Source organism: Armigeres subalbatus, chromosome 3 (assembly GCF_024139115.2).
Source record: "Armigeres subalbatus isolate Guangzhou_Male chromosome 3, GZ_Asu_2, whole genome shotgun sequence".
Taxonomy (NCBI): domain Eukaryota; kingdom Metazoa; phylum Arthropoda; class Insecta; order Diptera; family Culicidae; genus Armigeres; species Armigeres subalbatus.
This window is the reverse complement of record NC_085141.1, coordinates 104,523,927-104,596,015: the sequence shown is the minus strand read 5'-3', so window position 1 is coordinate 104,596,015 and position 72,089 is coordinate 104,523,927. Positions and strand designations below refer to the sequence as shown.

The 72,089-nt window shown below is 37.7% G+C and overlaps 1 long non-coding RNA gene across 1 annotated transcript; it reads right to left on the bottom strand.

The window, feature by feature from the left end:
- Positions 1 to 34,170: 34,170 nt before the first annotated feature.
- On the bottom strand, positions 34,171 to 57,494 carry LOC134227751 (uncharacterized). Its single transcript, XR_009983747.1, has 2 exons — positions 57,296 to 57,494; positions 34,171 to 36,854 (listed from the first exon to the last, which is right to left on the bottom strand). It is a non-coding gene; the product is annotated as an uncharacterized LOC134227751 (long non-coding RNA).
- Positions 57,495 to 72,089: the final 14,595 nt, after the last annotated feature.

Genomic DNA, 72,089 nt, shown 5'->3' with positions numbered 1-72,089 from the left:
GGGTAGCATGCACTTTCCTCCGCACTGGGGCACGCTTGTAAAAATCAATTAAATTGGCCTGCTCACTGGCGGTAAGACGTTCAATATTCCCCACACGGGATGCTCACAGAGCAGCACTCGGGCGACGGTCACTTGTTTCAATCACTCAATTACCCACTGGCGGTGATCGCGAATTCGAGTTGCACTCAGTTTTCGTTTGGCTACACTCAAAATGCCCCTTTTGGGGTACAAGCAGCTCAATTCACAGAGACCGAAAGCTTACTTCAATCACCCACGCACGGTGATTACGAATTTGAAACTAAACACAGTCGCACTGGATTTAACCTGGCCATGCACGAGCGGTAGCCCTTTGTTGCGATATTCGGCTCAACGCACTGAGACCGAAATTAACTTCAATCACCTATGCACAGTGATTGCCAAGATCGTACAAATTCGCGCGCGTTACGAGAAGTTGTTTGTTCGTTTGTGATCGTATGCGTAGTCATACGATCACGTCGGGGTCACCAATGAAGGTTTCGACTTTAGGTTAAAGTCCCGCTTCCGCAGGGACAACTAAAAGTGAAAGAACGGTTGACCACCGAAAACCGGGAGTGTGATCAGAAATAAAGTTCCAACCACCGCGAATGCTAAACTAGAACTGAACTTTATTGAATTCTTTACTTACAGAGTTTCGGGATAGAATTTACACTTTAGTGCCGTGTGCACTATTTCCACATGGATGGCCGGGCAGGGTGTCGGATGTCCCCTCACACCGCCTGGAGGTTGTTCCTTCTTGTCGCTGTTCCAGGTTTTTATGCGGCTCAGGTTTCGCCGCCACTTCCAAATGATGACGACGACGATGACTATGGCGATAAACCCGCCATCAATCGAGTACGATATAATATCGTGAACGTTGGCAGTCGTTGCGCTGCCTTGCTCCACCGGATCGCTGCTGAAGGGCCACATTGTTGCTACGTTGCGTTGGTTGGGTGCGCTGGTGAATGATGAGTTTACTGATTGCGCTTTGCATGGTTGTTGCGCAGTTTATAGTTGATAGGCGGCGCATGACATTTCTGAGGCAGCGGTAATATCGATGTACGTTGGACCCATGCGGTCGTGACCGCTGGTCGGCCGGATGTATGCCGCTGATTGCTGCGAATTTGTGTTGACAATATTGTAGCACGTGAAGTGTTGCTGCGGGCGCTTTTTGTCCATCGGTCAATGTTTGCTGATGGACCGTTGGCAGCACATTTATGCTTGTGCTGCGTCTGACCGTCTTGTGCAACAATGTTGCACATCACATTAGAGTTGGATCGATTTTGGGCGCCGGAGCTTCAAGATTAGCACCGGATGAAGTTTAACTACTTCCAAATATGTTGCGACAAACTAATGGATGTGGTGAACGTGGCCGGCCTGGCACCTTGGAACAGTAATAGGAAATATCATTTCGGTGCCATGTAACTTATTGGCCCATAACTTTTACAATTCTGGATTTTTCTTGAACTTGTTACATCTAAGGGCTTATATCACTTCGTCTAACAAGTTATTACTACCTCCAGTGATGGGTAGTTTGTTAGATTGAGCCCCGGTGCCAGTTCAGTCACGTTTACCACAAGCTATAATTAAACACTTTTTTACTTTGTTTTCTATTAAATTGTCTTATTTATTACTGTTACAGACGAGCCACAATCTATTTCCATTTTGACTCGTACCCATCGTGTGGTAGAAATATTTCCGTTTTTATTTGTTTTTTCTTGAAATTAAAAAAAAACTCACCTAGCGTTCCCGCAAGGTTGCGAATTTTTCTGACAATGCATAAATTACGTGGTGAAGAAGAATGGGGTTTACCGGGAATCTTTTTGGAAAAAAAAATCCAAAGTCTGGAAAGAATTTTTCGGTTGTTGAAGGTTATGGAGAACGCAACTGATTCGATCGGTGGTTTTACAGAGAATGATCTTATCTTTATTTTATTCTTAGTGTTGCGGTTCGAAATGGTGGGAAAACTGGCTGATGAACTTACACTACCGTTACTCCTGACAATTCCGGCTTCTTTACTGCATTCCGAATTTGTATCTCTCGATCAATCAATCGCCAAATGAAGTGAGCAATTGATTCCAGGGGAAATAACACGGCCACAATGGCCAAGATATGAATTCGACCGAGGCCACTGAAATTTATCACTACGGCTGCTGATGCTGAAGCTTGACTTTGTTGCTGCTGACTGATTACAATTTCATCGTGATGAATTTGTTCCTCCTTAGTCCCGTTTGACAGCGATTCAAGTTGATTGGGGTCGATGGAACTCCTGGTGGAAGCTCAAGGCGGCTTCGGTGTTAAAACCTTATCTGTTGCTGAAAACGGGCCCCGCGTTCGGGCGCCAGTTACATCTGGAGTCGTTCGGTATGCTTTTTAAAAAAAGACGCGACTACTTCCGATGGAATTCAAACTTAAACTGATATAATATGCTGGTACTTGGGGTTAGGGAGCACGTGATATTTGATGAACTTTCCAGTTTGACTGTTACTCTAGCACTATATTTCAGATTTCAGATTTGTACAATTGAAACTTAAACTCTACACAATTATTACATTTCTACACTACAATATAATTATGGAGGTGCGTATGTACATAACAAATTCTATTTGAACCAATCACTTTCGAGTTGGCTATCCATGCGACATATGTTTTGAAAACAAAAAAAGCCTTTTCTACTGGGTGGCATATTGATGACTGCTCATAACATAGAATGTATGTCAAGAAAGAATGAGAACACGTAGCTTGAATTGGATGGTAATTTGAGCTTTTGTTTAAAAGTGTCCAAAACATATTATGGTTCAAGTAAGGAAAACATGTGCATGTAATAAATTCAAAGGAGGTCGCTACGAAAGTAGGTCTGTTAATAAATTTGACTACACATGCACTTGAGTGTAATGTTGCTAAAGGCAGTTGTATCCAATGCAATTTATGACTTGTTAAATGAAATGTACATGTGAGGTCTGATCCAAACATGTTGAAGTTGTTTCAGATGAATTTCGAGATGAATAAATTAATCAACAAGATTGAGTATGCTACACCTTCCCTCTTAAAGAGAATGATGTAACGAAGAGAAATCATTCGTATATTATACACACACCTTTACAAAAAAAAAATTTAATTTAGATCGAATTGAATTTTAAGCTTTATAGAATATACCTAAGATTATACCTATCTCATTTTTTTTTTCTTCATTTTATTTTACCTGAATACCGATTGAATATTGGGAAAAATATATATATTATATTTCTTATTATTTTATCAATCTATTTTTATGCACTACCATTGTTTTATTTGACGCTATATCTTGAATTGTACAATTTGTTCCTGTTATGTCAATCACTTTAAATGGTCCAATATATTTTGCATCTAGTTTACTTCTATTTTCATTCGTTAAATATACTCTATCATTTATTTGAATATGGATTGGGTTGCTAATTGGTTCATATTTATTCGTTCGGGATATTTTTGTGTTTATTTAAATTCTTTTTTGCGATTTCGTTAGATTTTTGTAGTTTATATTTCAATTCATAGTAGTATTCATTGATATTATATACGGGTTCTATTCCAAGTTTGTGAATTTCATTAGGTAAACTGCATTTTCTTCCAAAAACTAACTCATAAGGTGTAAAACCATGGTCAGTATGAGGAGTAGTATTATATGTAAAAGAATAAAACTTCATCCAGTTATCCCAATCATCTTTCTGATCATTAATGAAAGATCTTAGATACTGTTTAAGCATCTATGATTCCTCTCTAATGATCCAATTGTCTGTGGATGATAAGCTGTTGCAAATGTTTGTTTTATACCTAATAATTTATAAATTCGGTCAAGAACTTCATTCTTGTATTCTGTTCCTTGGTCGGATTTTAAATCAAAAATGTACCATAAATAAGTATAAAATTTTCTACTAAAGCCTTAGCAATAACGGTTGCTTCTTTAGTCGGTATAGGAATTAAAACTATATATTTTGTAAGGTCACATTGTATGCTTATGGCATATCTGTTTCCTTAATACTTATAGGTAAAGGTCCTACAGTATCTATAGATATAACTTCAAATGGTGAAGATGGTGTTGTGGTAATCACCATTTTTTCTTTTGTGTGTCTTATTGTTTTGTTCTTTTTACATCGATTCGCAGGCCCTTACGAATCTAGAAATCGAACCTTTCATATCTCTCCAGGTATACTTTTCACGAACTTTAAGGTACAAGCGATGTTGTCCTATGTGTCCTCCTGTGGGTGTATTATGATAATTTTCTAAAATTGACTGAATTTCATTTAAATCAGTAAGAAACTTTGGCGGTTGATAGATTATAATGCGCATGCTTTTTAACGCTTGATTTACTACAGTCTTGAACGAATTCAAGGGTATGTATTTGAATATATCTTCTAGTAAATGATATTGCCATTTCTTTAATATTCAACAATTTTGCATTATTTTCAAGTATTTTTAGAACAAATTCAAGAATTTGACTTCCACGTTCATTTCTTTGTTTCACGTGCTACAATAATTTTCTTTGCTCTATTTTCCATAATAAAAGTCCATATTTTATTATCAACGTGTACACGAAGTTTCCATAATCGTTTTGTCTCAGTTGGGTTCTCAGTAACATAAGTCAAAAGGTGATCAATCTTTTGATTACATTCTGGTAAATGTAAAGATCCGTTGTTATCATTGTGTTTTACATTAGAATTTTGTTTATTTCGAGTCATTGATCTAGTGTTAACTACTAGAACACTGTCTCTTTTAAGTCATCAGATGAAATTATAATTTTGATAATGCATCTGCACCAGTATTATTTTTCCCTTTAATGTATTCTACTACATAATTGTAATCTTCTAAATCAATACGCATTCTTGTTAATTTTGAAGTAGGATTTTTCATTCCAAACAAGTAAACAAGTGGTCTATGATCTGTTCTTACTCTGAATTGACGTCCATACAAATACGCTTTAAAATAGTTTATAGCCCAGTGTATGGCAGTTAATTCCTTAAGTATAACAGGTTTATTCTTTTCACCTTGGGTAAATGATTTACTTGCAAATGCAATGGGTAAATCTTCATTTCCAAACTTCTGGGATAAGACTGCTCCACATCCAACGTCTGAAGCGTCTGTTGTAAGTATAAATTCATTTGAAAAATCTGGGTATTGGAGAATTGTTGGAGATATTAGATAATTTCTCAAACTATTAAATGCTGTTTCACATTCTGAAGTCCATTTAAATTGAATATTTTTCCTTAAAAGCTTATTTAAAGGTTGTGCTATAGTCGCAAAATGCGGAACAAATTTACGATAGTAATTACAAAATGCCACAAATCTTCGAACTTCATCTGCGTTCGTAGGTGTTGGGTAATTTATGATTACATCGAATTTAGAACTGTCAGGTAAAATACCTTTATCAGTTATGTGATGCCCTAAATATGTTACTTCAGAGCGGAAAAATTTGCACTTCTTTACATTAAGTTTAAGATTGTATTTTCTTAAACGATTAAAAACTGTTTCTAAATTTGATAAATGGTGTTTGATTGAACAACTGATGACTACAATATCATCGATGTATACAAAAGCACATTCGGGAGATAATCCAGCCATAGCTATTGTCATCATACGCTGGAAACTATTTGGACTTACATTCAATCCAAACGGTAGTCGCGTAAACTGATAATGACCAGACTGTGTTGAAAAAGCAGTATATTTTCTGAATCATTTTCCAAAGGAATTTGATGAAATCCAGACATCAAATCTAAAGTTGTAAAATACTTCGCTCTACCAAGTTGATCAAGAATCGTATCAATTTTGGTAATGGGAATTTATCAGCCATTATTTTTTGTTAAGTTGTCTGAAATCAACAACTAAACGCCACTTCTTTTCTCCATTATCTGATTTTTCGGGACCAAAAGTATGGGTGAATTGTAAGATGACACAGATGGTTCAATAATTTTATTTTGAAGCATCTTCTTCACTTGACTTTGTATTTCATCATGCTGAGCATGTATTGTCTTGTAATTGGGTATATACGTTGGAACAGCATCGTTTAACACAATGTTCTGTGAATAAAATTATTGGTAGTTAACTTTTCCTCTGGTAAACAGAATATATCTGCATAATCTGTAATGAGTTTATTGAAATTTTCTGTGAACTTTCTGGTAAATTGCAGACATCTAACTCCTTCAAAATATTCTGTACTCTCTCTGTAAAACTTGTTTATTTTTGAGTATTTCATTATGGAAGAATCCTTCAGTGGCTCTAAAATTGGATTAAATGATAAATTTGAACAATATACGGGATTATCAGTAGTATTTATAAATTTTACATATGGCATTTCTGGCGATATGATAGTATTTCCACAAAAATTCCTGGTAGAATTTCTTGTGAATGTACCACCACATCTTCTTGAATATGCAAATTTGAAATTTTTCGAATTACTTCACTTCTGTTAGGCAGAATAAATCCATTGTTTACGTTATCCTCAATTGAATTGAAATTTTTATATTACCAACATTAAAAATGTAATAACCATGTTTCATAATCAATTATGCATTTATTATTGGTTAGAAAATCTCTTCCTAAAATGCCATCTGTCGCAATAGGAAAGTTGCTAGGCACCATATGAAAGGTATGCCGTATTGATAAACCATGTTCAAAATGTAGGTCAGTTATCAGAAGTTGCTAGTGTATAAACAGTTCCACTGGTTATACCCGTTAACCTTGTTTTAACTGCTGTATCAATAATTTGTGTTGGATTAATTTTGTCAGCTTTAAAGAGCGATACGTCAGCTCCACAATCGATTATAAAAGTAAACTTGCGATTTGCCATGTGAACCTCAGCTGTTATGAAATTTGATGCGTTTAAATTAATGGTAAAGACGGTCATTTGCATTTTATTCCTATTTGTATTTACATTCGCCGGTCTAAAAATGTTGTTGCGTTTGTTGGGGTTGCTGGTTTTGGTACAACTTGCGCATACGTTTGGGTGGCTTGGCTCGGATGAATAGAACGATTTACAGATTGGTTAGTTGTTTGCATTTCGAATGTATTGTCTTGATAAGTTGTAACATTTCCAACTTGTGGGTTTAAATTAGAGAAATAAACACGAGAGAATCTGTTGCTGTTATGGTTTCCAAAATTCTGAAAACGATTGTAACCAACATCTCTATTTCGGAAATGGATATTTCTATTTCTTTGATTTGGAGTGATTAAAACTTCTGTTTGGTTGTCTATTATTGAAAGTTCTGGAAAACCGTGTTCGATCATAACGATTGATTTCGGTTAGAATATGCATCTCGCGAGAAATTCGGTCTAAAATTTCTTGGAATGGTATCAAATTTACGAGTTTGTATATTTTTGGTTTGCAGAATTGCAGAAGTTTGAGTTGCATCGGGAACATTCTCAATCAAGACATTGATTGCATCCTTCAGGGTGTCAAATTTCCTATTTTCAGCATCATTTTTGTTTCGCTGCTATAAGATTCCCTTGCCATGGTCTGTATGGCAAGTTTAATAGCCATTTTCTTTGTTATTGTCAGCAGGAATTTCTTCTCTGATATAAGCTCCAGTCAGCTTGTCAGAAAGAAATTCTATTTGTTTTGTAAAGTTCTGTAGGTCATCGATATTTTTGAGTTTCAAATTTTTCAGACTTGATTGCGCTAAATCTGAATTACTTTTATCAGAACATTCTGATTTAATTTTATCGATTATCTCATCGAATTCCAGTGGTACGGGCCACGAAGAGGTTTCGCGCCTTGCCACTTAATTTAGTTAATATTATTTTAATTGCAGCCTCCTTTTGTCCAGCTGGTATAATTGTTTTTGACCAATGCTACCGCATCAGTAAAAGATTTTACTCCCTCGACGTTCCCATTGTATGATGGAATTAGCGTCGCTAGCTCGGAAGCTGTTTTTATATCCATAGCCATGTTTAGTATACGATTATGTTTCACTCTGGAGTACCAAATAATTATTTTAGCAATAGTTTTTACCCTAATTTTAACTTTAGGTTGCTTTAAACCTTCTAATGAAAATTTATTTTGGTCGTCTTCCTGAATTGTTTCTGTCTGACCATCATTCAAAATTACTTCACTAGTATCCAGTAATGTAATGCATTGATTGTATCTCAATTTTACCGCAGAATAAGTTTCAACTTCTGAATTCCACTCTTTTGCACTAATTCTATGTTCATAACTTTTCAGGATTTTTCTATAACGTTCAATATTTTGATTCAAATTTTCCTTTTATTCAAAAATATTCTCCAATGATCTTGCTCTGTTTTTACTTTTCTGCAAATTTTAATGCTCTTTAGAAATTAATTGCTCAATTTCGCGCAATTGATTTATTGATTGTTAAGATCTCAATTAAGTTGATATGCTTATTCTAATTTTACTAATTCCTTCCAAGTTCTAGGGTATTTTAGATTCCTTAGTAAATTCTGGTTGCCATTTTTCACTCATATATGAAATTTCAGCAAATAATTCCTTATCAAATGTACCATTTATCCTTAATTCATTGTTTTTCCTATCAACTTCTAAGGCGCGCACATAATCAACATTGTGCCAATTATTTAGCTCTGCCACAACTCTGGCGGATCCGTTCATTTTTGTTTCCATTTTGCGATTTAATTTAATTTACAAGGCTCAGAAATTTTTGATAACATAAGAAAATCAATCATAATAGATATTCCACAATAATCTAACACTTCAATAAGAATAGATATTCCACAATTATGTTTATCATGTAATTGAAATCCATCAGCTGACTTACATTATTTTACGCTGGTGCTCCTTGTTGCATTCATAAGCTGTTACGTTCCTCCGTCACCTTTCTCCTCTTCCTTCGGATATCCGGCCTGCGGGCGCCCGCCGACAGTGGTCTCGCCTGCAGTTGAATGTTTATTTTCGTTGTTCTCTTCGCACCAAAGGCAGAAATATGCATTTTTTTTTCACTTGTATCGTCACCGGTGGGTCACTTCATCATCAATTAGTGTTTGTTTTGATTCTTCTTTCGCCAATGCATGTACAAAGGTTACGCACAGTTATTTAGTAGGAGCCATGTGTAAAAGCAGTTATTTTTTTTTTTTGTGTCCATGCACTGCACCGTCGCATCTCACTGTTAATTGTTTTTGTTTATTGAGAACTGTGTCAACTGGGGTGCAATAATTTTCACTCCGCGCTCTATACTGTTTGCGCAAATACAGCCTTTTTGGCGGCTTTTACCATCATTTTCTTAGCCAACTTCACCATTATTTTTAATTATTATCCAAAGAGTTTGATAATTAATAAGCACAAAATAATATTCAACTTCGCACTATGGTCTTCGTGGAAGCCTGTATGAACTTCCTGATTTTCAACTATGGTGACTGTTTGATCGCCGATAGTTTTAGCACTTTCTTCTTTAGATGCTCCTTTGCCCATTTTATTTGCATCTCATTTACTGCATTTTAAGAAAATGTTTTCACTAATGCACTTAGCACTTTTTTACTATCACTGATTTTTTAAAGTCCGAACATTGCACGTCCGAAAGTCACTCGTCGCCATATAATATGCTGGTACTTGGGGTTAGGGAGCACGTGATATTTGATGAACTTTCCAGTTTGACTGTTACTCTAGCACTATATTTCAGATTTCAGATTTGTACAATTGAAACTTAAACTCTACACAATTATTACATTTCTACACTACAATATAATTATGGGAGGTGCGTGTATGTACATAACAAATTCTATTTGAACCAATCACTTTCGAGTTGGCTATCCATGCGACATATGTTTTGAAAAACAACATATGCCTTTCTACTCGGGTGGCATATTGATGACTGCTCATAACATAGAATGTATGTCAAGAAAGAATGAGAACACGTAGCTTGAATTGGATGGTAATTTGAGCTTTTGTTTAAAAGTGTCCAAAACATATTATGGTTCAAGTAAGGAAAACATGTGCATGTAATAAATTCAAAGGAGGTCGCTACGAAAGTAGGTCTGTTAATAAATTTGACTACACATGCACTTGAGTGTAATGTTGCTAAAGGCAGTTGTATCCAATGCAATTTATGACTTGTTAAATGAAATGTACATGTGAGGTCTGATCCAAACATGTTGAAGTTGTTTCAGATGAATTTCGAGATGAATAAATTAATCAACAAGATTGAGTATGCTACACTGATTCTATTTCACTGACTTCCTATATTAAAACAAATGCTTACATGCTATATGTCTCGTCAGCTGTCGTTGTCGTCAAGTACGGTCATAGTCGGCGGTGCGACGACCCCTGGCGTCATCAGAAAATATGCGCGTTGGTGCCCTGGTGCACCGGCGCGGCTGTTGCTCTGGTGTGTGGCCTGGTTCCTTGATAACTTGGAGCCTTCTAAAACTTTCAACCAATAGATGGTCTCTAATCAGGCAATTATATGGATTATATTTCTCTCACTGTAATTTCTATTAAATATGTTGCGACAAACTAATGGATGTTGTAAGTTGTAAACTTCCTCATACAGGGAAGTGATATAAAATAACGACCGAACTCGTTAAGTTTTCGACTTGAACTGAATTTTTATTTTTCAACATGTACAGAGTTTAGGTAAGAAATTTTAGAGTTGTGGTGCCGTGTGCTCCAATCCATGCTTGTCCCTCCTGGTGCGGGCTGCACCGGAATCGCTGATTCAGCGGGCATCGGTGGTGCCTGTTCAAACGCTGAGGTTGTTTAGCCTCGTCGACGTCTCCAGTGATTTGAGCTGTCTGCATTACGCCTCCATTTCCACACAATGAAGGCTAATACAATTGCTATTACAAAGAGTACGTCGACCGCGTACCTGGTCGCCTCGTGCGTGGAGATGTTGTTCTCCACTTCCACTTCTGGGTTGCTGTCTGAGAACGGCCACATTGTTACTTAGTTGTTGGTTAACGATAACTGATACCACCCAAGTGGCGGTACGATCGAAGTTGACTCTTTTCGAACTCAATGTTGCTGGGCGCACATTTGTTGCTGACTATGTGCTTGCATATATCGGGTGGCGTGATGCCACCCATTTGGTCCGTGGGGCATATTTCCTGTCGATTTGATGGTTTTGAGCAATGTTTTGTTTATTGCTTCAATGTTTACCGCGATGGAGCTGCCTCATCAGCTTCATAACGGAATGGGGTAACTGCCTATTTTGACCGTGAATACTCCTATTGATTTTAGTTACTTCCAGATGTGGTAAACGTGGCCGGCCTGGCACCTCGGAAAAGTGATAGAAAATATCATTTCGGTGCGATGGAACTTATTGGCCGATAATTAAACTTAAACAAATTTTGCTGGATTTATCTGGTTTTCGTTTTTAATTAAAATTTCTGTAATCAACTTGTACAATTCTTTAACATATTTTTGTTTCTCACATAACGTTTTATATAAATAATTTCTGTACGGGTTTTTGATGAAATTCGATTTAATTTTGATCAAATTGTTTAAATGACGTTCAATGTCACCCTCAATTTCCATGTGATACTAGGCTTATATTACCTAGAATAGTTTAAAACTCGTTCGTTGCATTAGGCTATCATACTAAATCCAATTAAATTTTAGTTCCAAATTTATAAATATATGGCTTACAGGTTCCACTCACTAGATTACACAATATGCACTTTAAAAGGAATGGTAGACTTTACATCAAAAGATTATAAAAAACTCACTTTTTTTTTCGTTGACGGGTTTATCCATGTTCAGACGGGAGCGATGGTTGGTTCGTTCTTGCTGGAGTACACAGGGGTCACAGGGGCTCAGGCGTTGCGTTTTCTTAGGGGTTACGGGGACCCTCGCTGGGGTTGCAGCGGTCGCAGGGGTCGAAGGGTTTCGCAGGGGTCGCAGGGGTCGCAGGAGTCGCAGGGGTCATCTATTGCGAAATCACTTCATTCAAATTCGCGAGTGATCGCGATTTTATTAGCGCGCTTTCTCTCGCGTTTAACGATCGTTCTGTACAAGGCTAGTACTAATTGAAGCGCCATAAGGCCAATGATAATATTGAGTTTAATATCATGGCTCAGATGGAAATCAGTATGGACCTCTTGTGTGTTTATAATCGTGAGGTCATGATCTCCTTTCTGATTCACTTTTGGGGATGATTTCTGAGCGAAAATGTCACAATATCGTTCTTATTAAACTTGTTTTCCATGCGCTTCGTAAATTTCCTTTGCTCTTTGATCACGTGCACTACGGTTTGCGATGATAAATAACTGGATTAAAGCCGTATAATTTCTTTTAACACATCAGTTGCGATATAAAATCTTCTCGTACTCGATACAGCATCATTTTTACTTTACAATATAGAACTTCACTATTTGCCATACACGATATTTATCATACTTGGATTTAAACTCCGCTATGTAGAGAACATCCCGTTGCTGGGCGCAAATTTTCTTTTGTGCGAATCGGTGCCAAGGTAAACCGATTGAGCGTAAAAGATTGTGACGGATCCCCCTGGGTCAACCCAGTCCACTTATCTGCTCCGGTCGGGAACTTCTCTTTCTCTCCGTCTTGTTTAGTCCTAACGGAATGTTTTCCGCCGCAATTCTAACCGCGGTTTCGCTTGGGCACTTCCAGACCTGATAAACTCTCCTTCTTTCCATCTTGAAAAGTTGAAAGCTTTCAAACGTCGTTTCTATAGCTCGGTTCACTCGGTAAAATTCTCAGACAAAAGTTTTGAAAACGGATTGTTTTGTTTCCTTGCGCTTATTTGCATTCGAGATTATTATAGGCGAAACTCTGATAAACAAATGAACTCTGCATTGTATGTTCTTGGAAAATATGCTAAATGTAAAAAAAATTAAGCATGTACTCATGATTTGTAGTTTTATGATTTAAGGAAAAAAATATCATGAGAAATTATTGCCATTAAATATGTGAAAATGAATGAGATATATAAAAATCATATATGAAAAATACATAAAACACAAATGGTTTGTAGACACATTGCTAAATCCGACATAAGCAAATTACGATTGTTCAGTTCAATTATATGTAAAAAATCTATACGACATATTTGTAGGAAAGTAGGTGCTTTTCAGGGACATTATTTCATTGAGAATATAGGTGTAAAGCAGTTTCAACCATGAGGGATATTGGTAAGATATTATAGAGAATAAAACAAATAATCTTCAAAACCGTCCGTATTTTATTTCGTTGTCATGATAATACACATTCCTTCCTCCTGATACACATTCCTGATCTGAAGCATCACCCCGGCTTCTGACAAAAGCTCCTCTTGCACTTTTACTGACCAGTCAGCAACCTTCCAAAAGCTCCAACTGTATGAAGACTGCTCGATCTCGGACTGCGATTAGGTCTTTGTGGCCTATCCATCAACACTATGTTGTTATGGGCCCAGTATGATTCCACTGCGCATTTTCCGTCTACAGCGAGATGTCGCATGCTTCCTGACATTCCAGCAGAAAATGCGTTGTTGCAATAAGATATTGAATCCAACTGTCTAAATTCAATACATATTAAAACAATACATATATTGAAGCCATCAAGCCAATTTGACCAGCAGCGAACGCGTCTTTTCAGATTCGGCGAACATCTGTTTCAAAAAGTGCACTCTTCCGATACAAACCTTTATATTCTTCTTTCAAAATAATCGATTTAAATATTTTGTATTATCTGTCCTTTTTAAAATATGAACTTTGGTTCTGAATATTGAATGAAATTCCCTGAAGAAGGTGAAATATACACCGAAACGTCGGAAAATAGACGCAATAACGTTTTAGCTTCTTCAAAAGGCTGAAAGACCCGATAAAAGTCAAACAAAAACACAATAGTAGAAAGCATCCCCTGAACTTATTTTCGATACAAAAATTCAGTTTTTCTTAACATCTGGGATTTCCCGAGACATACAAAAAAAATCATCCCGAATCTCTGGACAGCAAAAATGGCCAGGAAATGGAATCTCTACACAGTTTTGCACAGCACATGAAAGCTCTCACCAGTCACCATAGCTACACAGCAAAATAAAATATCGACCGTGAATTAAAAATTTTCGTGCAAAAATAGGAAATCGCCAATAAAGAAATTAGGGTATGAGCAATAAACAAATATGAAATTTCCACAAATAATGCACAATTTACATAAACAATTAAGAAAGAAGCGCGATGGATCAAATAGGTCGGAGCTCTATGACAGACAAAGAAAAAAAAACATTGAGAATTTTCCACAAAACAAAAATAAATTAACACTTTTAAAAGCAGAAATTGCAATTATAAAAAAAAATCAAATTTTCCCCAAAAAAAAATACAAAATTTTCATAAATAAATAAAATTGGCAATAAACAATTACAAAATTTTACACTAAATAACATTTGAGTGGTATCTATTAGAAATTCAAAAGACGTATTACAGGCATACCTCGATAGTACGTACACCTCCGTAATTTTAGTGTACGTACTATCGAAGCGTACAAACTATCGAAGCAAAAAAAAATCGAACAAAAAAAATTTTTTTTTTGCCTTTCTATTTATTTGGGAGTGGTGTAATGTTTATAAAACCGCTCGGAAGCCAAAATTTCGATAGAAGGCTCTGTATTCTAAGCAAATTTATATTTGATATAGTATACAACAGACCAGCATGACTCAGTTTTTTCTTAAATTGGTGCCTACATTTAGCGCAAAATTGCGCAAATTTATCGTCCTTATAAATGTGAGGCTATTGTTTTTATGAAATATTGTATGTTAATGATTCGGAATATCCATAAATTACATGATATTTGAGACGTTTTAAAGATATGTTACACATCATGCATAATTATGCATGTTACTAAAAAAAAGTGACGATTGGGGGTTGATCACAACATTTTTACGTTACGTATTTTATGGATTCCACCTATAGATTTTATGCAAATCAAAAGCCTTAAGGATGTCCTGAGCTGTCACTGTCGTTGCGATTCTATTGGCTCCATTGACGCTTCCTTACCAAAGCGTCAAACTGTCAGCTATAGCAACAAACGCATCGCGTTGATTCGGAGGAACCTTTATTATGATTCGTAACTATATACACCCAGGTTTTTTTTTGCACGGTTTGGTTTTAGTCGTTTAAGACCTTCAGGATCAATGAAGCAATGAGTTAACCCCACCAAAAAAATTCACAAAAAATCAAAGAAAATTCAGGGGGTATTTGAAAAGCTGTAAAAGTTCAGGTTAACCGAGAAATTAATGAATTCCAACCGCGTAAAAAAAACCTGGGTTCCTGGGTACCTAAGTACATTACACTAAGATGAGTATCAAGATAACAAACAAAACTGATTTCTTACTTTCTAAGTTATTTTAATTTTCTCGTCTGTAAAATCGTTTTTTATATGCCTTTCTCGTACAACAATGTGTAACGAAAAGGCTATAAACTCCAAAAAATGATTTTTTGATAGGAGGCCTGGAGGGTCGACTTTTATATACTTGATCGGTATCGGCTTGATGAATTGAGGTGGTGTCTGTCAATAAAGAATTTAAATCTAAATCATTGAATGTTGATCTACTCACAAACTGCCACTAGCGTAGATCTCTGTCCAAAAAGTGCGACGTTGGATAATTTTTGGCAACATGGCCACTATTCAACACATTCTCGGCCAAACATAAAGATACTTTTTTCTGAAAATGTGTGTTTGTTCTTCAGAAAACTAAGGAATTACTCCATGAGCTCCCTCTGAAGTTCTACTAGATTTTTTTTCGTATTTTAGTTTGAAATTATTTCAAAACTTTATTTGAAATTTGTTTTGACATTCTTAAATATTTTCCTATGAAAATTCCTTAGGAAATTCATTCAAAAAACTTCTAATTTTCAAATTTTTCCTAGATTTGTTTCAGATATTCTTCTAGGTTTTTTTTCGAGAATATCTCCAGGAAATCCATGGGTAAATCCATCAAGATTTTTCGAAACTCAAACTCAAACAAAGAAATACATCGCGATTTATTTTTTCTAAAATTACTTTAAGAAATTCTTCAAAAAATCCTTTCGGATACTCCTATTCATCCTGAAAAAGGAACTTCCCGGAGCAGTTATTGAAGGAATTTTCTGCAGAATAATTTGAGAAAATTCTGTGGGAATTCCGAAACGAATTCCCGGATAATTTTTGATGAACTTTAAGGGGGAACTTTAAAAGAGATTTCTGAAGAAGTTCTTGAAGTAATTTCCGGAGAAATTATTGGCAGATTTTTTAGAAGAATACATGGAGGAATTTCTGGCACAAAAAGTGGGAGGGTTTCTCGAATAATTTTTGGGGTTATTGTTTTAAGATATTGCTGCAAATTCCTGGATAAAAATCTCGGAAAATACTGAAGGGCATTTTGGATGATTTTTTTTAGAAATTTTAAGCGAAGTACCGTAGAAATTTTGAGAATGGCTGCAGGATCTTCCGGGAGAATCCCTTAAATAATTTCCAGAGGAATTTCAAGGGAGTTTTTGTAGGTAATCTGAAAGAGTTTTGACCATTGGTGGAAATCTGTTAACCTTGTTCACAAAAACCATGCCATGCAAAATACTCGCGAACACTTGTTTTGCCTTTTCATGCCTACCTACTACTCACAAATAAATCAGAAAAGCGAACCCCGAAAAATGTTCGTGGAGCTTCGCGAGTCATTCGGGTTAATTTACAAAATGTCATAAACCAACCTCGGATTATAATTCACACGGATGTTCGAGCAAGAACACATTTGTTCATTATTACTGTGTTCATGTTGAGTGAAATTTATCCATTTTATTCGAAGTAACCACAAATACTCGCGATCATGATTTTTACTCGCGAAAAAATACTGCCCTGCTTTTTGTCTTTACTCTGCCCGTACTCACGAACAAAGCAAGCAATGCAGACAGTAGGTTTGCGCGAGTGTGGCGTTTTTGGTAGGCCCAAATACACTCCTTTCTTACTCGTGAAGCGAGTATTTCCAGCACTGGTTTTAAGGAAATTTAATTTTGTAGCGAGATGAATTTGCAGACGAATTTTGCAAGGAATTTCCTTGAGAATTCCCGAAGAAAAAAACGGGAACAATTTTCCGGGAGAGTTCTTGGAGGAATTTCCGGAATAATTCCTGGGGCGTGAGTATCAAGGGCTTCCACGTGAGTTTCTAAAGAAAATACGGAAAGACTTCGAAGTAATTAATGGAGAGATCTTGCTGAAATCTCTAGAGTAACTCCAGAGAGAATGCCCGGAGGAGTTTACATGGGGAATTCTGAATGATTTTCTGGTGGAAATTCTGGGAAAGGGGATGGGAATTTCTAAGAGAATTCCTAAATGAATTGCTGAAGAAATTACCGCGAACATAATGGGATTTAGAAGGTATTTTTGGAAGGATTACCGGGGAAATATTTGGCTATAATTTATAATGGAAGTCGGGAGGAATTTCGAACAAATTCGCGGAGAAATTCCTAGAGGAACTTCCGGCGGAATTCCTGTAGGAACTTTCAGAGAAATATCTGAAATACTCCCGTAGGAATTCCTGAAAACTTCCGGAGGAATTCCTGGAGGAACATCCAGATAAATTCCGGAAAACTTGTAATACACGAAATTGATTTACGCTGACTCACGCCGCCGCCAATCACCATCACGCCACTGGCACGGGCTGAAAATGATCTATTACGCCTCACCGTCGATAAAATTTCAATCGGCGCAAAGGTCTAGATAGAATATCAAGTTAAATCATGTATGGAATTTTCGACCAAACTACCAAGGTATCCCAGGGAGAACTCTTGGGAGAAACTACTGTTCCGTGATAAACTCAGTGAGGCATTCCACGGGGGCATGTCAGTCGATCCTGAGCGACCATTTCGAAAATATTTGAAACTCTGCACAGTTTTTCAATTTCATCTAAATCGTCATTTTTCGATATCAAATCTTCATATTGAGTCACGACTAACTTTTCAAAAGGGTGTATGTGAAAATGGTTCAAAAATATTTAAAAAGCTGCACAGCAAAAACGGAATGTTCGATTGTTATGATTTTTTCAGCAAAGTTAGACAACTAAATGGTGATTCTTAAGAAAATGTGCACAGTAAAAAAAATTTTTTGCCTTTAAAAATATCATTTTTGTCACAAAAACTCAAATATCTCAAAACCCTATCTTTTTTCGAACGTAATTTTTAGGGAAAACGGTCCATTATATTAGCTATCTACCATGAAAATTTGGTGATGGTAAACTAATAAACAAAAAGTTATGACATTTCAAACATTTCACAATTTTCACATTTAATAAAAAAATTTTTTCTGTAAGTTATTTCGAGAATTGCAGTTTGATGCAGATTTTATTGTTAAGGGACGGATTTAAACAAGTTGTTTTCATGATATTTTGATTTAATTATTCATAGCATCTATAAGAAACTTAGACACGATCCAGTGTTGTGGATCAAAAGTATTGATAGTGTCATAATTTTCATTGCACGTGACTGGCGAAAAATTCTTTTAATAGTGTTGAAACCTGTTGATAATAACGTTGATAGAAACATATCAGAAATGTTATTTTTAAGACAAAAGCTGCAAAATCAAAGATTTATATACATGTGTACGTTTATAGTTTACCTGCAAAAAATATACCTCTTAGAGAATAGACTTTATGATCGGGAGGAAACGGGTATCTTCAACAACAACAAATGCATGATAGGTACATACCATGACAATGCTCACGAAAAGCAAAAAATTACTACTACTAAGGTTGTTAAAGATCTTATAGTAATTTTTTCTTCAGTCAAGCAAATGACACCAAACTAGTCAGTAAAAACTTAAAAGTGATTTTGTTTATTGAAATATTACGAACAACATGAGTAGCCGCTTTCTCAACTGTTGTAGGCCGTTTGATGGAAAAAGTGTTCAAAAGAGTTACGAAATCTCACCGAAAGCACCATAGATAAACTGAAAGCGACTGGTTATGCTCCAATGTCCACATTGAATACAAATTTACGCATTTGCACGTCCTGCCGTCTAAACGTTGACAAAAGAGCAATCTGTATATCATCGGTTGAGTAGAGCGCAGGAAGTTCGAAAACGACAGCAACTGAGGAATTGCCAGATGTATCGACAACAACTGAGGAATTACCAGAAGTATTAAGTGCTGAGAGCCTTGCCACCGTACCATCAGCGAAATCTGTTTCAACAAATCAATCGGAAGATGAGTGTATCCAAAAGGTCAACATCGAACGCTTTAACGAGGGCATAGCTGGGATAAAAGTGACTCTGATTAAATGGAGAAGATGGACTACGTTTATTACCCGGAGAAAAATACCGTGAAATAAACGAAGCTGTACGAAGAAACCTCTTCAAATTAGGGACCTGATGATGTGGAAAATACAGACTACGATGAGGTAATTATAAATATGAAGGAAAGGTTCTCGAATGCAGCCACGACAAGGAAAGAAAAATTATTGATTTTGTCGATGCTGCCAAGTTCGTGGTCTATTCAGGATGCCATTGATGAGTTCAAAACCAATAGAAATACAGTAAAAGAGGCAAAACAATTGAAGAATAACTGTCTTTCAACCAAAAATACTAGGTCTAGTACTGCATTAACAGATGAGACAAAAGAAATAGTAGTTCAATATTTTGAAGATGATGAAGTAAGTCGAGCTATGCCTGGTCAAAAGATTATGTATCAGTAAAAAGATGGAAAGCGTCAAGCAATCCAAAACGATTAATGATGACGACTTTGAAAGAAGCGTACACATGTTTCAAGGAAATTCACGATAATATTAAAATAGGTTTTTCCTCATTTGCAAGCCTTCGGCCAAGGCAATGTAAGCTTCTTTCCAATTCAGGAACACATAATGTGTGTGTGTGTGCACAACCCATGAGAATATTAATCTTATTTTACATAGTTTGAAAAGAATCAATTTAACAAAGGATATTAAAATGTTAACTGGTAGTCTTTTGTGTGAAAATACAACATCAAATTGCTATCTACGATCTTGTTCGGATTGTCCAGATTCTTCATCATTGGAAAATACTTTATTCGCTGAGTTTGAAGAAAATATATTGATCAGTTATCATTTGAGCAATGGGTGACCACCGATAGGTGTGACATAGAAACTATTGTAAAACCTGTAGATGAGTTTGTGTCATATTTTTGCTTGAAATTAGAAAGTTTAATCCTCACGATTTCATTAAAACAGAACAATCCAGCTTTTAACAAATACGAAAAATACATTACAAAATGGTGAATTTTAGTCATTTGTGATTTTTCTGAAAATTACAGCTTTGTATTGCAAGATGAAGTGCAGTCCCATCACTGGAACGTACAACAAGCTACAATTCATCCATTCGTTATTTATTTTAATGGAAGTACGCAAATTGAACACTTAAGTTTTATTATAATTTCCGAAGATTTAAGACACGATTCAGTATCCGTAAACTTGTTCATTGAAAAATGATTAACTTTTACGCGTTGATAAGCATAAAGAAGTCAAAAGATATATTTCATGTCTGATGGAACAGCGTCGCAGTACAAAATCGTAAGAATTTTTCGAGCCTATGTCAATTTAAATCAATGTACGGAATTGATGCAGAATGGCATTTTTTGCTACATCACATGGCAAAGGTCCTTGTGATGCTATTGGAGGAACAATAAAGCGCATGGCCACAAGAGCAAGTTTAGCCAAAGAACGTGAGCATCCAATTAAAACTGCGAAAGAACTTTTTGATTGGGCAAATCGTAGAAAAGAAAAGATTTAACCAAATTATCATTTTGTTTTACTACTACTGAAGAGTACGAAATAAAGGCTTCAGAGCTCAGCGAGCAATTTAATAACGCGAAAACGATCCAAGGAACCCAAAAATTTCACTGTTTCACTCCATTGTCGGAAAATAAAATTAAAGCAAAACTATACTCAAACTGTGCTGATAATAATTCAAAAGTGTTCGATATTTTAAAAATTGAATAAAAATAAATAAAAAATAAGTATTAATAAACTGTTTTCAAGGATATCATAACCCATACCAAAATTCAAACCCAAAACTCTTAGAGTTTCTATAACAACATTGTGTAACTGCCACATTTAATTTAATACTTAGGATAATATTAATTCATTTTATTTATTTATACATATAATATTTATACATATAATATACATAATATCGATGAATACATAAATATGGAATATCATACAAACAACTTGTTTAACTCACGCAAGGCCCTTTAACAATAGAATCAGCATCAAATCATGATTCTTGAAAAAAAATACACGGAAATTTTTTTTTTGTTTACTATATGTGAAATGTGTGAAATGTTTGAAATGTCATAACTTTTTTGTTTATTAGTTTACCATCACCAAATTTTTATGGTAGATAGCTAATATAATGGACCGTTTTCCCTAAAAATTACGTTCGAAAAAGATAGGGTTTTGAGATATTTGAGTTTTGTGACAAAATGATATTTTTAAAGGCAAAAAATTTTTTTACTGTGCACATTTTCTTAAGAATCACCATTTAGTTGTCTAACTTTGCTGAAAAAATCATCACAATCGAACATTCCGTTTTGCTGTGCAGCTTTGAAATATTTTTGAACCATTTTCACATACACCCTTTTGAAAAGTTAGTCGTGACTCAATATGAAGATTTGATATCGAAAAATGACGATTTAGATGAAATTGAAAAACTGTGCAAAGTTTCAACTCAATAGAAAATCATGAATTAAAAATTTTCTTAAATTTTGATGCTGTTGCTTGGAATCGCTCCAGTAAGACGTCCCAGAGGAAATTTTCCACCAAAAATTTTCCTCATTTTAGTAACGTTGCTAATTTGCTCCTCAAGAAAAAAAAATGTTACCGACAAGTGGATCGAATGGAACTAAACTTAATGTAAACTTAATTAAACAGTAAAATATCTTGCCGAAAATTTAAAAATAAAATTATTAATTTTATGAATCACCATTCCCATGATAGAATTAATTTACTCCTCGGGGAAATATTTTCTGGTCTATCAGGTGAACTAATGCATGGGGTTCTGGAACTAATTTCCTTGATAGATAAAATAATTCATAAACATAATAATTGTTCAATTAAGTGGATAGTTAATATGCTTTCTAAGACAATCATACCCATACAATTTCAATAATCGCTGATAACACTCGCTTAGCTGTTTCAGATGTTCCTTCAATTGTTTAAAATGATAGTAAAATGTGTGTTACGTAAAACTGGCAAACATTCATTACACGTTACTTTTTCGAAGTTTTGCTACTAAATTCCTTATAAGCTCACGATGGCGTTTAAATCAGTTGTGAAATTATTACGTAACATATGAAGGACCCCCGCATGTGCCATGATCAAAGCATATTCAAATTTTTACTAAAATCGTAAAGAAAATTGAACGAAAAAAAAAAATTTTTTTTTGTACGTACTATCGAGGTAAAATGTACGTACAATCGAGGGTACGTACTATCGAGGGTACGCACTATCGAGGGTACGTACTATCGAGGTATGCCTGTATTAGAAACTAGTCTATTTGTGGACGCAGTAGCGCCCGCGGCAAGTGTTTTTTTTTCAATAGAAATCAAAATTTTCAACGTTTGTTGTCTGTGATTTTTTTCAACAAATGCTGTGTCTGGTTGTCTAAGGTTGTCACTGGTTTTGTTTTCTACATCTGATAGTAAAAAGGAATTGAAGTGTCAAATCTCGATTAACTTTTCAAAAGGACCTAAGTAACATTTTTTTCATGAATTAATTTGAGTACTGCAATCAAAAGCTTTCATGTTTTTATGTTGATTGCGCTATTCAAATTAATTCATGAAAAAAATGTTACTTAGGTCCTTTTGAAAAGTTAAGCGAGAAATATTTTATTTTTCTGTGAGAATTTCCCCGCGTGCTGCGTCTGGTTGGCTAGTCACCGGACAGACAAACAGGACTATTATATATAGTATAAATAGGTTCTGTTCGGGGACATCATTCTATACAAGAAAAGGTTGAGTTGATACGAATTTTGTTCAGAATGCAAAATATTCGCTTGGCGACGGCATGAAGTTGCGGTCCGTACCAGAATCACTCGCGACAGAGGGACAAGCTGCAAAAATATATTCGCATGAAAAAAACGCAAATGAAATAAACTTCAAGATTCTGATTTTTGTTTAGTCGGGAAACGCGCGTTGGAGAGACACGCTGCAAAAAAAAATATTCGCAATGAATTGAATTTTTCTCTCGAAAATTTGATATTGGTTTTCTTTTTATTTGCAGCAGAATCAGAAGCGCGTCGGAGGGAGACGTTGCAAAAAATATTCACATGGATGGCGTTAGTAGCAGCCAAGTTTTTATCTCAAGATTCTGATTTGGGTTTGTTGCTGTTTGTGATTGGGAAGGCGCATTTTTGAAAATAAAGCGGTTCTCTTTAACACTACAAGTACCGAGCCAAGATTTGTAACGTAAAGTACCAAAGTCGCAAATAAAAAAGTGGAACGGCAACTTTTGAGCATCCACATCTCAGCCGTTTTTCAATCAAATCTCTTGATTTCTTCACAGAACAATCTTTGAGATGACGAAAATCGGCTGCTGAAGTATTACATTTATTCAAAGATTACATTTTTATGTAACGGCCACTAAGCACCAACCGTCCCTCGTTTGCAGCCTATTTTTGGCTATCCAGCATGTTGCATGCTGCACAAACGTTTGAATAAATCATTGTCCAGCCATGAAAATCAAAGGATTATTTTGTGATTTCAAAAAATATACGGAAACTAGAATTCCAGAAAATTTACTCCAGGATTCATAAAAAAACAAAACATAACGCGTTTTTAGTATGTCGATTTTAGATGTTTAATGGTAAGATCATTACAAAGGTAGAAAAGAGCCTAGAAAAGTTGATTTTAACTGCTAAGTGACTTCGGAGAAAAATTTCAGTATGTCAAGCTCCATATTTTGAAATATTTTTTTCTAAATCCCCCAAAACATATATGTGCCATAGCTTGCCGTAAGTGCCGTATGAACATATTTTTCTTCTTGTTGTTGTTATATCTAGACCAACATTTGAAAAGGGCGTAACAGCCAAAATTTATTCCTTCTGATTCTTTATCCACATATATAGCTATATATGTAGACGAAAAATCAGAAGGAATAAATTTTGGCTGTTACGCCCTTTTCAAATGTTGGTTTAGATATATAAAAATGAATTGGTCTGTATTGTGCATAACCAAGAAACGGATGGATAGGTTTTTTCATTCCTTCAGCAAATTTGTTTACCGACATGTCCGACGGATTTACAGAATATTTTTTAATGTGAAAACCATGACTAAAATTGAAAAAAAAAAATATGACAAATGGAAATTAGAATTTGTATGAGAATTTTAAAAACGGAAGATCACAACACGCATTCTCGCGTACTGTGCAGGACAACGTTTGCAGGGTCATCTTTACACTTACGCCATACTTATGATTTAGCTAAATACAAAAATTACTAAATTATTATCGATGGATGTTGTACAGAATTGATATGAATTCAAATTCCGCGAAAAAACACCGTGTAATTAAAAAATAATCCTTCAAAAAGTCACGTATACAGTGACCCGCGTAAAAAGCGACCCCAGAGTATTTGGGACAATGTTATTGTTTTAGAAATCGCCAGACAGCCAGGAACATTGATGAGAGGAACTGCAGTATCAGGTAAATCAGTTTTCTTTATTGAATGGAAACTATGGTTAGTGACGCCTCAAACATCATTTATTTAAAAATAAGTTTATATAATTCGAAGGTACTTGTTTTACCTTTTTACATTTCGGAATAGCCCGGAATAATAAAAAGCCGGTTTGCTACGTCTAAAACATCACGATATTGCAAATCAAGTTAACAGAAAAGTGTTCCAAAAATTTTAGTTTATTTCTTTGCATTTAGATTCTCTAGAAATACCGATTACATTAGTTTGCATGGAGCACGGTGAAGAGTACAAGTTATCGCAGAAGATTTGAAAGCTACGTTACGTGAAAAAGCTGCCTGCTTCATATTCTACTCTCTCGCAAACGATGAAAATACTGACGTGAAAAACTTGGCAAAGGTGGCTGTCTTCATAAGAGAAATTGATGATCATCTTCGAATGGCATATAAATTGGCAGCTTTGATATGTATGCAGGAAAAAACTGAGGGCTGATAAGACCTGTGCGAAGTAACTTTCTTCTCCTTCGAAAAGTTAAGTGACCTTACGATTGATGAAGCACCTGTAATCAATGACAAGAAATAACAATGGCGTTGTGACAATTCTAAGCATGGAAAAGCAATCACAAAGGTATGGCCATATTTCCCTGCCATATTGCATATTTACCAAAAACATCGATTTATGCGAAAACGATTAATATTGCTCAAGTATTGACGCTTGTTCTTAAGACAATAAACTTTATCAACCAATTATAAATAATGTTGACGGAAATGACGAATATAGAGACTTGCTGTATTATTGCGAAGTTTATTGACTAAGCCTTGGTACCATGCTAGAGAGATTTTGTTTTGAAAAGAAAATGGCACTGATTTTTACAAGATACGAGAAACTACTGTTCGAACTGAATAGTCCTGAATAGATGAGGGACTTGGCTTTTCTAGCAGATAAATATCGCCAAACAATGACTTGAGCATAAAGCACTTTAGCACAGTGGGTTGCTGAAATCTGGTACATTTCTTTCATCCTGCTGAAAACAGTTCATGCAAATCTGTTCAAAATGCCGGTAAAGTTACGAAATTTCCATTTTTTCAACACCATTTACCGATGTGAATAATTTCCTTGAAATGTTTCAAATGGATCCATAATGCAGTGACGAAAACAAAATAAACAAAAAAGGTTGTTTGAAAGTAATAAAATCGTGTTTAATTTTTTTTTTAATAAAAAAAGACTGATATATTTGAAAATATTTAAAAAGTTTTATACCAAATATTTTCTGGCCCGCCAGCAAGCGTAAATTCTGAAAATTGGCCCGTGACTTGAAAAGGTTGGACAGGCTTGTCCTAAATGTATACTGTTAATGTCAAAATGCTCATTTTGAACCGAAAATCATCAATATTTTCGTCAATATTGAAAATAAAAAAGAAACTGTCTTCGAAAGGAACATTTGAAAAATCTAAAAAATATATCGTGAAAGTATCGTGAAAAACCTGGTTTTTGATGGTCGTTCTTAAATAACTGCCCAAATCTCGACTTCTGTAGCAGATTGAAATAAAGTTTATATAGCAAAATTTTTCGTAGAAACTTTTTCTACAACTTTCTCGAAGAAACTAAGAATGTATCTTCATAATTGGAGGAAAGAGATTTTCCATCTCACTTTTAGGGGGTTAGAAAACACTGTGTGCGGCCGTTTGAATATTGCCAATGTCCGCGTGAGTTAGGGGAACTATTTGTCACTTTATCTCATAGTTCCCTTGTTCATCCTATCAAAGCGAAGCAATGAAACGAAAAAATGTTGGTTTCTTATTATTGTGATTTTTTCATCAGTGAGCACGCACGCATGTAAGCAAAAAGAAGCGACGATATTGGCTCTGTATTTGTCTGTTTGGCGAAGAGAATAATATACGTACAGTGAGATGGAAAACGGAACAGTTTTTCAACGTTATGGATAATTCTTTTGCAGAACAGAACAATTTTTGAATGAAAAAAATTCAAACTATATAAATGAAAAGTATAAATAGCTTGCGTATAGCCCACATCACCTCAACTTTCCCTGAAGAGTTGTTTATCTCGGGCCACAATAGTATCCAATAGTTGCTTTCTGGAGGCATTATTTCATGAGTAGAACGAAACTTTGTAATCGATGTCATCGTAACCGTACCTTTATTAACAACACGTCAATTAAGCCAAAAATATGTCATGCCTATGCAGGCACTAGAGCTCTCGATTTCATACAGCAAAACTGTTGTTAAGCACATAGCTTGTTGAAAGCCTGATACTAAAATTTGCACATAAATAATCTGTCTGCAATAAATTTGTAGGGTTGTTGTTGTAATTTCATCAAAAACTCACTCGATTTTATTTAAAAAGATAGTATATCAAAAACTCCACAAGAAAAACTGAAAATGGTGCAAATTTTAGGAAATCCGGGATATCAACATCAACCTCCAAGTAACACTTTTGGTTTCATAACGGCTTTGAAAACAACTATTTGCTTTACAAAAGCTCTATAAAACCAGAATCGAACTATACCCAAGTAACATTTTGAGTTTTATCATACTCCATTAGCAGTTTTGGAGAGCAAATTTTGAAGACTAGCAATAAAACTAAGATCTACATGACAACCTCTTGATGACCACTACAAGATTATGTTATGACCAAGTGGACCACTCTTGAGAACGTCTTCAAAGCAAGCCCAAAGTTGTTAATAAAGCTGCCATAAAACCGCTGTCAAAAAAGGGAATTTCTCTTTTGTTATTAAACTGGAGAAAAGGGAATATCGTAGGAATGGAAGAATGAAAAAAAAAAAACAACATGCAATGGAAGGATAGAAAACAACATTCATGGATATGGATGTAAAATAATATGGAATCATCGGAAATTGGATGCCCCAGAACTCGCTCGCGTGCATGCAATTTTAATGCGCCTTCGAATTTCTGGTGAAACCAGGTAAGAAAAGCAGTTTATTTAAATGCGCCGTCGTAATATCGTGATTTACGGGAATTAAATTTGAACAAATCATAAATCAATATATTGTTATTTTTTACTTGTGGCATTTCGATTTGGACCGAAAAAATTTTCGTGCTCCAAAATTTGTAAATCATTTTGAAATGCAGCGGTTGCTACATAAGGTAGTGAATATCGCAAAAGATTTTTGCCGATATAAAATCAATTCTATATACTACCATCATGGCTGCTACTACACCGTGTGTCGTTGTGATGGTCAAAATACAGTTTTACGTATCTTTCAAGTATGATAAGTATTTGCTAGAATTTGTTAATTAATTCATTGCACAAGAAAAATGAATACAATAAATGTACTGTGAGAAGATGGAGAGAGGACTCAAGCTCGATACGTGGACTTGAAGTAACTTAAATGGTACTTCAATCAAATCACCGGCGTTCATTTCTAATTCGAACTTTTAATAACTATTTAAGGCCGTTACAAATATTTAATTAACATTTTGTCCAACTGGTATCCGCAAGGTCAAGGGGGGAAGATAATAAAAAATAAATAATAAAATGAAAAAAATAAATAATAAACTCCCCGGATTTGTTAAAGAATGTTTTGAAAATCCTCAAAATTATCCGAATTTTATTTTGTTGCCCCCTCAAAACATTATTTTTTGGCAAAAAAAAACCCGAGGGGAGGGAGACAAAATAGTTTTTAAATATTTCTCGCTTAACTTTTCAAAAGGACCTAAGTAACATTTTTTTCATGAATTAATTGGAATACTGCAATCAATAGCTTACATGTTGTTCTGTTGATTGCGCTATACAAATTAATTCATGAAAAAAATGTTACTTAGGTCCTTTTGAAAAGTTAAGCGAGATTTGTATCGGCCTAATAAGCATCAGATAAAACAGTTTCTGTCTGACCTTTTTGCTGTTTGTTTTGATTATAGGCTCTCTTTCACAATGTTCAATTTTCATTTTCACCATTCCTCGTGCTGAATGGCGTCTGAACTATTTGTAATGTGAACGATGTTCAAGCTATCAAGCTATATAAATTCAAAAGTGTTCAGGTTATAAATGATCAAGTTACCGGGGTCCACAATAATTGCAATTGAAGTTATGCTTCCAACAGTAAAACAATTCAAATAATGGTTATCGCACCATTTGTTGTGTGTTTGTATTTATACTATCTTAATTAAACGGAAATAAAATGACATATTCCTTTAGTTTATTCGATCTTCATTATCTATTTCATTCTCAGGCGTGGGATTTGACATATGGTATGCCAATGATATGGAAATGCTAATATCATCTTCCAAACTTGGACGTACATGTTCATGATAGCATTAGAGGCGAAAGTATAGAATTGATAGTTCCGTTAGGATACGGCAGGCATGAAGAATGTTTTTATAGAAGTCGATTTGAAAGCGAGCGGAGGGCAATATTTGTGATGGCACATATCGCACGACCTTCCTTCTGCCAAGCTCCCGTATGTATGCCGTTTTTCTTTGTTTCGCGATGAGATGAAAATATGTTCAGTGAGATGGAGATCGGGACATTTCCCCTATTTATTGTTTTCTTTGTTTAAGTTTTCGAGAAACTTGAAGCAGAAACATTATAATAGAAACATTTGTTTTTGGTCATTCGGTTGGCCATAGTGCATGAAGTTCAACATAAACATTATGTTCTTGTATAATCCCATTATAAACCTATAAAAAACCACTAAGTTTTATGGAGTTTATGTGTAAGGCAAGTCTATGACCAAAATATCCGGTTTTATTACAGTTTTCAGAATTAGTTTTATTGGAGTCCTCAAGATAATCATTAGCCCATTCATAAGTTTATGAAGCTTTTCACATTTGTGGTTTTATTAGACGTTTTATTATGGTTTTGGAGATAGCTATAAGTCTTCAAACAAAGCTAATCTTGTAGCATTGAACAAAGCAGCGATAAAACCGTCAAAAAACTTAAATAAATCCATGAAGCCTTGAAATTGTTACTTGGGTAATGTTACTAGGGCATGTAACACTGAGTAATTTGTAAGGGGTTCCTTCTGGAATTCTGAGAAATTTATTCTTAATTCTGATGTTCTCGGGGTTTTCTTCTATTGAGACAGGAAGGACTTTCACTGAAGTTCTTAAAGAGTTTTCTGTAGAATTTTTGGAAGGATTCCCATTGAAGTTGTTGGAGGAATTTTCAGTGATGCTCCTGAAATATAGTAGAATTCTGAGACGAATTTCCGGGAGATATTGAAGTAACTTCAGCAAGAATTTATTGATGAGTACATGAAGGAATTCCAGCAAAAATATCGGAATTCCTAAGGAAATTGCAAAAGTAGTTCCAGGAGGATTGTCATGAGTAGTTTCTTCAGGAATTCTAGTAGGAATAGTTGAAGAAAGTCCAAGAATAATTCCTAGAGGAGTTCTAGAAGTAACTCTCAGAGAAATTTGTAGAAGAACACTTGGAGGATATCTAGGATGAAGTTCAGCATGAATTTCAGAAGGAACTTTTGGAGGAATCCCAGAAATGACCTGTGTTGGTTCGTGGAGGATCTCTCGAAGGTATTCATTCTGAATTCCTTCAGGAATTGATCCTAAAATCCCCCAGGAATTCATTCTGAATTCCCCAAGAAAATAATCCTTAGGGATGCTTTTTGAACTCCTCCGGGAATTCTCCAAAAAAATAAGTCCTTCCAGGAATTCATTCTAAAGTCCCCAAGAATTCATTCTGAACTACCCCAGGAATTCATTCTAAATATTCCCATGAATTCATTCTGAACTCCCCCAGGAATTCATTCTGAATTCCTTCAGGAATTCATTCTGAATTTCCCCAGGCGTGAGTTATTCAAAGAATTCCTGGATAATCTCCTGGAGTAACTCCAAGATAAGCTTCTGGAGAGACAAAAAGGTGATTTTTTGAAGTAACTCCTGGAGGAGCTCTAGAAGGAATTACTGGATAAACTCCGGGATGAATTACTTCAAGAACTCCAGGAGAAATTCCCGAAGAAACTTTAAGAGGAATTCCTGAAAGAACTCCAGAAATAATTCATGTAAGAGCTCCTAAAAAAACGCCGAGAGAAATTCCTAGAAGAATTACAGGAGTAATTTCTTAAGGGAGTTCAGGAGTATTTTCGGAAGGAGCTGCTATTTTTTTTTGTAGAAACTCCAGGAAGAATTCCTTGGGGAACTCCCAGATGAATTCCCAAAGGACGTCAAAGAAGAATTTCCGAAGAGACGCTAGGAGGAATTCCTGGACAAATTCCTGAAGGAGCTCCAGGAGGAATTACTGAAGCGGAGGAACTCCAGGAAGAATTCCTTGATTAACCAGGATGAAGTCCCGAAGGAATTCTAAGAAAAATTGCCAAAGAGACGCCAGATGGAGAAATTCTTGTAGGAGAAATTTCTGGTGGAGCTTCAACAAGAAATTTTTGAAGTATCTCCGGAAGGAATTCCTGGCGAAATTCACGGAAGAATTCTTGGAAAAACTTAGAATGAATTCCTGAAGATATTCAGAATAAATTCCTGGGGAAATTCAGAATGAACTCCTGGGGGAATTCAGAATGAATGTATGCAATAAATAAATTTATATAATAAAAATGAAATGGTCTGTGTTCGTATCCGCATAACTCGAAAACGGCTGGATAGATTTTCTTCATTCCTTCAGCAGAAGGGTGGTCTAACCGGTAGTACCGAAACCGGTAATACCGGTATTACAGGCCAATTTTGGGTACCGAAAATACCGGTTTTAGCGACGGAAAATACCGGTATTTTCGGTATTTCAAATGTTGCTGTCAGTATAAAAAATCTGGAATAATTTTCACCTACATGTATCAGCTCAACTACTTGTAATCGCATATCTGTCCTATATGAATAAGAAATCCAGCACATATGGGACAAATATTCGATTACAAGCACTACAAGCAGTAAAGATTCATCGTGCAAGAAATACAATAATTAAATGCGCGCATGAGTAACTTTGTCCAAGTAAGCAATAATGACGACGTTCACGATACAACAAAAATCGATCAACATCGTCATTATTCATACCTGTTGCTTCATTCTCTAAGCCATCTGTCAAACTGGGAATGACCTTTTTTCTTCAATGAACATTGTTGACATCGCGAGAATTTTCCTGAAATGTATAAAATTATGAAAAAGGTACGAGTCGTAATAGTTCTTTCCCGGAGATCTATGCTCAAAGGGATCCGTGAGTTGAAGCTTTAATACAAATTCAACTTCAGTGATGTTGGTGTTGGTGAAATAATTCAAGCCATCGAACCTGTTCAAGCTACTGTGGACTACTCCTCAGACTCTTCGCTCCATATGAAGCCGACGTGTTGCTGAAACAATTATCAAATCAAATCAATCGACGTGGCGTTGAAACAATTATCAAATCAAATCACATAAATTTCGCCACTTATTCGATGCTTTTAAGGAACGAATCCAAGAGAGACGATCCAAATACGCCGATCTTTTTGATTTTTTGAATAATTCTGCCGTGAAGCAATTACCAAATCAGAAACGATTTTGGCATTTTCTTCGAGGCATCCAGAGCTACTTTGATTCAACAAGCGGACGGGATCTTGAAGCGTCTAATCATTCCTGATGCGACCGTTGAGACAACGACCACACCTGATCCGTACGAAAAAGATGTCTTTTTTCTGGTTTATCGTTTAAAGAACAACTTGTGAAGATACTGTAGCAGAGCAAAACACTTGCGTTGCTCCGTCGTCCACCGCAGCTTAGCGGGTACTGATTAAACCAAATTCCCAGCACCAGGTACCAGCCGATCTCTCGCAATACATTTTCAGAACTAACTCTCTCAAATGTATTTTTGTACACATGTCAACCAAGTAGGATGAGTATTTGCGGTGGACGACGGAGGTCCTTCGTAGCTTAGTAGGGAAAGCACCTGTCATGCGAACTGGGGTCGTGGGATCAAACCCCACCGAAGGGGCGGTTATCCTCCAATACCTTTTCCGAACTAAATCTATCACATGTTGTACATATGCATAATCAAGTTTCAGACATAGTAATCTGAAGTTTGTCAACAAATTTTGTTTTTCATCCTAAAGTCCAAACCAAAAGTTTTTCGTTTAGTACCTGAAATTTTCACAAAAACCGGTATTCTACCGGTATTACCGGTATTGACTCCACCAAATACCGAATACCGGTATTTGTCAAAAATGGTCAATACTGACCCCCCTAAGCAGAAACGATTAATTGTATTCGACGGGTTTATATGATATTTCCTCATGTGGAAATCATGGGCGAGATTAAGTAAATCAAGAAAAACTAAAATTAACATTTGTATGGAAATGTCGCATGAGCAATTCACAACACACGCATTTCCGCCTACTATGCAGGACAACGTCTGCCGGGTCGACTAGTAATTGAATATAATCGGGTAAGGGGTCGTACAATAATTACGTAAGCAAATTTTCCGGGTTGTTCGAACCTCCCTCCTCCTATGTAAGATCATTCCCATACTATTTTTTTGTTTATATGGAGCGTAAGAAAATGACAGACCCCCCTCCCCCATAAGTGCTTACGTTATTAGTGAACGACTCCTAACTGCCATTTGTTTCGAGTAAATGTTTTATCAATTTTTTGGATTTGTGGAACAACTGAAGCAACTACAGGAAAAACTCCTGGAGCAATAATAACATATCGTTTAGAGAGGGAGGGTGGTTCGATTGAAGTTTGACGATGCATACAGAACTTCTTGAGGCTTCATACAAAAAGTGTGACGTGGGGAGAGAACGGGGTTTAAAATGCAAAATTTTTAGGTTGCGTAATCAGGCCGTTACAAATATTTAATAAACATATTGTCCTACTGGTCTCCAAAAGGTCAAGGGGGGGATAATAAAAAATAAATATTAAAATGGAAAAAATAAAAAAAAACTCCTCGGATGTATTAAAGAATATTTTAAAAATCCTTAAAATCATCCGAATTTGATTTTGTTGCCCCCTCAAAATATTATTTTTTTGGAATAAAATCCGAGGGGGGGGGGGAGACAAAATAGTCTCTAAATATTTGTATCAGCCATGGATCTTTCCTAAGGTGCGGTTTTCGTTCATTGAATACTCTGGAATGTGGCTATTCGCCGGCGCTTCGGGTGAGGTGCTGTATAATGTGTCAGTATAATGAGAAGTTTAGTTTCTCATACTAGTTTTAATACACACCTGAAACTGCTTGTGCTTATTCAGTTTTGTTCAAATCGGCTCAGGTTTTCGGAGGACACGCGGAGCATGGGACGGAATCGAGTGGGCGTGGTGGAACTGGGTCGTTTTCTGAAACACCCTACTAATAATCTTTGTTTTCATAAATACGACACCAATACTACTACAGTGAATGCTATTTTTTATTGTATCAATACTTTCAAATTTTTGTTTTGGGTACTCAATCCACCTTCACCTTGATTTCTGAAATAACTGTAGAAGATTTACTACGAATTCAAATTCCCAGATTATTTAGGAACTCGGCACTTCGAAGTCGATTCTCCAGAGAGGTTCTAAAATTCCAATCAACAAAATATGTTGATTCAGAGTTATCCGTTCAGGTGTATACTAAATAAATGAAGAAGACATTGCAAGGAACTCGCGGCAAGTGATATTACCACCGACATCGATAATTGGAAAAACAAATTCAGTGTTTTAATTTTATATTTCCTATCCTCGATAAATCTATTTCGAAATTTTATCTCTTCAAATATAACTTTATATTTCATAACATTCACATTTCACATGTATTCATTTTCTCTTTCTCAGTACGACACTCGTGTGTTAATTTGGGATTCGTTTATCAATTAGGCAGATGCTTCATTCAACTTAAATTAGAGAAACAGACAGCGGCAAGTTTAGTTAACATTCTGGTTTTTAACACGTAGCTGAGCTCGGAATATTTTCGTCACTACCCTACTTTTCGCCTTCGTAAACGCATGTCTTTTAAATCGATAGTTCAGTACACAAAAAAAAATCTACCGATATTCACACAGCTTTCAATATCTACCTCCTTCTGTGTTGTTCTACATTATTCTCATTTACATTAATATAAAAAATAGAGTTTAATTTTGTCTTGTGATTTCAAATTGACATCTGTTTGAGTTTTTAAGTCGGTTCGTTTTTAAGAATTGATTTTTTTTTCGGTAAAATAAATTGTTAAATAGAGGACAATCATGGTCACCGATAATCATACTGATCAGTTTTCGCAGTACTTATAATTACGGAAAATAGTGAACATTTCTTTGTGATATGGAAGGATTTTTGTTGTTGCTTTAGTCGTGTATAAAAAGAGAGAGAGAGAGAGAGATTTAAATTGAGAGGGCGCAATAATCCTATCTAAAAGCTCTGCTCTAAGTTTACCGGTTCAGGGACCGAATGTTATGATAGCTATCACTTATCTAAACCTTTATTGTTCACCTCTTCGTTTGCTAATTGCCAGTTATACTTACAACTAGTAGACTTATAAAAATATTAATAGGCTCATTCAAGTCGTAGGCTTTGCGATTTATTCGTTTTTTTATTCGAAATGCATACAAGTTAACAACGTATTCGGTTTAAGATTGAATGTGTGCGACCGAATGCCTAATAAAAACAATATGCCAGTGATATTTTTTCATGTTTTCTGTATCGAATATTAAAAAAACAGTAGTGAGTTTGTCTATGATTTACTTAGTTGTTGATTGATTCAGTAAAGATGTGTTCAAGGCTTTGTTTCCTTTCCTCCTCAAGTGTTTAATTCAAGTCAATGCCACTGAAAGCGCATATTAGTATCGGGTCCAGATCTACGCGATAATCCAAGCAAACGTTGCGCGGACCTGAAACCAGCGATTCAAAACTGCTGGATCGAGGAATGCAACAACGAAGATATCACCGCTGCATTGGCAGAGGAAGTATCAATCGGAGACTTATATAATGATATCAGCTCAATGTCCACATCGGAAAACTGGACGGTACTGGATCGGAATTCTGGTGAACTTTTCGAAAGGCAGTGGAAGACAAGAATCTCAAGGTGGACGCTGCCACTCACATCCTGTGGGAATTCCTGGGCACTCTAAAATGCCAACTAAAGTCGGAAGGTGAAGGTGTGAACGACCCGGCGAGCTGTCCATAGCGGGCATAGAGCAGACTATAGAAAACTTCTTATTCAACGCATTGAAATCCTGATGAAGGACTACCACACCGAATCTTCATTCTCGCCTACGGAATTTGTTTCTGATAAGATCTAAATGGGAACAAAATGAGAACTATAGCAAGGTGGTCGCAGCCAAAGACATGTTCCTTACGAAATTCCCCGACCATCCACACTTTCGGGTTCGTATATGCTCGATAAGCTCCAGGTTCAAGCATTGTGCTGCCCTCCCCGGATTAGAATATACAAACAACTCAACAGCCAATTCGGAGATCTGATATTATGGGTGTGGACGAAAGCAGTGGGAGAGGATGTGAAGAGAATCTTCAGCAAGGGACAGGAAATTGATAAAATGGATTCGTACATGCCGTAGGTACTTTCCTAGCATACGGTTGCTTTTCAAAAGCTCGTACTCTGCAAGTGTGTGTCCATCATTGCACCATTGGATTCATCTAACCGGGTAACCAAAGATCACACAATGCTAGAATTCTTCCAGACGCCGGGTTAATAGAACCCCTGTTCGGTGCACAAATCCTTGCCTATGCTCGATACACCCGATACATATGTTGTCCGTTGTGCCAATATGCGTAGTTTATCACTTTCCTTCGAAGTTAAAAACTCTGGTCGTTGGGAAGGGTCGTTTGGCCGAAACCCATTTGATCGAAAGGGTCGTATGGTCGAAAGGGTCATTTGGCCGAAAAGGTCGTTTGGCCAGAAGGGACATTTGGCCGAAAAGGTCGTTTGGCCTAAAGGGTCATTTGCCCGAATGGGTCGTTTGGCCGGAAGGGACATTTGGCCGAAAAGTGAAAAGTGAGAAATTAGGAACTTTTTACAGTGAGAAGAGAAAATTGAGGAGTAAGAAGTGAGACGTCAAAATTTTTCTTGGTCAAAATTAACCTTCCTACTGAATCCATTAGTGAACCTACGAAGCGACAAGTCTTGTCATTTATAATGAGTGTGTAAGTATGACCCGTTGGGTTTGATGGCACATATAACAATTGAGTCGACGATTCTAATACAGGATATTTGGCGACTGGTAATAGGTTGGGATGATAAAACTTTAACCGATTTATCCAGAAAATGGCATAGTTGGATAAATGAACTATCTTTCATTGCTAACCCCGGAATTCCTGTGACGGTTCCGTTGAGTCCGTCACAAAGTGAGTAATAAAAGTGAAACAGAGATTTTTTTCCTCATCTAAAAAAAAAACGAAAATGAATAAATAAATAAATAAGCAGTTAGACAATTTTCTCTCCTAATATACGAATGAACGGCAGTTTGTAAGTGTGAGTGCAAAAGATGTGACGAAAAAATTTGAACGGTAGTTTGAAAGTAGGGACGTTCCGATATTTCCGATATATCGGAATATCGATATTTTTGTTTCGATATCCGATATTTTTGTATCGATATATTGCTTTCAATATATCGGTCATATCGATATTTTTGCTTTCGATATCGATATATTGAATCAAAACAAAGCAACACAAAAATAACAATTGTATTGTATTTTGTGAAAGAAAATTCTTAGAAATGGATCTGAAATGCAGTATTTTTAATGGTTTAGAGCAGCGGTTCTAAACCTTTTTCTTGAGAGGTACGCCTTCGAACTTTTGCATTAATTGAGGTACCGCTCTCTCAAAAGTAGGCTTCCAATCCTCTTGAAAAAAATAATTCCGAGCCCTTTGAGGGGAAGCTCCTTTCAGCTTTTGAATCCCTTTAAAGTAGGCTTCCGCGCCTCTTGATAATAGGTTTCTGAGCCTCTTGTAGGGAGGTCTCCGAGCCTCTTGAAGGCGGTTTTCGATCCACTTAAAAAAAGGCTTCGTTTGCATCTTGGAAGGACGCTTCTGAGACTCTTAAAGGTATGCTTCTAAAACTTCTTGAAAGAAGAATTCCGAGCTTCTTGAAGCGAGGCTTCCCAGCCTCTTGAAAGCAGGCTTCCGAACCTCTTGAAAGGAGGCTTCCGAGCCTCTTGAAAGGAAGCTTGCGAGCCTCTTGAAAGGAGGCTTCCGAGCCTCTTGAAAGGAGGCTTCCGAGCCTCTTGAGAGGAGGCTTCCGAGCCTCTTGAAAGGAGGCTTCCGAGCCTCTTGAAAGGAGGCTTCCGAGCCTCTTGAAAGGAGGCTTCTGAGCCTCTTGAAAGGAGGCTTCTGAGCCTCTTGAAAGGAGGCTTCTGAGCCTCTTGAAAGGAGGCTTCTGAGCCTCTTGAAAGGAGGCTTCTGAGCCTCTTGAAAGGAGGCTTCTGAGGCCTCTTGAAAGGAGGCTTCTGAGCCTCTTGAAAGGAGGCTTCTGAGCCTCTTGAAAGGAGGCCTGAGCCTCTTGAAAGGAGGCTTCTGAGCCTCTTGAAAGGAGGCTTCTGAGCTCTTGAAGGAGGCTCTGAGCCTCTTGAAAGGAGGCTCTGAGCCTCTTGAAAGGAGGCCTGAGCCTCTTGAAAGGAGGCTCTGAGCCTCTTGAAAGGAGGCTTCTGAGCCTCTTGAAAGGAGGTTTCCGAGCAACTTGACAGGAGGAGCCTCTTGAAAGGAGGCTTCTGAGCCTCTTGAAAGGAGGCTCTGAGCCTCTTGAAAGGAGGCTTCTGAGCCTCTTGAAAGGAGGCTTCCTGAGCCTCTTGAAAGGAGGCTCTGAGCCTCTTGAAAGGAGGCTTCTGAGCCTCTTGAAAGGAGGCTTCTGAGCCTCTTGAAAGGAGGCTTCTGAGCCTCTTGAAAGGAGGCTCTGAGCCTCTTGAAAGGAGGCTCTGAGCCTCTTGAAAGGAGGCTTCTGAGCCTCTTGAAAGGAGGCTCTGAGCCTCTTGAAAGGAGGCTTCCAGGCCTCTTGAAAGGAGGCTTCTGAGCCTCTTGAAAGGAGGCTCTGAGCCTCTTGAAAGGAGGCTTCTGAGCCTCTTGAAAGGAGGCTTCTGAGCCTCTTGAAAGGAGGCTCTGAGCCTCTTGAAAGGAGGCTTCCGAGCCTCTTGAAAGGAGGCTTCTGAGCCTCTTGAAAGGAGGCTTCTGAGCCTCTTGAAAGGAGGCTTCTGAGCCTCTTGAAAGGAGGCTTCTGGAGCCTCTTGAAAGGAGGCTTCTGAGCCTCTTGAAAGGAAGCTTCCTGAGCCTCTTGAAAGGAGGCTTCTGAGCCTCTTGAAAGGAGGCTTGAGCCTCTTGAAAGGAGGCTTCCGGGCCTCTTGAAAGGAGGCTTCTGAGCCTCTTGAAAGGAGGCTTCTGAGCCTCTTGAAAGGAGGCTTCTGAGCCTCTTGAAAGGAGGCTCTGAGCCTCTTGAAAGGAGGCTTGAGCCTCTTGAAAGGAGGCTTCTGAGCCTCTTGAAAGGAGGCCTGAGCCTCTTGAAAGGAGGCTTCCAGGCCTCTTGAAAGGAGGCTTCTGAGCCTCTTGAAAGGAGGCTTCTGAGCCTCTTGAAAGGAGGCTTCTGAGCCTCTTGAAAGGAGGCTTCCGGGCCTCTTGAAAGGAGGCTTCCGAGCCTCTTGAAAGGAGGCTTCCGAGCCTCTTGAAAGGAGGCTTCCGAGCCTCTTGAAAGGAGGCTTCTGAGCCTCTTGAAAGGAGGCTTCCGAGCCTCTTGAAAGGAGGCTTCCGAGCCTCTTGAAAGGAGGCTTCCGAGCCTCTTGAAAGCCCACTGATTTTTATGTCTGGATAAGGGATGTGGAAGATTTCGTGACATGCTACGTGCGATACTTCTGTTGCAAAACGCAACAAATTCCAAAACAGGCAGGCGAAAAATAAAAGGCGAAGCGAATGCCCTAGTGGATGCCTTAGTTGCATCAAATGTTAATTTGAATTGGAAAGTGATCAAACGAACGCTAATTACCTTAAGAAAATTATTTTGTTATTTAATTACCTATTACGGAGATAAAAGAGACGTGGCTACTCTTGATTATCAATTATCTAGCAGTTGCCAGAGGGGACGTAGTCTAGAACAGCGGTTCTCAACCTTTTTCTTGAGAGGTGCCCCTTTGAACTTTTGTATTAATTGAGGTACCCCCTATGGGCCTTATAAAAGGCGGAAGTATCTTGAATGGGCGCTTCCAAACCTCTTGAGAAAAGAATTCCGAGCATTTCAAAGGAAGGCTTCGAGCCTTTTGAAAGAAGGTATCGAGCCTTTTGAAAGAAAAAGCAGAAAAAAAAAGTTTATAGAAAAAAGCTTGGCTTCCGGGCCTCTTAAAAGAAAGTTTTCGAACCTCTTAAAAAGAGGCTTCCGGGTCACTTGAAAGAAGGCTTCCGAGAAGCGTAGAAGGATGCTTCCAATTCTTTTGCAACGAAGCAACTGAGCTTTTCAGGAAAAAGTCTTCATGTCTCTCAAATAGGGGCGTTCAAATCTGTAGACTCTAGATTTCATTCTGTTTTGGCCTGGTAGATCGCATAGAAATTTTACAAAATTTGTTCATTCGAGGTTTTCCCTTTTTGTTGTTTTGTCTCACAGCCCTTCATCCATTGTACTGGTTGTGGAGGGCAGGATTCAATAGGCCATGATTTACTGATCACCATGCATAAGACAAAGTTTAGAAAAAAAAATTCAAAATTGTCAAAACTTTATCAATAAGTATTGATAAAAATTGTAATTCATCCGCCATTAAGCATTTTGTTCGAGGTACCCCCTGGGCTCGGCGAAGGTACCCCCAGGGGTACATGTACCCCAGGTTGAGAACCGCTGGTCTAGAAGATTTTTATAACGAGATCAATAATACTCATTCTCTGATCTCCAATTGCACAGCAACAGATCCACAGTTTTCTCATGCCGAGGCGGCAAGGTGAAGATTTTAACCACGCACGGGTGTTATCAGTGGATAACCTAAGTAGCATCCAAGTGAACAAATAAGACGAGCTACATCCCAAGTGCTAAGTGTAGTCGTGAAGCTAGTTAAGACAATTCTGAAAGCGTTAAAAATCCAAAAACATCTGTGTGATTTGGTGACAATTGCGGCTTGGTGTTTGTTATCAGCTGTGAATCGAATATGTTCGACTGGAGTTTCAAACAGTGAGCGACCATGTACACCCCAGGAGATGAGAATTAGGGGCGAACAGCAACTAGGGCATCCTATCGAACGAAGTGAGGCGTAAAAGAATGGTTTCTTAAGGAGTACATTGGATCGAGTTACCTACTACAACAGGAACAAAAATTGATAAGTACAAATTTTAATCGACTATAGATTAAGTTTTATTTTTCATTTCATATTAAAATTTTAAACGTTCAGCTCTTAATGTTTAGCCAATTAGAGGAAGATATTGGCTCTTTAATAAAGATTGCAAATAATCTAAAACAAATCAGTGAATACGATATACAAAAAAGAAACTTTGCTAGCAAAATTGAAATATTCTAGGGAGTTGTTCACTGATATCGAAGAACGACTCATTCATTACAAAGATCAAATACCTTTAGCGTCGTTAAATTTCGTTATTAAAGCGTCGAGGGAAGCTAATCAAACCATTATTCAAATAATTACAAGTAAATTAGATTCGAAACTTATTGATACACCACAATCAAACATGGCTCCTCCCAATTTATATTTTGTGTAACAAAACTTCTTGTAACGAACAGTAATATTGAATAAACAGTTGATGTTTAACTTCCAAACCAAACGAACATTCATTTTCTGAAGATAAGGTCCGTACATAGTATAAATCTACAACAAGAATGCGTTTATACGAGGGCTAGACGGAGTGGTTGGCAAAGAGAACTAAAATATTATTGTCCTCAACCGTTATGCTTTGAGCGCATTATGTTTATTATGGCTTTTGGGTTATTCCAAATATTGTGCTACCCGAGTTCAAGGTAGAATAACTAGATGGTAACTAGACTTTAATTAGGTTAAGCGAAAGTAAAGAGAGATGCATTCTAAGTTTAGACGTTAAACTGTATGGTGTTTTTCTGTCCAATGTAAGAACATCATTTGGCAACCCGTGATCAAAAGATCTGCACGCGGAGTAATTAAAATTACGTGGTTCGGCGACAATGTGATAACGAATAACATTGCAGTGGAGGAAATCAAACTTATCGCGATAGTGCTAATCACAATCCTCGTAATAGGGGTAGCCTACGCGATTGTTCGCGCTTATCATAACCATATGAAAGCAGTAGTTAAGAGCGTGGCAGACAGGAAAATCAAGCCCAATAATCTTGCATGAAGAAAAAAAAAAGCAAACAAAAACATCACCGTGAAGTGAATTAAATGCAGTGCACGCGATCAAAACAAAACAAAAAACATTCGTTATTTCGTAAACAAAGATGATAAAACTGGTCTGTGGAGTGCAAGCAGATTGAAAGTATTGCGGTCATATCATCGACCAACAAAAGCATGTGTACTACCCCCGATGGGAGCATCCATCTATACACTGCTCTGTCCGAACGACCATAATTGTAGTGTCACTAAAACCAAGTAGCAAGTTGCCATCAAGACATTTCACAGAGACTGGAAAGCTCAACCCATGATTGCATTATGCAAAGTGATTGGAGAAATTTAATAGAAATCACAGTAAATGATTTAACGTGGTTTAAGTCGCTTTGAATATTCTGCATCCTTCTTCAGAAGACTACTGTTACTCGAATTAAAGGTTTACTTGGAATAAATATCACATGGCGACCGTGACAGGACTCGAACCTGCAATCTTCGTGTCCGAAGTCCAACAGTTTCAGTCTCAATTTATAAAATATTGGGAAAGAATAGCCAAGACATGTGTTGAAAGCACGACGCAAAAGGGAGACACAAATAACTCGTGTGAAGCGTTTGGCAAATTAACCAACAAGTTAGAAGGCATTGCACATGGAGTGGCCAAAACTATGGCAATGAAAGCGGGGACGGGTGCCTTAATTAATGTCTCCACCAGCTATAACAGCAGAATAATCTTAAAAGTCGTATTGGTTTCGTAATTGAGTTAAAAACAGAGCTACATAACTGATTATAACTACCTTCTCAGACTAAGCGGAGTGTAAGCAACACAAAATCTTGATTTCAATCCAAAAGATAAAGACCTAAATTTATTGTTACCCATTTCATTCTCAGTAGGTCATAAATTATAACTACTAGGTAAATTCTAACCTTTTTCCTTGGTTGCATAGAAGCAATTCTCTGTGAAATCGAAGGTCGATTTATTTTTGTATTTTTTGATTTCTCTGAAATTTTAGATACACAATCTTTGTGTTCGAGTTGTTTTTGTTCAGGCCCTTGTCAAAAGTTAGGCTTGAGTCAAAATGGCAAACCAATGATGAAAATTATGTTTTTTGATCACAAAGAATGTATATGCAAAATTTCAGAGAAATCAAAAAATACAAAATTGACATCCCGAAAATCAATCATGATTTTACAGAGAATTGTCCAGAGGCGTAACGACATAAAAACAAATTTTAGCCTGCCACTTCCCCTTTCACCCTTCAATTAATGAAAAGATCGTTGGTGGTTTGAGTATGAGTCAGATCTAGCAAGTAAGTAGATATGCATCAAGCGGTATTGTTGCTGAGCAATAAAACTCCTTGATAAGACAGTTTTCTTCAAAATGTTCTATGGAAAACATCAACATAAGAACAGGCAGACAGACATGCCAAACTGATAATACACACATAGAAAAGGGCGAGCGCAGCCTTAAAAGAGGAAGTGAGTAATAGACTTATCGTTGTCGAGGAAGACGGGCAATGAAAAGGGCGTTCGATGCTGCAATGTAGATTAGGATCAGGTAAACATTAGATGTAAGAAATTTGTATATAAACTTTCAATTAATTTCAAATAAAGTAGTCTTAGACTTGTACCAAAGTGAAACGGTTGTTTTCGTTAGCTCACGTCCGAAAGCTTTCGATATTTTCCAACTTCAGAATAGCTTCTCGAATGCAAGGAAGAACTGACTGAAGAACGAACTAGGAAATATCAATTGCCATTTTGAGCATTCAACACTTTTAAAAACCTTTGTAATTTACAGAGACTGGAAAGCTCAACCCATGATAGCATTATGCATTAGGGTTTTGGTCGATTTAATAGGAATTACAGTAAACAGTTTGAAGTGATTTTACGTCATTTTTAATGTTTTCCATCCTTCTTCTGATGACGTCACGACTACTCATTAAGGGTTTGGTTGTAAGAAATATCACATGGCGACCGTGACAGGACAGATCTGGAACATGAATCTTCGAATCCGAAGTCCGACTGTGCTTTTAGTTTATAAAATAATCGAAAAATAGCAACAAAAAAACGTTTTGAAAGCGGGGAACACAAATAACTTTTGATGATGTTGACAAATTAAACAACAAGTTAGAAGACATTTATACTGTCTATGATCGCAAATCAGTGCCATGTGAATTTTCATCGTTTTCTAGTTGGAATCTGTAACGGTCATATTTATCATAGTGTTATAGTAGAATACAGCAGAGAAATAGAAATGGATTTGAAAGCGAGCGGGTGACCATTTTTGGTTACTATATAAATCGCACGACGTTTCCTCTGCCAAGCTTCCATCTGGTAGTTTCTTCTGCTTACTCTACGCCACGACATACCAAAAAAATCAAGACAGGATTGAAGTGTTTAGACTTGCAAAGCAAAGCATTAAAGTGTCGATAGAACTATAGAACGGTAAAAATTGTTATTGTTGAGCAATATACAGTATTTATTATCAACCATCAGCCCTCCGCCTGAGACAGGAGTCCGAACTGAATGATAAGGCCAAAATATACAAGTATACTGCTCTGAAATACTGTCGTTATCTCGTGATATAGTCGAGTTCAGGAACAGTTAAGTGTCGGCTGGAATTATATCATATATCGAACCTTCACGCGATATAAAATTTCAGCACACAAATTAACATTTGGTGGCTCCAGAGAGGAAAACACAGATTCAAGTTTGCGATCAAAGCTTGAGTGTCGCTTTGAGAGCATCCTGTTTGTGAAGACAGCATGGAGAGAATATTGAAAGTATCTCAAACCAAGAAGCCGAGAAGATGTCGCTTCAATATATTGCACAAAAAGGACCGTCGCCATTTGTGTAATAAGTCGGATGAAAAGTGTGATACGGTATGTTGCAACCAACAAACGTTTGATATTGAAATAGCCAATGCACTAGTGTCGAACATATAAGTTAGCGACACACGTTACAACATCCATTTCTGCATACAACTGGATGAACATCATAAACGATTAAGAAAAAAAACAAGAAAGAATAAAGAATGAAGCATATTTTTTCACGTTAATAAAAGTTAAGAAACCTAGATTTTTGTTTCAATTATGTCCGTGGTCGTATGAGCTTTGGGTGAACGAAACTAGTGTAATTGATGCCAGATTTAGTGTGACAAAAGTGAAAAGCATCAAAATTCCAAAATTGATACTTTAATTACTCAATTTAATAAACTCAGACCTTGTTATCTTACTAATCTTTATGCGTGGATTAATGATGACGAAGATTTAGTCGAGTGGTACACGCGGAGACATGGTGCCACCATCGTTGATCGAAATAAATTCCATGTAATTTGCAAAATTATTCGCCGGAAAATAAAAGGCTAAGCGAACGATGCCCTCGTTGCATCAAACGTGAACTTAAACTGGAAACTAATTAAACCCACTTTAATCATCTATTATGGCGGAAAAAAGAGATTTAGCCACTGTAGACTACCAACTGTCTCGCAGTTGTCTTCTAGTCTGTCTAGCAGTCTTCGGATAAGTGAAAATCAGTGTTCAGTTTTCCGTCCAGAAAAGTACTTAATCCAAGTGAAGTGATAAACTAACGAGTTCTGGCATGATGGGCTGGTTCAATTCGGACTACTTCAACACCAATCAAGTGGAGCTAGCCACAACGGAAATGCGAATTCTAGTTGGCGGTGTTACAACCATCGTAATAGTGACCATCGCGTACCTCCTGCTGCGTATGCATAACAAATATAATAAGAAAAGTGTGCAGAACACGGTTCAACGAGAGGTGAGACTAAATAACGTTCGCGTCGAACAGTAATGGAACAAACAGCTCTAGTAGCGTGATAATTTACTTCCAGTCAAAGTGCATAAGTGTCTATAGTGACGATGAATAGCTGAGAAGGCGGAATAAGAAATTCAAGTAATTTTCAAACTTAAGTGATTGATACATTAGATAGCCTGAAACCCAACAATAACACAAAGACAGAAGCTACGGAATTCGACTAAAGTTCAAACATATTAAGTGATCAGTGCACCAGAAACGCTGAAATGCCCAACAACAACACCACGAAGGCAGAGGAACAAATTAGCCAAACGACATGGAGTGCGGAGCGCAGACAGAGCTACGAGCGCCAGCAGCAGTGTTAGCGGAAATACCCCTCCAGGTAGCAGTGGGCATGCTTTTGGTAAGCATCGGCGTGGGAGTTGCCTTGCGGTATGCGGCAGACTCATCTTCAAACGATTAGAGCGAAACGATCAGAGGACAACATGGTATGTGTAGAAAACAAAAGTGATTGTTATAGTATTTACATATTATAAATCCCAAATTTATATACATAAATAAACAAAAAGTTCACAATGTGTAAAAGGATAAAAAATGATTGCTATATCTTATAATAAAAATATTGCTTACAAATGTAAGGTTCCGTACAATTTCCTTGACCCGATAAAACGTAAACCGGTTCTCGTAAGAATAATAAATACAATTACCGATAAACAGACTCAGAATTATTTGAAAAAAAGGAGTTTTTGATTAAAACTGATGAATAGTAAATTAATGATTTCGTGTGTGTTACTTCTACGAGAAGTTAAATATCACTGATGAATAGGTTAAGAGATATCAAAGACTACATTTGGAATTGGAAACACCTTCGGAGGAGCATAACTGGATAGCAACGTGCCAGATTATAAGGAGTAATTGAACTGTGCGTTGATTGAATAAATTAACAACTCAAGATGTCGTCAGTGAAAATCGTCATTAACCCCCTGGGAAATTGTCGTTTGTGCAAGGAAGATGATGAGAAAGACGGCGGCCAAATGCGTGCAACATTTGATGTAAAATCCCATCAATGTTCCAAAAATTATGAAGAGACTTGAGGAAAATTATGGAAACCCGGAAATAATGTACCGGGAATTAGTCTCGAACATCCCGAGAATAAAGAAGGAATCTAGCCACTCAGTGCTAGAAATCTCGGAAGCACTGGAGAACCTGGTCAACAATATGGCAGCGCTAGGCAAGATGGATTATCTCAACGATCACCGGCTGATACAAGACATCGTAGAAAAATTACCGCATTCAATGCAGCTGCAGTGGGCAGATGTACTAATCGGTAATGCTAATGCGGCAACTCCATCCCTGGCAGATTAGAGCAACTGGATGAACTCTAAAAGCAAAAGCTTCCGAGTTTTGAAATCGATGACTCAGCAAACCGAGAAAAACCCCTGAATTAATATCCATCAAGCGTCACGAAGTTCACGCGTGTTATGCAAGAACGAACATCGACTTTACCAATACGAGAATTATAAGCAAATGAAAACTGAAGAGAAGATTCAGTTTGTTCGTTCTTTGTTTCAACTGTTTATAGCCAGGACATCGTTCATCTCAGTGCAGAAGCTCTCTGAGATGCATATGCATCGTAAAAGGTTGTAACAAAAAGCATAACTCGACACTTCACGAGAAAAGGCCAATCAAGCCAATTGTCCAGGAGAAAATCGAAACTACGAACTATCACCAGGAATTCAAAAGGAAAATCATATATCAGATTATTCCGGTGGAATTAAGTAATGGAGCTAAGAAAATTCAGACTTACGCTTTCCTAGACCAAGGATCGTCATTCACGCTGATCGATAAAGAAATTGCCGATTTCTTGAAATTGGAAGGCAAAAAAGAAATGATTACCCTCAATTGGGCTCAAAACATAAGTAAGAACATTGAAAGTCGATATGCTTCACTAAAGATAAAAGGAACAACGAATCGACAATATACGATGAAAGGAGTCCAAACTGTTAAAAATCTCCATTTGCCAACCCAATCAATTGACCTGAAAAATTTCGAGGACCAATGCAAGGATTAACATTTTGTTGATGTTACATTGGAAGGATACAAGAACGCAAAGCCAACAATCATGATCGGGATAGACAACACGCACCTGTTACTACCATTGGAATGGCGCGGAAAAGGACCATACGCAATAAAAACCAAATTAGGTTGGGCATTGCTTGGAAGCATAACATCATCCACTGACGAACCCATTTATTCAATGGTTGTAGATTCAAGCAATCTAGATGATATGCTCCGAAACTATTTTGCAACTGAGGATTTCGGAGTGAAACCTGTAGTAACCCTGCCCCAGTCGAATAAAGAGAAACGTGCCTGTTACGAACGCGCTGTTAATTAAATCAATCAATGTAGTTACAGTACACGGAATTAGCAATCATTATGTACATGAATCATTTGTGCGTCATTGGGTTTGTTGAAAATTACTATCAGCGCGCCGCATGGCATTTTCTTGGCACTTTATGTTTAGATTATCATCCTTACTGTAGGGTACGTACAAGTAAGTAAGCAGAGACGAATAATCATTAAGAAAATAAAGACCCAGAATCGATCATAATAGAGCGACCCAAAGATGCGGTCGTAAATCTTGGCGACGATGAGTCGTTGATAGTTAAGAAAAAAGAATTGCGATAAGCAGACAGAGACAGTAAAAATTGCCGGGTACAGATGCAAGTGCGTTGCAAGTAGTTCTTAGCTTCATCTCATGTGAGTCGGTCATTGAAATCCGAAAGCACCATAGCACACTTCCTCTTGTTAATGTTCGGTTCGCCCCAAACATTTTGGTGGCTCCAGAGAGGAAAACTAGTAAATTCATTATCGGAAGTGTCACGACGTTGATTGTGTTGTCGGCGCCCAAAGATCGACAAGTGTACGAGATTTATCGTGCGTGAAATTAGAACTCCGGCAGTAAATCTGTCGTTATAAAGAACAGTTAAGTGAAAAGTAAAAGTGAGTCGCTGAGCCGCAGATGGTTGCAAGAAGTGAGACTAATTAAGGCACGTAAAGTAAAAACGTGCTTCAAGTGAAGTGAGAACTGAGAAGAGTGGTTGATTGTAGAGGAGCCCTTGTAGGCAATATTGTGATTAATAAATCACAGGGATTCTCTGAGGAGAATAGCACGTTTCCGCGAGGAAGTGCAAAGAGCCTTCGTAGGCGTATTAAAGAACTAAGATAAGTCTAGTTCAAAAGTTAGCTCACTGATCAAGTGATGTCAGATTTGAGCAGAGAGATCGACGAGTTAGTTGAATACTTCAGAGAAGTAGATCTCAAAACAGAGCAAGTAAAACAAGGCAATCATTATAAAACTTGGAAGCGACAGCCCCTTCCTAAAGGCAGAATTTCAGAGACAAAACAATTCAGTTTAACCCTTTGGGAAAACACACCTCGCCAGAAGGTTGTCGAGCATAGTCTCACGAAATTCGTGGATAAAACTTATCCTAAAAAACCTTAAGTGCAGATAAGCCTTAAAGTTTGGCCAAGAATCAGGTTTAAAATTGTGACAAAACTTTAAATAACTCAAAATGTCCAAATATTTTGTGAATAACAAAGCGGGAAACTGCCGCATGTGCCATGATCCTGACGATAAGGATGAGTACATGGTGGAATGTTCAGAGTGTGACAGGTGGTTCCACCCGTCATGCGCTAAGCTTAAATCGAAACCCAAACCTGAGGAAATATTTCTGTGCGTTAAATGCGAACGCATAACATTAGAGATAACAAAATTGAAGTCGGCTGCTGCAGTAGTCTCTAGCAACCTGACAGAAGCATTCCTTAAACAGATACTTCATGAACAACAGAAGGCAACTTCTGATATTTCCAAAACGTTAGCCGGAATCGGCTTGAAACAAGAAGAAGAAGTAAAGGAAGATTGGACCATATACTTGAAACGGCAAGCGCTAATGCGCTTACCGAGATTCGGTGGTCTGGCTAAGGAATGGCCGAACTTTAAGCAGGCATATGAGAAAACTACCGAGCAAGGTGCCTTTAATAACCTAGAAAATTTAAATAGGTTACAACAAGTTCTATATGGGTTAGCCGCTAAAAGTGTCCATCAGTTAATGATGGACTCTAATAACGTACCGAATATAATGCTCCGACTCGAAGAGCACTTTGGGAGGCCAGAGTTAATATATAAGGAGTTACTAGCGGACGTAACCAAGATTAGGAAGGAATCCAAGACGGTAGTAATCGAGATGGCGGACGCACTCGAGAACCTCGTCAATAACATAAAGATGATCGGGCAAGAAAAATATCTCTCTGATCATAGGCTGGTAGATGAGCTAGTTAAAAAACTCCCATATAGCATTCAGGTTAAGAGAACTGAATATTACTTGAACGAGCCAAATCAATTGCAGGTCCAGACATTGGACGATTTGGAAAACTGGTTAAAACCATTCGCTAGGACGGCAAGAGCGATGAAAATTGATACGCCACCTGCACGTCAGAAAGCGATGATTAACCATCATGAGCCATCAGCTGTTAAGGTGAAACTAAACGTATGCCAGATATGTAAGAAACCTGGCAGACACAAGGCAACTGAATGTAAGGCCTTTCGAAAAATGAAGATCGAAGAGAGATTCCAGGCGGCCGTTAAGCTACGGTTATGCTTTAGTTGTTTAACATCTTCAAATCATAATTTGCTTAACTGCCCAAGAAAAAAGGCTTGCGGAATGGACGGCTGTCAAAGGAAACATAACCGAATGCTTCACAGTAAGCAGGATGTTCGCACGGAGGATATTGAAGTGGTGAACAACCCAAAAGAAACAGCTACGACATCATCGACTCATTATCAGATAGTGCCCGTAACGTTATACAACGGAAGCAAGTCTGTTGAAACATACGCATTTTTAGATCCTGGATCCTCACTTTCCTTAATAGAGGCTGATATGGCCAAGGAATTGAACTTAAAAGGTAAACTCCATCCGCTACAGTTGTCATGGACACAAGAATTTACCACGGATCATAATGAGAGTCGTAGCGTTCAATTGAAAATAAGGGGAACGTCAAAAAAGATCTACACCCTAAAGGATATCCGAACCATAAATAATCTAAAACTTCCTTTACAAAGCATGAATTATGATAAATTGCAAAGGCAATATCCCCACTTGAGCGGACTTCCTATAAAAGACTTCGGAGCGATTCGACCAACCGTTCTTCTTGGTATTAACCATGGTTATTTTCTTATAGGACACGAACATCGTTGGGGACGACCCGGTGAACCAATCGCTATGAGGACCAAGTTAGGTTGGCTGATCTACGGAAAGCTATCCACGAACTCACCAACTGAACACACAATGGTGCTTCAACACGAAGCGGAAGGATTGAGGAAGTTAATGGATAACTATTTTTCAACCGAGGATTTTGGAGTTAAACCTATCAACGAATTACCGCAATCATCGGAAGATAAACGAGCCTTAACAACTCTGAACGAAACGCTAAAATACACGGAAGGCAGATACGAAGTTGGATTATTATGGCGGTATGACAACCATAAATTTCCAGACAGTTTCAAGATGGCCATGAAAAGATTGAGGAGTCTGGAGAATAAATTGAAGACGAACGTCGAATTGGAGAGATGGGCTATTGAAACAATGTCAGATTATGTTAAAAAGGGTTACGCCAGGAAGCTCACTGCGGCGGAATTAATGGAAGACGTGGACAAGATATTTTACCTACCACACTTCATTATAATTAATCAAAACAAGAACCCACCGAAACCAAGATTGGTCTTCGATGCAGCTGCAAAAATTAAAGGTGAGTCCTTCAACTCAGCCTTATTATCAGGACCAGACAGCACGACGTCGCTGTTTGGAATACTAATCCGTTTCCGGGAAGGAAAATACGCAGTCTGCGGGGACATTAAAGAAATGTTCCATCAGGTAAAAATAAGAAAAGAGGATCAGAATGCGCAAAGATTCCTGTGGCGTGACTGCAAGCAAGACAGATGTGCTGAAATATATGTCATGGAGGTAATGACATTTGGATCTACGTGTTCGCCATCATGTGCTCAAGCAGCAAAAAATCATAACGCAAAACGATTGCAAGACAAATATCCATTGGCACACGATCCGATATTAAACCAGCACTACGTCGACGACTGTGAAGATAGTTTTAACTCGCTTCAAAAGGCGATAGACACAACCGAGCAGGTGATAAAAGCACACCAAGAAGGAGGATTTTTTATTACAAAAATCTGCTCGAACAGCCCAGAGTTAATGAAAACTATACCAGCAGAAAGAACAGACCAGGATATGATAAAACAACTCGAAGGAAAGGGAGACAACACTGCAAAAATATTAGGAATCTTTTGGAATTCTAATAAGGATAATATAGGATTCAAGGTGGATCTAAGGCGTCTACCAGAAGAAGTGTCGTGTAGAATTCGGAAGCCAACAAAACGCGAAGTATTATCATTCGTGATGAGCGTATTTGATCCATTGGGATTAATCTCTAATGTTACGATCCATGGACGAATTCTACTACAGGAAATACACAAGGAAACGTCAGAGTGGGACAATCCTATCTCTGACATAACCTTCGAGCTGTGGGAACGTTGGCTGGAACTGGTGCAAACGACCAGTATAGTTAGAATCCCGAGATGGATATTAAGCAATGACAATAACCAAGCGGAGCTACACACATTTGTAGACACCTCCGAGAGGGCGTTCGCTGCTGTAGTATATTGCCTAACCATAAGCGGAGGCAATACTAACGTAACACTACTAGCAGCCAAATCAAGAGTAGCCCCCATTAAAGCACTGTCTATACCACGATTAGAACTTCAAGCTGCATTGCTCGGCGTCAGACTAACGGACTCTATAATAAAGGAAACGCGTCTAAATAGCACACGCCACACGTTCTGGACGGACTCTAGGACAGTACTAGCTTGGATAAACTCGGATCATCGGAAGTATAAACAGTTCGTTGCTCATAGAGTAGGAGAAATACTGGATACAACGACGATGGATCAATGGAGATGGGTTCCTACGGATAAGAACCAAGCTGACGAAGGGACTAAGAAGGCTGTTAAGAACTCCATTTGGGCAACGGGACCAGAATTTTTAAGATCGCCAATGTGTGAATGGCCAAAGGAAGAAACAAAGGAGACTACCGAAGAGGCAAAATTCGTTGGATTACTCGAATGTCAAGACAATGTAATCCAGGAGGAGAGATTTTCATGTTGGTGGAAACTACTGTTCCGGATCTGTATAATGATAAAGATCTTCCAATTTGGGTGTCAGAGGAAGAGTTTTAATAAGGCCTTAAATATGAAGGATCGGATAAAGGCCGAGAATAGATTATATAGAAAGGCTCAGAAAGACGCATACCCAGATGAAATAAAGGATCTCCAGAAAAATAAACAACTAACAACAATCGGTCCATTATCAAAATTGATGCCGCAACTTGATGAGCAAGGAGTAATGCGTTTTCGTAGCAGGTTGGAATATATTAAAACTCTTCCTAAAGAAGCAAGAAATCCTGTAATACTACCGAAAGGGCATCACATCACCCATTTAATCATAAACTGGTATCATCGCATGTTTCAGCATCAAGCCGACAAATCCGTTCTAGCTGCACTTCAGCAAAAGTACCATATCGTCGGACTAAACGCAGCCTTTCAGTGTGTAAAGGCAAGATGTCAATATTGTATGAATAAGCGCGTAAGGCCAATATATCCAGAGATGGCACCCCTCCCAGCATGCAGAACGAGTCCATTCATATATCCATTCACGCATACCGGAGTAGATTATTTTGGATCATTCGAAGTAGCAGTCAATCGCTCTAAAGAGAAACGATGGGGAGCCATATTCACGTGCATGTCTTCACGAGCGGTACATATCGAGCTAGCCGAAAATATGTCCACGGACGCATTCCTGCTGTGTTTTGTGAATTTCCAAGGTCGTAGAGGCAAGGTATCGCATCTCTACAGCGACAACGGAACCAACTTCGTAGGCGCTCATAATGAGATGAAAATATTAATGGCTAACATAAACGATCGAATGATTTCCGGGGAAGCCATCAAACTTGAGTTGTCATGGGAATTTAATCCTCCAAGAGCACCACATTTCGGAAGAGCTTGGGAGAGACTCATCAGAATAATTAAGGACACACTAAAGGAAATGATCAATTCACGTCCAAATCGAGCATCAACAGTGGAGGTGCTAAGAGGAGCCCTAATTCAAGCTGAGTATTTCCTAAATTCACGACCCTTGACCCATATTGGGTGGATGGAGAAGATGATGAAGTGCTTACGCCGTTCCACATATTAATAGGTAGGTCAGGATAGTTTTTACCGTCGTTTATGATAAAAACTCACAACCTGGAGCGAGAGCATTTGAGACTTGCTACACACTATAGCAATTACTTCTGGAATAGGTGACAGGCGGGGTATTTGCCATTAATAGCACAACGGCAGAAATGGAACACAGAAACCAAAAATATCAAGGTTAATGATGTAGTAGTTATCATGGATAATAGCGACAATAGACGAAACTGGTTAAAGGGTAGAGTCATCGAAGTAATACAAGCCAGAGATCAAAAGGTTCGCAAGATTAAGATAAAAACGATCCAAGGAATCTATACCCGGGCAGCGTCCAGCGTAGCAGTGTTGGACGTATATCGTACACAAAATGAACAACCGGTTAAGGAACGAATTGAACCTACGGCAAGTGAAGCGGTAATGATAATTGGCGGAGATAATGAATCATTAGTACCGATGCAACCAACAGACAGCAAGCAATCAGTGATGGCGGACAATGAGCACAACTCAACATTGGCACAAAAGGGTTGGTTAATAGAGAACATCGTAGTCAGCGACGAAGCAACGAAGAACAACGAGAACACCGTAGTCAGCGACGAAGCAACGAAGAACAACGAGAACATCGTATTCAACGACGAGGCAACCAGGAACGACGAGAGCATCGTATTTAGTAACGCAACACTGCTGAACAATGTGTTCATCACACCATCGAGAACCATCGAAGTCAAGGAAGCAATCAACGAGGCATCATTCAACTACGATGGGGGAAGAGCAAATGTGATGACAATATGCGAAGTTCCAGGAGAAGCAACCATAATTCAGCGTTTACTATTGCGGACGGGCGGAGCAGTCAAAAGGAAGTTACCAGCGACGTTGACAATTTCGACAAAGGGTAACGAAAACAAGAGAAGAAAACGTCGAAGAATCAAGCCATGTGCCTGGGCTGGTAACGGGCTCACGGCTTCAACGAGATACGTAACAGTCAGTTCAGACGAACGAGAAAGAAAGGCATTAAAGGTGGACAACTCACAAGTAAGCGCAACACGGGCCATAAATTTGAATTTTTGGACCATTACCATAATAATGCTATTATTATGTATTGGAGAGGCAATAGGCAGTGAATTGAGAGGATTGATTGCCTATGATTGCGCGAGCAATGACATTAATATCACGAGTTATTCACTAATGGACGTTGCATCTTGTGTCCCACCAACCCGAAATCTGACTACGATGGAGACACGAATCCAAGTACTCCAAAGAAGTCCAAAGATATTAACTAGAATACACCAATGCAAGGTAAGGAGTACTTGGGTAAGGAGTACAAGGTAAGGTACTTGGGAAGGAGCATTGGTGTTCTACCAGTATGAAATAAGTCTGTATGATTACACAGCTACAGCAGACGTAGAGAATGACCAAATAACATTACGAAATGGAATAGTATGCACATACAGTATAGGATGGTGTTTAGATGCAGAGTTCGGGTATATGACATGGGATGTTGATTTACGGAGACAGTGCGAAGAAACAGAATTTGAAAAACCTATGATTACGATACAGTCGAATCGAAATCAAAGACTGTATACACCTTGATTTCGGATAAGCATCTGTTCTCAATAAGAGCTAAAGAAAAGACACAGTTGTGTGCATTCGACGGGTACATTACTGACCATCCTAGAATATTCATTCTAGAATCGAAGGGATACAGATCACCCTTTACAAGGAAAGCAAGCGATGGAAGAAACCTAGATCTCTTCACATATTTAACTTAACGGAACAAGTAAATACTTTATATGTAAGCTAGAGATCAATTTGAATCTTATATGAATAGAGAATAATGGCAAGACATAAAAAAAGTATTATAAATACAAACATAATTTTTCTTATTGCAACTGATGAATAGGTTAAGAGCAATTGATGAATATATAAAGAGAGAGCATACCTATTTACTAAATAGTGTAAAACACACACGTTAACTGCAAAGGAATAATAAAGTAAAACAAGTGAAACCCTTAATGATTAGATTAATAAATATAAGTAACAATAGGAATAGACGTTGTCTCTCTGAGAAACAATGATGAAGTAAAATTGACCAGGCATGGAAAACTCGATTTATGGAATTCAAACATTTTGGAAAACACACGGATTTTGATAAAGATGATGCGAAGAGATTAGTGAACTTCAAGTTAACCAAAACGGACACGCTGTTGGTTTGCGTTCTAAAATAACAGTAAAGATATCTCATGGCGACCGTAAGATATTTCATGGCGAGCGTAAATTGCAATCAGTGAAACTAATCTAAATCAGTGAGAGAAAAAAAATAAAATAAAGCCGCCAAGACAATCAGTAAAATGGGTAGTAAGTGTAGTAAGTCAAAATAATAACAGTTGTCCTCATCGTACTAACCGGAACATTAATTGCATACCTTTTGTTTGTTAAGCTTGGTGTAAATAAATCGAGGAAGTCTTTTGAAAGAGAAGTCATTTTACAAGTCCATTTGAAGTGTAGAATGTAAGAAGTGTTAGAAGATAAGAAGTGTTAAGTTAAGATTCTAGACCATTAGGACCTATTCCAACTCTGTATCTCAAAAAGCAAAGAATAAAGTTTATAACTAAGACTATAACACGAATATAACCGCAAGCGGCATCGAACTAATTCATCCGTCCGATCGGGAACAGTGCAAAACAAAAACAAACAAAAATGAACGGAAAATGACCAAACGACAGTGAGCGTGGAATTCCAGCCAGGTAGCAGCAACAATCAACGGCGAGCAGGCATAAACAACACGAAGGCAGAAAAACGAATTAACCAACGACAGGGAATGCAGAGCGCACGCAGAGCTACATCCATGGATTATTAAATAAGGAAGGTGCGATATAGGTATGAATTATTTTCATTTTAATGAATAGATTAAGAGAAATAGATAGGTGTATACAAAGAGAATACGCCAATTTGTCCAAAAGTATAAAACGCCCTCGCACATTACAGGGAATCAATGAAAAACAAGAAATCTTGAATGACTTAAACAAGAAATATAAAATTATTTTGAACAAATTTGAATATAGATTATCTGGAATGGAATGGAACGCGGAGGTAGAAGCATATTAAAAATTAGGCACAGTAATTGCAAACACATTTTAGAAAATACGCCAATTGCTCCTAGTGTAAAACGTTCATTGAAATCGATAACAAATATAATAATTATCTGCAAAAGTGTGTAATGCGCAACTGCTGGCCGCTGAACAACAAGTGAAGAATAAACCATAACAAAAAAGAACAGAATTGATCGTAAACGACAAAGCAAAGGCGTATACAGCGGAAACTTGTTTCATAATAGTGACGTTGTCAATGATAGTGCCTTTGTTGATTGCGGTATGCACTTTATATAAAAATCTACGAAAAAACAGGAAAACAAACGGTTTGAAAACAATAGCAAAAACCATCGTAAACCAGTAGTAACTGTAACTATACCCCGAAGAAATTTGAATGCAGAATTACACTCATCTCTGGAGCACAACACTCGACTGCAAATTCCACACAAACAATATCACTAGAACTCTTCAGCACTTCAACTTTCACTGCTATGACTCTTGCCAACAACTGGAGTCATGTTCATCAGGATTCACATTTTATAGCAAACAAAAATGCCAAAATGTACCTATCGGGTACACATCGTTTAGGTATGCAGCGCTTTTCGAAACTTGCTAGGGGAGGTGAACTCAACTGACTCTGTATTAACCAGTTCGGGCCAGTTGACCAGTTTGAAAATTCACGCGTGGTCGTGATCCAAAGCATTGTATACACATATTATTATTCAAACGAATGTCTAATGGAAAATATAAAATCACTATTGATAGTAAAATTTGACAACTTTTATAGCAATATAAAAAAAAAATGTTAATAGTAAAAATTTATTGAATCTTATAAATGAATATAACGAATTTGTTCTTGATTACGAATAACTGTTAGTAAAAAAGACTACTACTGTGATACAAATCTATGATAGTGCCGTTTTAATTGACTTGACGGACAATACCCAACATTCGATGTTAGTCAAATTATTCAAAACCAGACTAACTGATAAAGCTCGTTTAGGTTTGCCGGATAATGTCAATACGTTCAATGATTTAATTACTAACATAAAGCAGAGATGTCAAGATTCGACATATTATTATTATTATTTATTCAGACTAAGGCCGAAGTGGCCTGTGCGGTATACAGAGGGGGGACAACGGATTTTTTTTCATATGGAGTTTGGCAAGTATGACAGTACCCTCTTTTTTGGCGCATAAATTTATACTCCAATGTCAAAATGCTCATATACTATTATAAATTGTGGTGGTATTTGTAAAAATTTGTATTGTTTACCGTTTTTACAAGAGAGAGTGGTGTCGAAAGCACATATTAAATTAAAGATCGCAACGAACAAAAATACACCAAACCCGTAAATATGTAGTGTTTTCACTTTATTGCTTACGCGAAATATGCAGATAAATAATTATGTTGGTAGAAGAAACTCTGTGGTGAGCAGAAACAGTTGCTTCTTGCATTATCCAAACGTTGTGCGTTTCAGAACATTCTCACTCACTGCAGTGTTTATTTTTCATAGACTACGGCTTGGTGTTAGTGCCGTCGGCATTCGCTCGATTGGTGGCAACAAAAATTTGACAGCTTAGCACCCGCCTGGCGGTATATAAGAGTCTTCTCCATTCGGCTCGGTCCATGGCTACACGTCGCCAACCACGCAGTCTACGGAGGGTCCGCAAGTCATCTTCCACCTGATCGATCCACCTTGCCCGCTGCGCACCTCGCCTTCTTGTGCCCGTCGTTGTCGTTGTCGAGAACCATTTTCACCGGGTTACTGTCCGACATTCTGGCTACGTGCCCGGCCCATCGCAGTCGTCCGATTTTCGCGGTGTGAACGATGGATGGTTCTCCCAACAGCTGATGCAATTCGTGGTTCATTCGCCTCCTCCACGTACCGTCCGCCATCTGCACCCCACCATAGATGGTACGCAGCACTTTCCTTTCGAAAACTCCAAGTGCGCGTTGGTCCTCCACGAGCATCGTCCAGGTCTCGTGTCCGTAGAGGACTACCGGTCTAATTAGCGTTTTGTAGATTGTCAGTTTGGTACGGCGGCGAACTCTATTCGATCGGAGCATCTTGCGGAGTCAAAGTACGTACGATTTCCAGCCACTATGCGTCTCCGAATTTCTCTGCTGGTGTCATTTTCGGCAGTCACCAGTGAGCCCAAGTACACAAATTCTTCTACCACCTCGATTTCGTCACCACCGATGCAAACTCGCGGTGGGTGGCTCACATTGTCTTCTCTTGAACCTCTTCCTATCATGTACTTCATCTTCGACGTGTTGATGACTAGTCCGATCCGCTTAGCTTCCCTCTTCAGTCTGATGTAGGCTTCCTCCATCTTCTCAAAGTTACGTGCCATAATATCTATGTCGTCGGCGAAACCAAATAGATTCGACATCTCCAGATCAAATTATTGCCAAATTAAAATCAGTGAGACAATTTAGACTCTTTCGTTGATCAAATTGAATCTTTGCAAATAAGCTGAAATGCACTTAATTACAACAATAAAATCCAGAGGATGTGACAAACAATGCGGCAAAGAAGGTTGCTGTGGATGCTCTAATTAATGGAGTGTTCACCAGCGGAACAAAAATTATAATAAAAGCAGGAACTGTTGATACCGTGAAAGACGTTATTCAAAAAGTTCAAGAGAATAATTCAAACAATCAAACTTCTTCTATGTTTTCAATAATATAATTATCGATTCAAATTGAATAACAATGCCAATAGCAACAATCTTAATTATCGACAGCGTATTGAAAATAATTTCAGAAATTATTAACTTCTAGATGTAGTAATAGATTAAGCGAACTTTCCTGTAAGAACCAAAGATGAAAATAAAAAGATTGATTCGAACCTACGAACAAGTATGTTCTTTGACTAAGCAAAGAAATTCCCTTGCATTAGAAATAAGTAACAAAAGTTATATTATGAAGGCGACCGATTGGGCAGTCGCACAGAAAGTAACTTGTGTATCAAATCTTATGATTGGTGCAGCTAACATTCCCAAGGTTTTTCACCGATAAGAGGAAACATTTGAAAAACCGGGAAAAATCTTGAACAATAATATAACAAATTTAGTCGAGATATCTGAAGACCTTGACTGTTTAGTAACCAATACGGAAACTCTGACGAAAAAGGAATTTCTACATGACTACAGATTGATTGGAGACTTAGCGAGGAACCTGTTTAATTAACAACTCCAATGGCAGAAATTAACCAACAAAAATAGTGTGCAGCCTACTCTTCAAGACTTTAATAAGTGACTAATAGCACACGCTAAAACTTTGAGAACTCTAGTCTCTAAACCTCTATAGCTAACCAAGACTTTACATGCATGATCAAAGAAAAAAATATGCAACGTGTGTAATAACACGCTTAACACTGGAGAAAGCCAACAATTGAGATCGCTAGACGTGGATCAACTCAGTGTAGCAAACTAGATTCCCACATTGATATTTGATTCCGGTAAGAGTCTAACATACTCGATTTCCTAGAAAGATTTATCATTACATGGGACATGAAGCTCACCCAAGAAGATTACATTCATAGGCCATAAATTGTCACGAGACACCACCAGCTTGTAGTAGAAACAGTTTCATAACACTCAAGTGCATGAGTTGTTAAAATAACACATTGTATTTACTCGCTTCAAAATAATATCTTGCACATGTTTCCCTTACCCGAACCAAACATAAACTTAACCTCGACCGCTTTCCAAAATCAAATAAAAGCTCAAATTACATACAAGGCAATTTCTTGTTTGCATTCTTTCCATAACCGCCTGACACAATTTTGGTCCTTATGTAACATAACCACTTGACAAAACACACCGAAGCAAACCGACAACTTGGAAGACGATTGGTCAACAAGTTATTTAAAAACAAACTCCAAGCACCTCCCAGAAAATTAAACTTATGTAGACTTACAAAAAAATGTGTAGAATTAAGCTTAATGGAAACTAGGATTGTAAGTGAAGATACAGTATGAATTTGACTTTCGACTAAGCATGTCTTTTAAATCAGAAGTCCTAATTGAAGATGAATAATTAAAACTATACAGTAAATATAGTTCATGGCGACCGTTTCAGTGAGTCAAGAAGCTGGAAGCCACAGTGGAAATAAAAGTGACTAAGTGATCAGAAGTGCGAAAAATGGCGTGGTTTACAGACACGATTATCAACCACAATGAAACGAACACAGTCGAAGTGCGGGTAATCGCGGGAACAATCGTGATAGTAGCATCAGTGCTTATATTTTATTTGTGTCTCCGCGCGCACTCAAAATTTGCTCGAGCAAAAATGCAGCAAACTGCCCAACGCGAAGTGAGGTTGAATAACGTAGCCACACAATAAATTCAAAACAAAAACAAAGTAAAATTGTGCAGGAGTGAACGGGCTCATCTAGCCATATTGGCCCCAACAACAACAACAAAAAATGTGTTAATCGTGGTAAAAGTGAACGGGCAAATATGTCCAGACCAGCGAGAAGATTTGTGCGGACGAAGAACAACCCAACCAAACGATAAGCAGTGTTTTAGTTAGTTGGCCGCAGTGAAACCCAACGAAGAGGGACAAGAACATGAACGGCAACCAGTGCAGCAGGGGAATAATGTAAAAATCGACGAGAACTAACTGGCGAAGTGAAGTACAGTGGCAACGAAAAAAAAAAAAACCACACGTGAGAGCGACAACCCACACGCAGCAGGGGAGAGACTGGCGTCAACCGACTGACCGGTATGAAATGCAAAACGGAGGACACCAAAAATAAGGTAAACAAGCAAAATGTATAGATATAGAAGTACAAAGGCTAGAAATGCAGATAGGGTAATAGCCGAACTAAATGCCTGGCATACATTTGATAGTGTTCGCGCTACAGAAGTTAATTTGAAAAATGCGAAGTTGAATGAAAAGGCAACGCATGATCAGGATTTATTAGACGAAATAACATACATGGTAGATAAATGGAAACCAGAACTCGAAGAGGAAGCGAAAAGAGTACCAAAAAAATGGAATGAACTAAAGAATAGGGTAACAAAAATAGATTGATTAGTTTCTTTTCCTAAGGTCCACGAATAGATGAATGAATTAAAAGAAATTGAAAATATTATTACCAAGGAATTTCTGAACTTAAAGAAAAGTAAACACCGACCCAGAAGTTTAGAGAATATTGAAATAAAAAAGGCAAATTTAAATGAGAATATTCAAAAATATAAAACTATATTGAAAGGGTTCGAATTTAGATTGAATGCAGAAGAATGGAATGAAGAGGTGGAAAACTATTCTGTTCTTAAAATTAAATATACGCAGTGTATCGACATTCTCGATAACAGCAACATTTCCACTGACGAAGTCGAAACTAAAGTAATTGATGAAACCGTGGAACCAATACCTACAGTCAACATGGCTCTAGATATTGCAACCGCATCAAAGTTAGCAGAATTGATTCCTGCATACAATGGGTGTGCAGAAGGGGCAAAGTCTTTTACAGATGCAATAAATTTTATTGATGGAATTACAACAGCAGCACAAAAACCTGGAGCAATCCAACTAGCTTTGACCAAATTAACAGGAAAAGCTAGAGAATTATTTACAGAAACACCAGCGGAATTAGCTATTATTAAAAATAAAATTAATGATAATTGTGGAGAGAAAACGAGCAGTGATTTAGTGCTCAGTAAATTGCAAAACATCAAATTAACTAAAGATGAATTGCACAAGTTTACCCAAAATTTAGAAAATATGAGCGAAAAATTAGAACGCGCCTATGTCAGAGAACAAATACCGTAGGGTCATGGGTTCGAGTCCCATCGAAGGGAAAGTGGTTACCTCCAATACATTTTCCAAATCAATATCTTCCACATAACGTACATATTCACATATGAGTTTTCATAACATTGTAAATTAACGTCCAAGTCGGGTGGTTTAATCCCCGGAAATAGGCAATTACCTTTGATTGAACTGAACAAATACCTGCTGATGTAGCGAAAAAATTAGCCCAAAAAGCTACTATTAAAACTATGATTAATGAAGCTAGAAATAGCGAAACAAAAATGATGCTTAGAATAGGTAAATTTGATTCTTTAAAAGAGGCAATCAACATCCTTTTAGAAAGTGAAACGCTCACGAACAGCTCAGCTCAAATATTACAGACGAAAAATCACTCAAACTATCGATATCAGGGAAAAAGTCGCAACAAGTGCATAATAAATTAAATAACCCATATTGTACATATTGCCTCGAAATAAATCAAGTTCAAAACTCACTCTCGTAAATGAATCCGAACAACTCCCGACATCGTAAAGGTTAACATAGTTCAGTGATAATTGCTTAAGTGAAAACTTCTCTCCTTGACTGGAGAAAAAAGTAGCTAAAAGCAATTCAAAGGTCGCCCAGTAGCGAAAGTGTTCTCCTTTGGAAACCAAGTAACTACTCGAGATCATTCGGCGGCAGAACGTAGGCCCAGGAGCTTCGATAGGCCTTGTCATCCCCGGAGGAACGGAATCCAAGGCTTTAGGTGAACGGTGGCGTCAACATTTTTGGTGGCTCCAGAGAGGAACCTTTGGAGGACGGTCATTAACAGTTTGTAAGCGAAAAATATCTCCAAGATAGGAGAAGTAAGTAGCTCTCGAACAAGCCGTCTAGGAGTTGCGAACTTCCAGTCAGTTGAAATCTGACTGTTCTAGTGTGGCTTCAAGCCAAATAGTAAAAATCGCGTGAAGAACTTTGCGAAGGACTTTGTTAAGCGTGGAAAGATTCCTGTTGAAAATCGTGAAAGTACTTCGCGAAAAGTGAAAGGAATCTTGTAGAAAATCGTGAAAAGTAGTTCACGAAAAGTAGAAAAGGGATTCCTGTTGAAAATCGTGAAAAGTAGTTCGCGAAAAGTGTGAAGAATCTTGTTAAAATCGTGAAAAGTAGTTCGCGAAAAGTGTGAAGGACTCTTGTTTTAAAAACGTGAAAAGTAATTCGCGAAAAGAGTTTTGTGGAAAATTACGAAAGGAGTTCACGGAAAAGGACTCTAGTTGAAAAGTAGTTCGCGGAAAGAACTCTTGTTTATAAAATCGTGAAAAGTAATTCGCGAAAAGAGTTTTGTGCAAAATTGCGAAAGGAGCTCGCGGAAAAGGACTCTTGTTTTGTAAATCGTGAGAAAGTGATTGCGCATAGTTCGCTAAAATTGCATAACACCAAACGATATAACCAGCGTCGGAGGTCAGAGCAACGAGTACCAACGGAGTGGAGAAAATTCTGGATCTGGTGGCTGTACAGACGAACTAACATCTGGAGAAACATCATCTTCTGGTGCAGTCACGGTCAACTATTTCCCGGAGGTCGTAAGTCGATGAGACAAAAGTAAGTAACGACAAAGTAAAATAAATTAAACAAAATAGTGGTGAATGTTTTAAATTTGAGAGAAGCAATAGATAGTTAAAAAGTTAATTCTCTTTTTCATCAAGAAGTTATTAATCAGCCAAATTAATTACCCTTTCAAACACGTTTAATCCAGATCAGGAACAATAGAAATTACATTTGGTTGAGAGTTTTGCATATCCTTGAATAAAAGATGGATTTAAATTTACCATTAACAAAATGGGCATTGTCGTCTTTGCCAGGACAAAGATGGCAAGGGTTGTATGGTGGCCTGCGATGATTGTGATCGCTGGTTCCACCTACACTGTGTTAATCTAAAACATCGTCCAACAGCAGAAGAGCCATGGACATGTTTCAAATGAGATAAAATTAAAGCCGACTATCAGGCACTTACAGAGAAGGTCGCAATCTTGAGTACTGAATCAAAAGACGACCCTCAAACATCGCAAATAAAGACTTAAGATGCAATTATGGACAAAGTTAATAATATAGAAAAAACAGGGAACATCACTGTGGAAAGACACATGGTAAGACAGTTGTTAAGAATAAACAGGGAACGTTATAGGGAACGTTTATAATTCTTCTAACCACGAATTGCTGAGTCAACGAAACTTGACTATTTCATACGAGCACAGGCGTGTGCGCTTACTGCTGCGTTGGCATTTCCTGTGCCTTTGCGCGGCTCCATATTTCAAATTCATATCGGAAAAATATAGTCTTAGTTTAACTCTCATCGTGACCAGTTCTTTCATCCGAACCATGTTCGACAAAAAATCCAATGAAGAAATAGTGATTAACACTCAGCAGCAACAAGCTGCTGCCTCGACAGTGTACCACTACACTGGTGGATGGGCAATTGACTTAATCGCGGGGTTCTTTATAGTGATGGCGCTCATCGCCGTGATTTATTTTGTGTGGCGTTGCATCCAACGCGAGATTGACTTCAGAGTCAATCAGACAACTACCACGTGAATTAAGTATAATCCTAAACAACAGTCTTTAATGGACTTGCCTTACTTTGACGGAAATTACAGGGTGTGGTCTAGATTCAAACAAATTTTCCTCGAAACAACTAGGCAAGGAAATTTCTCAGATTTAGAAAATTTTAACATACTACAGAAGAGTCTTAAAGGAGAAGCATTGCGTTCAGTGAACGCATTCCTCATAGTAACGTGGATTCAATTATGGAAAGACTAGAAGATCAATTTGGTAACATTAAATTAATATACGCGGGTCTTTTACAAGATGTTCTAGCTTTAAAAAACCCGAAGTTTGATTTTCCTCAAACTATGATAGATTTTATTTCCGGGATTGGAAATTTGGTCATAAATATGAGATGCCTCGACCATGAGGAATATTTAAACGACCCCAGATTGCTCAAAGATCTTGCTTGTAAGTTACCACCTAGTTTGCATCAGAACTGGCTAACTAACTTACATGAACAAAAGGAACTTTCCTCTTTAGCACATCCGTTTAGAGCACAAACAATAGGAGACTTCTACGACTGGTTGAAGCTAAAACAAAATTAGCAACTATGTTGTTGGCCGATAAAGGTAAACCAGTCGAAAGAACAACAAGATATGATAAACCAAACAGAGTGAACTTCCATAACGCAAGACAAAGAAAGTGTGGAAAAGACCATAAATTATCGACCTGTTTCGAATTTAGAAAAATGACTGTTGAGAAACGAAGACAATTTGTTTCCGATAAACAGCTTTGTTTCTCATGTTGCAAACCAAATCATTCGCTGAAAACTTGTCAGGAAAGAAGACCTTGTAATATTGAAGGTTGTAATAGCCATCACAATCGCTTATTACATTCCAATTCTGGGGAATGTAAAAAGTCAGAAGTGAAGGTAATATCTGGTACCGTTAATTACCATTGGCAAGGTTGCAACAAAGTTTTTTATCAAATCTTACCAATTACATTAATTAATGGCAATCGGCGAGTAGAAACACACATGTTTCTTGACTCTGGGTCATCTGTAAGTTTGATTGATAAAAATATGTCGGAACAGCTTAATATATCTGGAACTGACAAATCCTTGACCCTAGCCTGGACAAATGAAGATATTCAAGAAGAGAATAGCAAATCAATTGAGGTGAAAATATGTAGCACGGAAGGGAAGACATTTAAGTTGAAAGATTTGTGTACAATGAAAGAACTTTCGTTACCTTCCCAAACAATTGATTACCAATCATTGAAAAGGCAATATCCTTATCTTGATGGGATTGAGTTGGAGTCTTATGAAGAGGTAAGTCCTACGATATTGTTAGGACTGCCACATGCATATTTATTCAAGAGCTTAGAAGAGAGGTCGAGAGGGTTCAATGAACCAATAGCTTCAAAAACTCTACTAGGTTGGGTATTGTTTGGAAATTGTCGAGCTCCACCCAATCCATTTGAACGACCAGATCGGTTGCTGGTTCTTATTGAAGATGCTAGCGAGGAGAAATCTATGAGACAAATTATGTCAGATTACTTTTCCAAAGAAGCATTCGGAGTTAAAACACCCCAGAACGAATTAATATCAAAGGTTAATGAACGTGCTTTAGCAATCATGAAAGACTCTTGGAAACCGAAGGAGAAAGGATATGAGATAGGTTTGCTTTGGAAAAATGATAAAGTGGAACTCCCCGACAGCTTTCAAACCGCATTAAGTCGGTTTTTGATGCAGGAAAAGAAGCTAGAAAAGCAGAACAACTTGAAAAATGGTATCATGATAAAATCGATGAGTAGTAAAAGGATACCTAAAGAAACTAAGCCCTGAGGAATATATGGTTGAGAACCCTAAAACTTTCTACTTGTAACATTTCATAACGATGAACAAGAATAAGCAAAAACCAAGGATGGTGTTTGATGCGGCGGCAAAAATAAACGGAATATCATTGAATTCACAATTGCTTTCAGGACCAGAGATGACTGAATCATCATTAGGAATCAAAATTAGATTTCGGGTAGGTCCAATAGTAGTAACCGGAGACATCCAGGAAATGTTTCACCGGGTAGCCATTAAAGAGGAAGACAGGTTCGCCCAAAGAATCGTCTACAGGAAGCAACCCGACATTAGAGTAGATATATCTGAAATGCAGGTCATGTCATTTGGAGCTACATGCTCGCCAGCCTGTGCACAGTTTGTGATTCACATGCAGAGAAATACAGAAATGATAGCCCAGATGCAGTAGAAGCTATTATCAAGAATCATTATGTAGATGATTACCTAGATAGTTTTCATGATCTGGATTAGGCAATCAAGGTGACAACGGCCGACATACAAATACATGATGCAGGTAACTGTAGGATGAGAAACTTTATCTCAAACTCCAAATCATTACTGAAACAAATACCGAGTGACAGAATCTCTTTGCTATGGGAATTTAGTCTTGATGACGAAGAAGAATCTTACCAAAAGGTTCTAGGAATGCATTGGAATACTCTGAACGATCAATTCATATTTAAAGCAAATAAGTTGGATGAAATAACAATACCACCTACAAAAAGACTAGCTCTTTCTTTTATAATGAGTATTTCTGATCCCTTAGGATTGATCGCTCATCTCATGATCGAGTCAAACATTATTATGCAGGATATTTGGCGGTTGGGAATAGACTGGGGCACGAAGATCCCCAAAACCATAGCTGGGAAATGGGAAAAATGGATAGGAAAACTTTATTATCTTAATTACCTCGAAGTTCCGAGATGCTATTCCTATCTGCAAGAGGTGACAAAAGGAGATTCACGTACTCTGTTATGTATCGTTAAATGCATTTGCGGCTGTTATATACACGAGGACGCTAAGTGAAAAGAGTATTGATGCTACGATCGTAGCCGTGAAATCAAAAGTTGCTCCAACCAAAATTATATCAATACCTCGCTTGGAACTGCAAGACGCTATATTAGGGACTCGATTGTCAAACAAGCATTAAGATTAAAAATAGACCAGGTCACATATTGGTCTGACCCGAAAACAGTGCTGAGTTGGATTACGTCAGAACTAAGGAAGTACAAACAGTTCGTTCAGTATCGAGTAAGAGAAATACTTGATAGCACCTTACAGTCTCAATGGCGCTATACAGCCTTAAATCCAGCTGATGAAGGAACCAAAGTCATCAACACTTATTCCATATGGATACAAGGCCCTGCGTTTTTAAAACTACCTGAAGAAGAGTGGCCACAAATGGAAAAGGAAAAGGATGTCTCGGATCGTAACCACGAAGAGCTTCGACCTGTGTTCTCCATAGAGAAAATTAATAAACCTAATCTGGAATGGATGAACATCGAATGGTGCTTAGATTGGACACTCCCAAAAAAGAGCCGTTACCCTAGTTGTATATTATGCGAGGAAACTTAAGGCAAAGGTAAACAAAACATCGTTCGACATAAGAATAACCGCAATTGACATGGAAAATGCTGAAAATGTATTGATCCAAAGGCGCAATGGGAAGAATTTCCGGATGAATTGAAAGAACTGCTCGTTAAACGTCAGGTAGACAAAATCAGTAGAATACGCACACTTACACCCTTTTTAGATTTAAAGGGTACGCTCAAATCAGAAACCCGATACAAGCATGCAAAATGTGTTCCTTATGCTGCACGTTATCCATATATGCTTCCAGCACGGCACCACTTGACTAATCTTATTTTAAAAAATCAACATGAACAATATAAACACAAAAAAATGAAGGCAGCGAAACATAGATGCGCTGGTGAATATGCTCCACCATATTCTATCGATGTAGGAGAGTTAAGCAAGGAACATTATAAACGCATTCAACATTACGCAAAGTATTTTTGGGAAAGATGGAAGAAGGAATATTTACCGACGATTATTAAAAGAAACAAATGGACCAAGAAGATAGAACCCATAAAAGTGGATGACATCGTTATAATAACTGATAAGGACATGCCACCGGGCAAGTGGTTAAAAGGAAGAGTAACGAAAGTGAACGAAGCATCAGATGGTCAAGTTAGATCAGTTGAAATAAAAACAGAACAAGGAATCTATACTCGGGCTGCAGCTAAGGTAGCAATTTTAGACGTAAAAGGAGAAATAACGAATGAATTTACAGGAAATCATTCAAAGAGTACAGATGAAATAACAAATCCACTCAACAAATCGCAGCTCTATTCCACAAGTCCTAGACCAACATCAATAAGAACTCCCAAACCTAAAATCTCAAACCAAAGGTCATTGAAAGCATGATATCCAAGCAGCATCACGAAATTCATCACATAAATCACCATCGTGAAGTTATTATTGAAAACTTTAATGACCAGCCAAGAGGGAGAAAGAGGATCTCACATTTTCAACAACGTGAAGATAACACAGTGACTACACAGTCAGGTGCAAAAACAAAGGCATCAGCTTCAGTTGAAATAACCACGCGACAGAAGGCGAACATTAACTTTGAGTCCTGGGGCAAAAGATGTAAAATCGATGTCGAAAAGGTAAAGGAATTACGCGATAGAATGAACACTAAACAACAAAAAAAGAAGGCAGTAAAAAAAATCCATAATCACCGCCCCTTGGTATATGGTAATTCTAATGATGATGTTCCTGATAATGTCAGCCCTTGGGCTACAAACTTCTGGATTAATTGCATATGACTGTGCAAACCCAGATGTGAATATGACCAGCTACTCGTTGTTAGACGTTACATCATGTTTACCATCTGTTAGAAATTTATCTATCAACGAAGTACCCATACAAGTACTACAACGGAACGCTAAAAGCTCTGCAATGGTGTACCAGTGCAAATTGATAATAAAAAGATCCATAAGACATTGTGGAATGCACTCTCATACATCAGATTACGAAAATGTATACTCTTATATAGTAAAGGATTTTACACCAGAAGAATGCAGAAAAACACAACTAATGGGTGCGATTCCTCTAACCTTCAATACCGGACTTCATCAATTGAAAAGGAATCATACTACAAGAGGCGAAACATTAGTTATTGGGAGCGTTCAATCTAGTTCCTGTAGCGGAGGAGTTTTCAAAACCCCAGAATATACTTGGACAAATGCACTAGTGTATTTCGAATACGAAATTGCGCTATACAATTACGAAGCGTCAGTTGACACCGAAAACGATCAGATCATGTTACGGCATGGACTAATATGTCCTTATTCTCATGGAAATGCCTCGATTCCGAAGATGGCTACTCGACGTGGGATGTGAGTATGAATCAACGATGCGAAGACACGGAATTTGAAGTGATTTTCGAAGGGAAGGTGAATAAAACAATCAACCTAGATGTTTCTAAGGATAAGAGAAAAGCGGTGTACACTTCAATTTCGGATACGCATTTGTTTTCTATTCGCACAAAGGATTCTGCAAAAATATGTGGCTACAATGGATATGGTACCGATCACCCTAGAATATTTATCTTAGAGGCAGCAGAATTCAAAGCACCGTTCTCAAGAAAACCAACCACTGCTAAAATCATGATATTTTCACGTACTTTAACTCGAAAATAACACTCGTCGAAAATTATGTCGGACAGAAATTGGATGAAGTATACAATTCAGTAATGACTGAAATGTGCAAGATTGATAAGGCATTGTTAGAGACCAAGCTTACATTGGCCAGAATTAATCCGACGGAATTCGTCAATAGTATAATGAAGCGAAGCGGATTTTCAGCAGTTGTCGCAGGCGAAGTGTTACACGTATTAGAATGTAAACCAGTGTATGTTCAACCATTTGCCTCCGAAATATGCTATCAAGAGTTGCCAGTAAGATACGGAAACATTACTATGTTTTTGTCACCCGTAACACGTACGCTTCAGATGAGAGGGACCGAAATCGAATGCACGCCGTTATTACCAGCGAAATTCCAGTTCAACGGCAGATGGTATACATTTGATGGAAAAATTCGAGAAACTATCGCACCTCAGAAGTTGACAACGGATATAGTAACAAAATGGACTTACACACCACTACCGAGTTTAATGGAGAGTGGAGTTTATGATGCGGACAGCTTAAAAAAGATGAGGTCTATGATTTACGATCAAGGAAATCGCCGAATTGCATCGAATGTAGTACACAGAATATTAACAGGACAAAATCCCAGCATACAAGGATTTCACTTCGACGCATTAGTATCTGAAAAAATAATCGACAATATGATTACAAAATATTGGGATAAATTACTCTCTTGGTCAACATGGCTAGGAAATATCACTTCAACCGCAATCGGTTTGTATTTGATCGGAAGAATCATAAAATTCGCCATAGATACCTTGATGCATGGACGAATATTGTACGAAATATATGGATTTAGTTGGCAACTAATTTGCTCCTTTTGGGATTCACTGACAACATTCCTTACTCATCGAAATACCCTGAGGAACATCGTGAAAACAGCGCCTAAAACATATGATGCCAAGACGTCTGGAGATCAATCTGATCCTCTGGAAATAACTCCGCTGACGGAAGCGGCACCTCTTCCAGCTGTTCGGGGACCAAAGAACTCTCATATCGCAATTCCGATGACAATCAAGGATTAAGGAAGTCGAATCAACCATCAAAGGCGCCGCTGTTAGAGACAGCCATCAGTTCCAGCTCAGAGGACCTACGAGCTATTATATCACAATTTCAAAGGCTGCCAAGGACAAGGGAGTCCTTATCAACCATCGAAGACGTCGCTGTTGGAGACGTTCGCTAGTTCGAGGACCCATGAACTATCATATCACAATTCACTCAAACACCAAGCAATGTAGGGCTCACCAACTGTATTCTCAACAATTCATGGACCCAGGAAATCTTATATCACAAGTTCCAGAAACTACCAAGGACCTCTC